Source organism: Anopheles stephensi, unplaced genomic scaffold, assembly GCF_013141755.1.
Source record: "Anopheles stephensi strain Indian unplaced genomic scaffold, UCI_ANSTEP_V1.0 ucontig57, whole genome shotgun sequence".
Classification (NCBI taxonomy): domain Eukaryota; kingdom Metazoa; phylum Arthropoda; class Insecta; order Diptera; family Culicidae; genus Anopheles; species Anopheles stephensi.
In genome coordinates this window covers 1-69,623 of record NW_023405424.1, presented here as the reverse complement: position 1 = coordinate 69,623, position 69,623 = coordinate 1, and the positions used below count along the sequence as shown (strand labels likewise).

The 69,623-nt window shown below is 42.4% G+C and overlaps 7 protein-coding genes across 23 annotated transcripts in view; 5 read left to right on the top strand and 2 right to left on the bottom strand.

The window, feature by feature from the left end:
- LOC118517157 (homeobox protein extradenticle) overlaps nt 1–23,088 on the top strand; it is a 23,279-nt gene extending 191 nt beyond the window's left edge. For 3 of the 13 annotated variants that reach the window (XM_036063037.1, XM_036063034.1, XM_036063038.1), the window contains exons 2-8: nt 1,697–1,949; nt 11,622–11,921; nt 17,133–17,246; nt 17,404–17,584; nt 17,651–17,761; nt 18,326–18,473; nt 18,581–22,183. In XM_036063037.1, the coding sequence (XP_035918930.1) occupies nt 11,669–11,921; nt 17,133–17,246; nt 17,404–17,584; nt 17,651–17,761; nt 18,326–18,473; nt 18,581–18,862 (1,089 nt within the window). In that variant the 5' untranslated portion in view covers nt 1,697–1,949; nt 11,622–11,668 and the 3' untranslated portion in view covers nt 18,863–22,183. Of the gene's footprint in view, nt 1–132; nt 367–490; nt 657–1,676; nt 1,950–11,621; nt 11,922–17,132; nt 17,286–17,403; nt 17,585–17,650; nt 17,762–18,325; nt 18,474–18,580 lie in introns of those variants that run through there. The other 10 variants (XM_036063026.1, XM_036063027.1, XM_036063025.1 and 7 more) reach the window with 10 other exon arrangements.
- A 4,493-nt stretch (nt 23,089–27,581) lies between these two features.
- LOC118517156 lies at nt 27,582–34,090 on the bottom strand. Of its 3 annotated transcripts, XM_036063022.1 has the most exons (6): nt 33,888–34,090; nt 32,398–33,829; nt 31,790–32,323; nt 31,173–31,697; nt 30,565–31,098; nt 27,582–30,472 (listed from the first exon to the last, which is right to left on the bottom strand). In XM_036063022.1, the coding sequence occupies exons 1-6, from the start codon at nt 33,945–33,947 to the stop codon at nt 27,744–27,746; spliced, it is 5,814 nt and encodes a 1,937-aa protein (XP_035918915.1). In that variant the 5' UTR covers nt 33,948–34,090; the 3' UTR covers nt 27,582–27,743. The 3 variants fall into 3 exon arrangements, with proteins under 3 accessions (XP_035918915.1, XP_035918917.1, XP_035918916.1); XM_036063024.1 differs by lacking the exons at nt 30,565–31,098; nt 31,173–31,697; XM_036063023.1 differs by lacking the exons at nt 31,173–31,697; nt 31,790–32,323.
- A 288-nt stretch (nt 34,091–34,378) lies between these two features.
- Nucleotides 34,379–36,923, top strand: LOC118517154 (multivesicular body subunit 12B-like). Of its 3 annotated transcripts, XM_036063019.1 has the most exons (6): nt 34,382–34,547; nt 34,689–34,846; nt 35,170–35,726; nt 35,843–35,981; nt 36,050–36,220; nt 36,290–36,923. In XM_036063019.1, the coding sequence occupies exons 3-6, from the start codon at nt 35,266–35,268 to the stop codon at nt 36,407–36,409; spliced, it is 891 nt and encodes a 296-aa protein (XP_035918912.1). In that variant the 5' UTR covers nt 34,382–34,547; nt 34,689–34,846; nt 35,170–35,265; the 3' UTR covers nt 36,410–36,923. The 3 variants fall into 3 exon arrangements, with proteins under 3 accessions (XP_035918913.1, XP_035918912.1, XP_035918911.1); XM_036063020.1 differs by lacking the exon at nt 34,689–34,846 and having other exon boundaries at nt 34,379–34,547; nt 35,843–35,972; XM_036063018.1 differs by lacking the exon at nt 34,689–34,846 and having other exon boundaries at nt 34,383–34,547.
- A 7,246-nt stretch (nt 36,924–44,169) lies between these two features.
- On the bottom strand, nt 44,170–50,093 carry LOC118517160 (regulator of hypoxia-inducible factor 1-like). Its single transcript, XM_036063040.1, has 11 exons — nt 49,815–50,093; nt 49,623–49,743; nt 49,387–49,532; nt 46,994–47,207; nt 46,659–46,933; nt 46,485–46,567; nt 45,635–45,791; nt 45,365–45,558; nt 44,799–45,282; nt 44,578–44,716; nt 44,170–44,489 (listed from the first exon to the last, which is right to left on the bottom strand). The coding sequence occupies exons 1-11, from the start codon at nt 49,842–49,844 to the stop codon at nt 44,455–44,457; spliced, it is 1,878 nt and encodes a 625-aa protein (XP_035918933.1). The 5' UTR covers nt 49,845–50,093; the 3' UTR covers nt 44,170–44,454.
- Nucleotides 50,094–50,838: 745 nt separating this feature from the next.
- Nucleotides 50,839–54,918, top strand: LOC118517159. Its single transcript, XM_036063039.1, has 6 exons — nt 50,839–51,186; nt 51,320–51,462; nt 53,368–53,593; nt 53,684–53,786; nt 53,870–54,235; nt 54,840–54,918. The coding sequence occupies exons 1-6, from the start codon at nt 51,087–51,089 to the stop codon at nt 54,916–54,918; spliced, it is 1,017 nt and encodes a 338-aa protein (XP_035918932.1). The 5' UTR covers nt 50,839–51,086.
- A 38-nt stretch (nt 54,919–54,956) lies between these two features.
- On the top strand, nt 54,957–55,789 carry LOC118517153. Its single transcript, XM_036063017.1, has 5 exons — nt 54,957–54,998; nt 55,075–55,151; nt 55,217–55,330; nt 55,544–55,628; nt 55,769–55,789. Exons 1-5 carry the CDS (start codon nt 54,957–54,959, stop codon nt 55,787–55,789), a joined length of 339 nt encoding a protein of 112 aa, XP_035918910.1.
- Nucleotides 55,757–56,435, top strand: LOC118517152. Its single transcript, XM_036063016.1, has 2 exons — nt 55,757–56,097; nt 56,175–56,435. Exons 1-2 carry the CDS (start codon nt 55,810–55,812, stop codon nt 56,307–56,309), a joined length of 423 nt encoding a protein of 140 aa, XP_035918909.1. The 5' UTR covers nt 55,757–55,809; the 3' UTR covers nt 56,310–56,435.
- The last annotated feature ends 13,188 nt before the right edge of the window (nt 56,436–69,623 follow it).

Here is a 69,623-nt window from a genome sequence, read left to right as displayed (position 1 = left end):
GTGTGTGCGTGTGTAAACTCGCACCAACCGTGACACAACGCGCCGTTCTGGAAACGCGCATACACGCGCTCACACGCACACTATGGCAAGGATGACAACTACGAACGCCGTACGCATTCGTTGAAGCATTTTTTGGCAGAGTAGTAGTTGTGTCGGGTATTTCGTTGGAAAGCTTCGGTGTGTTCAGTCATGTTGTTCGATAGCTGAAATGATATCGGTGTCTATTTGCGTGTGAAATTCAGTTTAAGCAATGCTGTGTAGTGAATCCCGTGAACGTAGTATGTTTTCATCCTATAAAACAGAAGACAGTACGATCGGAGTGACCCAACAGACGCGTTTGCAATAGGCGCTGGTTGGGCAGAGAGGGTAAAGCAAAAGAAAAACGACGCCATCTTTAACAGGTTCAACACAAAAGCAAGAGCAACAAAAAAAAAAGGAATGCTGCCAGTAAGAGTATGCGTTAAATTATGAACGGAAAGAGCAAACGACTGGGCACTGTGACACGTCTTGCGAGCGGATGAACGAGAAGGCACGAGAAGCACAAGAAAAAATGATGTTCTGAAGGCTTTCGCAGATCTGTGACGATATTAGTAAATACGGGCTGAAGATTACGGTGCTTTGTGAAAAAGGCCCGTGTGGACCGGGCCTCTGAGCTGGTAACATGATTTTTTGAAATACCCTTATAAAAATGTGCGAAAAATGTGTAGAACCATTGAAACGGTGAATCATACGGCTCGAAGCCGATTCGAAGAACGATAGCAGAAAATTCATTCTGTCTAATGCTAGTGAAATTGGTTGGTTTCCAGCAGACAAGCGAGAACAACGCAAGTTGAAAGGAAGGCAAGTGCGAGTGTGCGCGCGTGTAAAAACCGATACCGTGTTACGCCGAGAGTTTGCTTGCTGCTGCTGCTGTCGCTCGCTTCTTTTACATGATGTTGTTTTTTTTTTTTGCTGGATGTTGGCTTTACTTACTACAGTAACTTTCATTAATTAAAGAGGAAGAAAAGTGTACAACGTTTTCCAGTCATGGTGCAAAGAGCGTGGTGGAGATGAGATGAAGTAAAAGCATGAGAAATCTGCTAGTGCAAGTTGCCAGATTTGGTTCAGTGCTGTGTTCGATTCGGCACGTTGGGTTGGATCATGCTTGTAGTCGGACGTGAAGATTCTGTAGAACATACCGAGTATAGCAAATTTTGAAAAAATGGAATTTTGTTGCGTTCATAACAGCTAATCGATATTGTTTTGTTCCTGTTTTGGTTTGGTTGGCCGGTGCCATTTCAATAACCGGTACTATAAAACTACTTTACGACATGTAACAAATGGTTGAATGAACAGCAATCGTTCAGAGAGACTGTCGGCTGTTTTTTTTCGGCTAAAGTCCGAATAGATCGTTGCTATGGAAACATTCGGTTGCTACTGGAACCGTTTCTGTTTTTATGTTCATTTGTGTGGTTTCACCATTGTTTTATCTAGAAACATAAGTTAACAGTTCAACAAAAATATTTTTGCCATCTTTTCCGATTCTTGTACAAAGTCAACTACCGTTGCTAGGTGCTCACTGGTCATGTGAGATCGGCGTTCGGATCGAATGCCAACCGTTGCCGACGGTGTTTGCTGCTTGTAATTGACTGCGAACAGTGTGGTTTGTGATTTGATGCCGGTAATCAACGAAGAAGCTGTTTTTGTGTAATTCCAGCTCGGTGGTGAAAAATCAGTGCAATAAGAATTGATCTTAAAGAATCCCTTTTCAATCTTGAGTGTGTGTGTGTGTGTGTGGTGGATGTGATTTAAGGTGCTAATAATCTGTCTTGTACTTGTGCAAAACTGTGCTTTTGCTGGAGTTTTTTGTGAATGCTGTGAAACGTAGCGGATAAAACCATAATCTTGCCGAGTATAAAGGGTGGACAACTTCTAGGCTGCTGTAGAGTTGTCATAAAATTGTTCAAGTGGTAAGTATTCTGAAGAAAAACAAAAAAAAAACAATAATACCGGTATCATAATTAAATAAAAGAACTGGAAACAAAATTTTCATGCTGCTTTCCTGTCTACTGGCAGTCCCATTGTTCCAAAACACAGTCAATGGCCGTCCGTCCGTGCGTGTGGAGTATTCACGGTTCCGTCCACATTATATAGCCCCCGCGCGAGATGCGTTTACGCCTGTCGGTCGTACCAGTTTATGATACGGTTGGATGGTTGAATATGTAGAATAGAGTCGGTTTGGGAAGGATGACGGCGCATGAAAATAGGAGAAGAAGAGGTTTATAAATATTTTCCATTTTGGTTCGTTTCCTCGTTGTCATTACCGAGCACCGCACACAAAAGCCAGAGGGGAGATGATGAAGAGCGCGCCCGCGCACTAACAACCATCGACGAGGAGATTCACTTTCTTCGAGTTGGTTCCTTGCTGGGCGACATTAAATCTTCCCGACCATGGGGAGAGAACGAGAATGACTTTCGTGGGTGGTAGTGGTGGTGGTGATGGTGTCTCTTATGAAACCCAGAAACACTGTGGTTTGTTCAACGATAAACCCTCAACAACATATTCAAGAGCCGGGCCGATGTTGTTGAACCAGTTTTTGGAGCGAAGCCGAACATACAAACATATACTGTTCAAAGGCAATCTAGAACGAAACAGTTGAAGGAGATGCGTGAATACAACAAGTAAAGGAAATATGTAGAAAAAAGGCGTCTCAGCAGTTGGTCCGATGAAAGGAATACCGCTCGGTTGGGTTCAACACGATTTCCCAACCCGGAATATATCGTCGGAAACATTTTTCTCCGTGTGATTTGGAATTGGCTGCATTTCACGAATGTTTAGACACGCATACATACTTCAATGTAGAGATTTGACTTTGTAGGAATATTTCCAACAATTGGCCCGACGGTGCAGGTTATAGTGTAACTCGATGCTGAGTGGAGTAGCCTCACATTTGGTCCTCACATGTATCTAAAATCCTGGCTTCATGCTGCTGGACCGGTCATCAATAAGTTTAGGAAGGCATTATATGACCGGCGGGACCTGGCAAGTCGTCATTAAGCCAAAAAGAAGAAAAACACAAACAATCTGGTTGTGTATTAGAATATTTCGATTGTGGTTGTATCATATTGATTGCATTGATACGCCTATAATATAATAAGCTCTCCAACATTTTAGATTCTTCAAAGAGACCCCTCATATCACGATAGTGGTGCATGTTTTGCGTAATGGTATTAATTTCTCCAATTAAGTAATTTATGTGTCGTTTAATGGTGTCTCCGAGCAACTCGATTCTACTACGTGAAAGTCCGCTTTTCTTCACCGTCTGCAATTCAAGTATGTAAATCATTTTTAGAACTCCAGACATTCTTCAAAGGCAGACGCTTGAAGCAAAACTTCGTTGATTTGCGCATTAATATCTGGAGTAGATGCAAAAGAAACTATTGCCTGTGTTTCTTGTTGAAAATAGTAAAAGGAATGAAGCGAACCATATTTCCAATGAAGAAATGTGTAACCATTAAGCTATGCCGTCATATCGCATCTCGACCGCTTATAGCGATAGGTGGTGGCATTATTACAAGCCGAGCGCACCGGATGAAATCGGTTTTGTTCGAACCTGATCTCTGAACCCGCTGGGAGGATGGATGCTGCTGCCAAACGACGATGGCGAAGAAGGCAACCGCGTGAAGATCGCAACATCCATGCAAGTTAGAAGGCACTCGATAGCCAAAGCTCGCTTCGTGATGGTTGGAATGGTGGGAATGGTTGGTTGGTTGGTTGAGGATAGTGATCTCTATTCTCTCTTTGTCGGTTTGACAGCCAGCTTATGCTGCAGCAAACGCTGGAATATGTTCAAAATGAAAAAAGCAGCTCGAAAGTCGTGCTTAGCTTGGCTGCGGAACGAGAAGCGCAGGAGAGCATGGCTTGAGCGAGCAGGCAGAAATTTTACGTTTCGTAGGAATGATCACATTGTGTTTAACGCGCGCGCGTGTGTGTGTATGTGTGTGTGTAAGTGTCCACAGAATACAGCATCTCTCTTCCAGTGGAGGAAGCCAAGACTGACAGCAAAATTGTCTTGCGCCCTTTTCATGCCGAAGCACAGCGGCTTTGGGTTGGGTACGTGTGTTTAAATGGAATTACGATTTTGGAATGAAAAGACAAAACGGGGAAAAAAGTCCCAGCTGTCGTCGTCGTTTCCACACTGCCACAAGTACGAGTTTTTGGTTTTGTGTTGTATTACCATCCAGACTCCTCGACACATAGCAAATAGTAGTATAGCAGAAGAACAAAACCTGCTTAAAGCACAGGCAAGCAGCAAGTAATGCGGTGCAGGCCATGGCGGCGGATAAGCATATTCGAAGACGAAGATAATCCCCTGACTCTTCCGACTAAGAGTCCTTTTTAAAAAAAAATTCAACGTGAAAGGACGGTTGCTAATGTGTAAAATTTACCTTTGAATAGAAATTAATGTTGAAGCGAACATTTTTTGTAATACTATGTTAAACCGCGGACTGGTTCCAGAAGTACGGCTGCCCGCCTTGAGTTCGAATCCAATAGGATAGACCTATTTCATAGCCAGTATGGAGCATCAGAATATATATTGTTGGGAGTATTTTAAAAAAGCACAGAAGAGTCTTTAATGCCTAATTAGAATCCATTCTATTCCTTCGGATACCCCTTTTCGGGTTTATTTATTAGTCCAACTTGTTACAAGATCACGATCTACCATTCCTTCTTGCACCCTTGGATTGGGTTTTGGATGTATGTAGTGCGAATGTAATATTCTGTTATTTGTAAACTTTTCCCGCTCCTTTCTCTTTCGCTTTTGCCGTCCCGGGCTAGGGCCAAATATGAAAATTCAAATATGGCAGTACGCAGCAGCAGCAGCAGCACCCTGACACACACACACTTGCTGGTCACATATTTTCACTAAGCATCTTGCCTTCCTGTGGCGGCAGAAGATGCGTACCAATGGTATGTCCTCCCACCGTTTGTCCCATGGTGGTGCTACGGGTTGAGCCCGAAGAGAGGTGGTGTACGTATGTATGTAGGTATCGCATTCTGCCTCCATGCCACAACGAATACCCAGAGCAGCTAGCAGCAGGGTCAGGAGTCATCGGTAGCTAGTGTGGCGTTGGCAAGAAATCGCAAGGTACTCATAAAATGCTCAATTTTATCGACAATAGCGGTACGATGTCATAAAGTAGCATATTTTATTTGTTTATGTTATTCCGGTCGCCACTTTGCTCATTTCCAGCAAGTGGTAGGAAGAAAGGACGCGTTGGCGAAAGTATGGAAATATTCCGGCCAGAAAAAAGCAGCGAGAGGCAATGCCGAAAGGATCGTTTCCCTTTTTATACCGGCAGGGTGAAAGAGAAGAAGAGGCTTTTCTTACTGTGCGTTAGTTAGTTGGCACTAGGTTTCTTGTTGTCGCCCGTGGAAAACCTGCTGCTGTGCGTGTGCGTGTGCGTGTGTGGAGTAAGCAGTTAGGCAAATGAGTTTGAGAATACATCTAAACCCGTAGACGAAAAATGCTTTAATAACGGTTGTGTTGTAGCAACTGTTAGGAAAGTTCATTCAATATCAATTTCTTTGTATCGTGTGACTGAAGTGTTGGCATTTGCTTTTCTTAAATTTTGAATGTGTTTTGAGAGTTGACGCTAGCCGCCATACAATGGAAAAATCGATTATATGGCTTGAAATCGGAAACAATTCTTAATGGTATCTATGAAACAAAGCCAAACCTAAATTAAAGATGAGACGAGTTAATAGAAAGTTATTTTGCCGGGAAATTACACTGATCGTCCGACCGGCCGACCGACTTTACCCATCCCCGATATCGGCAACATCTCAGGCCGGGTGAAGTCAGATAATAGCAAAGGTGGAAACATGGGACAAGCACACATACACACACTTAGGGAGGAGATTCTTTTGGAAAAGTCTATCGATAAGTTGATATGGATGTACAGTGGAACGAATAGAGAAGCGAAGGTGTATTTTTGTTCCCTGCACTGTTTTCACCCCCGAAAGGCTCACAACGACACCGCGCACAGGACGGGGTGGGGTCCAGGTAGAGGGGTCAGGGTAATCCAATTTGTTCTGCAAACACAACCATGTTTCAATGCTCGGTGCATGATATGGTGCCGTGTAGCAGAAGCTCTCGAAACCATGTACCTGCTGTCGCCTGCCCGTTTCGTACCGTTAGGGTTTGTTTGTATGTTTTGCCAGGGTACGTAGTTTGATAACGTTAGCAAATTGTTCTCTCGGTGTTGCAATACGTTGCTGGTTTCGTTGGTTCACGCGACGGTTGGCGAAACACTCCATCATACGCACAACTGGAAAGAGGCATAAGAGTATAACCTACGGATTCCTTACGGGCAGGAGGACAGGAACAGTTCGCTTGCCAGCAACATACCGAAGGTCATCAATGCCATGTATCGCCACCTACTACAACCTTCGCTGTATCCTGTGGTATTGAGTCCCTGATGTCGTCACTAATCAGGAAGCAGGTCAGAAAATGGTAATGCAAGATCTTCGGCCATGCGGCGGTACGAGTTATCCTGGATGACCGGTTAAAGGATTTTGATTTAAATGTCAAAAGTCGTTGCGCTGTTTTACTGCTTACCAGGTTTTGTTTTGCTTCTCCTTGTCACCTGCCGCTTGGTAGGATTAGCAACACCCCGTGTACCTGAGGGGCCGCAGCAGCAGGGGTCTATGATCGGTTTATAGGCAAAGGAAAAGATTAATAACCTTTCTTAGGAAAACATAATGAATCGCACATAAGTCTTTTGGTTCGTACTATACGATTTGTTTTAAAATGTTTTGCCGTTGATGAAGTCTCCTAAAATTACTATTCGTTTTTGATAGTTCTTCGTTTATTTGCTTATTCTGAATGCAGTGGGCACAATTTAGGAAAAGAAAAAAAAACACTTCAATTTTGATCAAAAAAATTTATGAGCGTTTTTCGATCACTAGCTCATTATCGGCAATTTTTAAATTTTGTAAGCATTTTACTAACATAAGGGACCTATCACTTAAAGTAGCATAAAATCATCCTTCACAATTATCCTTCATTACTATATTTATTCACATTACAATTGGGACTTGAGACTTGTGGTTCATTTCTGAGCACAAAATGAGCATCATAATATGTTTTATTTTATTTTAATACTGTAAATGTATTGGTTGGACTCCAATCGTTTCTTTTGATTGCAAATTTGAAAGTGTAATGACGATAAATCATATAGAGGTAGTTTTTTTTTTTTATAAATTCTTTCTCTCCCATTGCCGTTCGAACATTGTAAAGGCACCAATCATGTTCCCCATTCTTAAAATAATTCAAAATTTTGCAATAGACATACATGTAAATGTTCCTTTTTAAATTACATTCAGCATTGCTTTGTTTGTTTATTTTTTACAAAGCCAAATGAATGCAAAATGGCTGCAAAATGCAAGCCTTCATATACATATTTGCATATGATGGACCTCTCGCGGTGGTGTCTGTGCAAGTCGATGTCGATTATTTTAGTTATCTCTGAAATTAATAAATAGAACTGGGTTGTGGCACCCACACGATAATTAGAGCCGGTACTCGTCGTAAAAACAATGTTAGAGGCGCTATTAGTTGGGGTAGAACCGTTTTAATTCGGCTGTGTCCGGGTGGGTGCTTAACATTTCTCCCAACTTTTATAGTTCCTTCCGACACACAGCATAGATTTGGAAACATAGCGGGAAAAGCAGCACGCGTGCGATTGCGCCTTTTTTGATATATGGTCCAGACCATCAATTACGTGTGCATGGGGGCGCAACAATCCCCGGGACGGGGGGAGGGGTGCTGGCTGGCTGGGTGGTGGAATCATTCCATAAGTGAGGAGAAGGCTCTGCAGCGCGCATTACCGAGCGCGCGTGCCGTCGCAAATGATTCGGAATGTGAGAAAATTTCTCAAATTTTTGGCATTTTTGCCATTTTCTAATGCGCGTGTAATTATGTGATATTATCGGACGAATCGGCCGGCCGGTCGATACAACAACAACGTTGAGGCTCTCGCGCTACAACGTGCCTACGGCGGACAGGAAGAGACTGAAAGTGTTAAGCGGTCAATGGGAAAGATACAGTGGGAATGAAATGATTCTGGTGGTAGCTGCCTTTAACATTGGCCGTGTTTAAAAAAAAATAATTTTGACGGCTTGAAGCCGTATTGTCAGCACTGCACGAGATACAAATGTAAAAAAAAACAACAAAAAATTCCCGAAAAAATTACCAAGGCATTTCCTCCCTGATACTTCGCCTTATCCCGGGCGTGCTCGGTGGTGGATGGTGGAGATTGCGGTGTGGTTGTCCAATCCTATTGTTGGTCCGTTGGCCGTGTTAATGTTAGCATTTTTGTTGATAAAAGAACCCAGAATATTTGTGTTCTTACAATGAATAAGATGATCATTAGAAGAAAGATGTATAATTTTTAAGTTTTGGTTGAAAAGTGATACAATTTCAAAAAACTGTTTTGAAAACCAAATTTTGATGAAACATTGCAGGCTAAGGTAGCTTAAAAGTCCCGCTAATTGCATGGCCGTGCATTTGTCTTAAAGTTCTTAAAAAGATTGTTCTTTAAAAAAGAACTGTGTTTATGGTGCTTTATGAAGTGTGAGATATAAAGTAAACGAAGAATAGTCCCACACCGACGTTCCAACAGATTGTGCTGTTTCTGTTGTTTGATCTGCGTTCTGGCGTTTGTTGTGTCACTGGTATTCGATGTCATTTTATGGATGGAGAAACGTGTGAAGAGATGGTTAATATGTGTGCTAGTTGTGCATGTTTTTTTTGCACCCTTGTCGCCCGGTATCCAATTGCTATGTGTTAGTTTAGAAACGTAATGCCGCTGGCATAAAGGTGGTAATTGTTATGTTTAGAATAAAAAGTACAGTACGTTGTTGTATTTCTTCTAGATGAAAGGGAAAATGTGAAGTGAAAGGCAGTACGGCGTGTAGAGCGTAAGGTGTCGTTGAAGTTCAAAATAAAGAGAGAGAGAGAGAGAGAGAGAGAGAGAGAGAGTAAAAATATTTTACACAAATATTTTTATTGCGATTTGCGTCTAGTCTATCCAATTATTCATTTTTCTTCCAATTTCAGCTACGTCGACTTTCCATGTACTTTGAATATTTCTTTCCAACGTCGTTGTTTCTTCATTCAGTTTTGTTGTGCTGTTTGTTGACAGATGATTATTTAAATACTTTTTTTATTGTTATTCTCATGTTTCTCTTTACCTGCACTATTGCTTTGTTTTTGGAGTAGCACTAATTTTAAATTAATCACACACAGTCCGTTGGAATGAAACGTAATAGGCATGAATTTTAAAATTTACATTACAAACAATTAACTAAGCCGTATTTCGACTTTTTCTACACACCACAGTTTTAGTTGCTTAGTTGATACTTGTCATAAAAAAGTACCTCTTTCGACTAAAATACTGTTTAGTCTACTTTACATGTACGTAACGGCATTTAGCAATTCGGCCAGGTCGTCCTTACTGATTTTAAAAAAGACCATGACATTTCTCTATAACGAAGATGTACAATCATATTGAAATAATTGTATTGCTATCGTGCGTCGATCAATCAAATTGCATGCGATCATTCACCAATTTGTAGGCCATTATTACCGATATAAAGTGGTGGCTGTAAGACACGTATCTGTGCACACTAGTGCTTAGTGAAGACTGACGAAAGCAGTATAATAAATAAAGTGACAAAATTTCAACTTGATAAGAAGATTGATAACCAGTGCTCCAGTTGTGACGACGGACTGTGCATGTACACATTCTCACAGTGCTGCTCCGGCTACTACTTACTTACGCAGCGATCCTTTGCTATTTCCACTGATTACATTACTGTGATTGACAGCACGTGAGAAAACATGTGCGTGTTTGCACGTCATAAATTAACGACTACCGTTGACAAAATACCCCGGCATCATTATTGAATCGCTGCGGGGGCAAATAGAGTTGCTTGGGATTAATTACTTTTTTTTGGGAGGTTCTCTATGACACACATTTAGGATGTTTTGATGATGGTGCCAAGCTTGCGCATACTTTTTAATCGAACTGCCCAGCACACTTTTACGGTCCCCTTTCCCTTTGGTTGTGTTGTTAAATAAGAGGTCGTTATGCAATTAAGAGAGAGAGAGGGAGCCAGATAGAGTGTGATGTGGAATTTAACAATTTTCAATTTTAATTTCACTCATCAAAATAAAAAAAAATAGTAGTGGAGACAATGATTTTATACGATTAACTAAAGTAAATGTCCCAAGGTAAAGTGAGATTGAAGTGGAAGAGCAGCACACTCCTTCATTGAAATTTGATTAAAAAGGTGAAAAGCATCGTTGATTGATAGTGCAATTGCAATTTAGCGTTGATAATGGAATGCAGTCGTAATTCCTGCGCTCTTATCTGATTGTTGTAATCTGCAGTGCAAAGAACGATGTTCAGAACCGTTTGCAGTCGCTTCTGTACGCGCTTTAAGTTGCTGCATACTGCAGGTTTGCACTGTTCCCGTTCGTCTTCCACCGGTCGCTTTCAGACATGAATATGAAAATGAACGACACGACACAGGCCTTGAAGATCTGTGGAACTCTTGCAACATACAAAGCAGAAGCTGAGAAGGACGGCAAAGGATTGGATAAAGTATGTGTACGATGATTGTAATGATATACGGCACATTGAGCAACGATGACTATTCTCGAGGATTAGCGAGGATCATACATAAAAAGAGAACGATCGAGATATATTTACAAAGGTTCAAAACTTTGGTGTCGGTGTATAAATAGTAATCTACTATCTGCTTCGTTTCACTCCCAATGCTGTGGCGATAATTTGTTTTAAAGTGTTTGAATATTTTTAATGTTCATTGAAAAGCGATTATTTTATAAGTTTGTCGAGCATCTTAAAGAGAAAAATTGTCGGCTCTTTCGACACAAAAAAAGAAAGCCAAGGTTTCTAGTTTTAATTTTGCCGTTTGAGTGGAGAGTTAAACAAAATCGAATGCGCGAAAAAACAAGATGGTTGATCGAAGTGATCAAAGAATTCAATTAATGAAGAGCTGAAGATCGATAGCTTCTCTTTCTTCTTCTTCCTTCGCACTATAACCTCGAAAGGTCTCGGCCTACCATTTCTGGCTTTCTGTGACTTGATTTTACCAGTAGCAAAGAAGTCAGCCCCCCTGCGCATCCAACAGGAGGGGGGTTTGGGGGGTAGGGGACACCCAACAGATGTACAATTTCATCATAATATCAAAAAACCTTAAAGTATCTATGATTGTTGTTCTTTAGTTTATTATAATTTTCCCATATTAATTCTCGAGGCGATGGGCATTACTAGCATACCAAATAGTATTGTCCGTTTTCGTTCACCTACCACGGTTCTATGGTAGAAATAGTGAAGATCACTAGTAACGTACGCGCCCCTGCATAAGGTAAAGGTATTCCACATTGTACGTCGCACAGTTTTGAGGTTTGGATACTGATATGTCTCATTGTACCGAAATAATTTCCTTAAACTGAATTACCTTTACACAGCAAACTTTAATGCGAACTAGATACATACAGGCTACTAAATAATATTAACGCTTGCTTTCTTCCTGTTTTAATTTTCAGATACGGAGATACGGTTGAGCTAAGATTCTGTCACGATTATCATCCCAATGGAAGATCCAAACCGAATGATGGGAGGTCACGGTGGCTTAATGCCACCGAATTATGGTATGCCGACGAACGACGGCCAAACGGGAGTGGACAATGATCCTCGCAAGCAAGATATCGGCGAAATATTACAGCAAATTATGAACATCACCGACCAATCGCTGGACGAAGCACAGGCCCGCAAACACACACTGAACTGCCACAGGATGAAACCGGTTTTGTTTGCTGTGTTATGTGAAATCAAAGAAAAAACAGGTTGGTGGTTTTAAAATGTACAACCCTAGTAGCTTCGGTATGACCGAGCATTAAAAGCTTAGAAGCAAGCAAAGGTTGGGAAGCTGAACTTCAATACCGGCAGATTTTACAGCAAGTGTGATGCATATTCACACTGATTCCTCTAATTAGCATTCCACGTTGAGCAAGAAGAAGAAGCATTGTGCAATTCTGCAAGCCTCTGTCTCTAGCCATTTGTCATTGCATATATCAATTCTTGGAGCCGTAGCCATAATTTATTTCATTATATTAGACATTTTGTAACAGAGAGTAGAGAGTCTGTTTGTGTAAATTTGCGCATACCTCTAAAATATTGATACGAGAGCAACACATGCATTTATTTGGAATCTATTTTAAAATTTTGCAATTGCTCATTGCGCTTGTACTGGTCGAAGAAGAACTGTTGAATTTATTCCCATTTACATCAATGATTCGCGCATATGAATTGCTTATCTGATGCACATACGTACTATTTTTGTTTTGCAGCTTTACTGAGTGTTAAAAACATAGAAATGTTTAATTAACAGACTTGGTTGTTTGTTTGTTTGTATTTTTTTCACACCTACAAAAATTGCAGGTCAGCGTTACTACGAACGGACGCCCTGAAAATATCATTTAAACTTGTACATGTTTATCTTCACACGTGTGGCATGCATTTTAGATCAATAACTAAAATAGTATCCTCTCCTGCTCTTGCTCCTGCTAGCACCATTCTATTTACGGATGCAGTTTGTTGATTAAATGCATGAAAGTTGTGTGCACCAGGAAGGTTGGTGGTTGCGTTGTTTGATATTTGTTTTATTTACACTTGCGCGCCTCTTTCGGACGCATATGATGAGGTGTTGGCAGATGGGAAATACATGTCGAACGTGGTCGATTGGGGTTTGGTTTCCGCTGTTCGTACGATCAATGTACAGCGACAAGCTCATTGCAATCTCTTTCTTCGACCCAGTCAAATTATGGTGGCGGTGGTGCAATCTGAGTTTATGCATTTTGTAAACCTTATTAGTCTGGGAGCTGTTGTGATCGACGCAAAGTGCAATGAATGCTAGAATATGCTAAATTGAAGATAAAAAAAAATTAGAAAAATCTTAAAAAATATGACTCTTTACTATGAATGAACATTGTTTGGCTAATGTTTGGCTTGTGCATTATGTGCTTGCTCTCGACATGCGAGCATGCGAATGCGAATGAAGCGCTTTTGTGAGTTGATAAATATTATGATTATTCATCTTCATCATTTAACCTTAAATGTAGTTTTCTAAGGTTCACGGTACTGCCAGATATACGCATACACCACAATAATTCCTTGTTTTTTTGTTTTTCCATCAGAGTACGGCGTGGACGTACTGTTAGCAATTAAATGTTGCAACAAATATTTAATATGTAATAATTTGTTTTAATTTGTTTGCTAATGTAATATGTTACAAGGTTTCGATTTGTATAAAGAAACTTTTGAATCGCTCATAGAAATGTGGAATATAGTATAGTAATTCCATCGTGGAAGTTTGCTATCAAAAATAATGTAATTGTATTTAGGAGGAACTTACTATTCCTATAGTTTAACTAACTTACTAACTTACTACTACTATAGTTTAAGTATTATTGCTTGACGTCGCCGTATTGTCAAAACTTTGCAGTTAGCTGTGGAAGTGTTTGTTCCTTGTACAGTTAACGCATTAAATATCAAAATTGATTGAAAGGTATTGAATTGAATCCTACGAAATTTGCTACGAGCTATCGTACAAGCATGAATCGGAGCTTTGATTTGCGTTGATAATGGGGAAATTACGAATAAAACAGCAATCGTAAAAGCAAAACTGCAAATATCAGCTAACATAAGCTAAGAATATAAGCAGCATGAATAATCGTTGCATCGAGAGTGTAGAAAGCAAAATAAGTAAACTGGTTGATTTCATTTTCAACTTTATTCGTTCTTATCTCTCTTGCTATTCCGCACTACAAAAACACTACTGAATAAAATAAAGACTTAATTTTCTTTCTGCATGAATGTTTTTTGTCCCGTTTATCAGACGCTTCATAGTCGTCGTGCCTATGAATGCTACAGCTTTCGGGCTGGAAGCGCGTGGTGGTTGCGGCAGTATTAAAAGAAGAACGAACAGTGGGGATGAAAATTGTATAAAAGTTTTCTCATGTTGTATGCCGTTGAATTATTCCCGGTCGCCCCAGCTATCCTCACCAGTAGTCACCCACAACCGACGCAACCAACCACCCGCAAGTGTATCGTTCTCCATTTAGTCAGTTTTGTTTATACCGCCACACCGTACCATTCCCGCAGTTGCGTTTCGGTCGCCCGCTAGAGCAAGCAGCTAGCTAGAACAATGCAATGTGGTGAACGAATGAAAGGGATAAACGTTTCGGCGAGGGGTTTGTAACGAGATCAACGGTGGGAAAGAAGGAAATCAGGAAGGAAAAATGCTAAGAGCGCTTTTCTTAAGCTGCAGGATAGGATGTTCGTTCGTTTCCGTCTATCCTGAGGGACTTTCGTTATCGATTTTCGTTCCTCACTTGTGCCACAGTGTCGCGTTGTTAATGTGAGTATTTTATGTGCCACGTACTTTTCGGTCGACGTCGAAAGGTGATAGTTTCGGGTTGAAGGAAGTTGATTAATGGAAATCGTGAGCTATGATGATACGAAGGCTCTCTCATCTTCTCGTTTAATGTCATTTTTCTACATTAAACACACTGTTATAAAACTTTGTTTAACGCGCTCCTATAGAGTTTCCTATATGAGAAAGATTATGTTATCATGAAAAACAATAAAAGTCGCCAAAGCAAACTAATTAGCGCATTAGTTTTATGAATGAAACGCAATGCCTTCCGGAACATGCGCGGCGACTGATGATGAGTCGTTTTTGTTATTGTTCTGCGCGCATCAATGTTTCAATGTTGTTGCATGAATTTGTGTTTTATTTCTCTGCTGACTAAGTTTAGACAGTGCAGATTACGAATCGTTGGAGTGTTGGAATACGACAGCGGTTAATTGAAAAATTAAACAGATATTCAGAGATTGTCTTATTAAAAATAGGGCTCATGCAATTACCGTTATTTGTTGTCGTTTTTGTAAATTCGTATAGAATTAGGTTTCTAACGATATAAAAATTTTGTTCATGAAAAATGGATAAGATTTTCATTGGATTTTCTATAAAAAAATTTTTTTTAGTTGAACTTTCTTTTTATATTAAATAGAAGGACGAATATCTTAAACATCGCATAAGCTCACACATGTAACCTGCTTTACACACCCTGTCTTATACTTCTCACCATGTATACAAGTCCTTTTTTACGAATCTCGAATTCTGGGACTCGATAAAAAAAGAGAAAGGGATTAAAATAATAGAAAAGAGCTTAAATAAAAGCAAGAAGTAAATGCAAAACGCCTCGTCGTTCAAACGCTCTATGATGATGGTTCATTTGCAGAGCCGCCGTTTATTCATTAGCATTCATTTGAATACTTCTGTCTGTTCGCGTAACGCAATGTTTCGAACATTTCCTCGAATTCCCCTTTCTTACGCTACGCAGTTCAGTATTATCGTGGTTTCTGCATCGCACCATTTCTGCTATTATTTGTGCGCGTTCTTCATTTCTATGCTTGGTTGAATTTTCAAGCGTCTTATGCTTCGTTCTAATCCAGGTTTGTGATGTTTTGGCTTTTGTTTTGGGATTTTCAGCCACAGGCAGAAACAAATGGTACTTTTGCTACAATTTTACTATTTTCGTGTAACTTAAGAACAAAAACCATAGAATAATAATTAAGTAGCGTTTCTCTCTAAGAAAACCATAGAATAATTAAATAGCGTTTCTCGCTAAGAAAATCATAGAATAATTAAATAGAGCCGGTCTACACATGGCAGGACCAGGGTTCAAATCCCATCAGACCGCCTCCCCGTACGAAAGGCTGGCTACTTTGCTACGGGTAAAATTAAATCACACCCAGAAATGGCAGGCCGAGATCTCTCGAGGTTGTAGTGCCAAGGAAGAAGAAGAAGAAGAAGAAGCAGCAGCGTTTTTCGCTTTTTATTGTGGGAATCGTAGCTAGAATACTGTTTGAACATTTTACATAAAATGTTTTGCAGTGTTTTTGCATATTAATTATTATTGGCAACTCCGACTTATTATTGGACAGCGTACAACTCCGACAAAATGCAGTGCGCGCTCTGTGGCACATCTCAGTAAGATTGATCCGCCGGCAGTCACAATACCTGCCAAGCCTAAGGACGATCGAAACGATGATCTATCTAGACTATCCAGCTACAAATATCCCTAGATAATATTTACTATGTGAGGAAATGGTTTGATTTTTCCTGTCTTCCAATCCGGCCGACCTTCCCACGCGTTTGTTTACCAAATGCTATTATTCGAGGGATCAGACGCTTGGACGTTACACATCGGAGTACGTCTTCGACAGTAGTTTGGAAATGTCTGTGCAAGCGATCATCTGTTCTGGATCGTAAACGTAAGATCTAGAATCTGAAAAGTTGCCGCCTCTTTCTTCTCTTTCTCTTTGCTTATCGTCCATTTTGTGCGGTGGGCGTGGTTTAAGAAGGTTCATGAAATATTTGATCTTTTAAAAATGTTTGTTTTGATAATAAGTTTCTTAACCAATTTTGAATTGTTTTTTGTTTGTTCATTATATTAGCAATATAGTACATGCAAGCTATTTGTTTGCAATACAAATATCTGCCTATCATATTGATGATCAGATTTATCATACCGTATTGATCATCGCCGTTCCGATCGATCAACTCTTTTGATGACTAAGTTCAATATTCACAAGAAGTTTTGTTTAAAAGAAAGAATGTTCTAGGGCTTTTACCCTTATGCCTTTCAAGGGCAGTTTTATTATGAGAAACAAATATGAACTTTGCCATTTTAAATGATCTTTTTCTTCCTTGGCACTACAACCTCGAGAGGTCTCGATCTACCATTTCTGTCTTTCTGTGACTTGATTGTACCCGTAATAAAGTAGTCAGCCTTACGTACGAGGAGGCGGTTTGATGGGATTTGAACCCCGGTTCTGCCGTTTGGATTGTTTGAAATTAAATTAAATTGCTTAAATTGCTTAAATTTAAATTTAAATTTAAATTTAAACTTAAATTGCTAATATTGTGAAAGCCCATAACATCCTATTCATGGTAGTTATCGTAATTTCCTCTAATTCGTTTGTTTCAGTTCTGTCGCTGCGAAACACTCAGGAAGAAGAGCCTCCAGATCCGCAGTTGATGCGTTTGGACAACATGCTGATCGCTGAAGGTGTTGCTGGTCCGGAAAAGGGCGGTGGTGCAGGTGCGGATAGTGCCGCGGCAGCAATGGCCGCTGCCAACGGTAAGCCAAAGATGCACAACAAGCGGTTGTTATTAATTGATGTTTTTTTTTCTTCTTTCCTGTTTCTTCTCGTTTCCGCTTCCGTCTGTGGTGCGGTGTCTATCGTGACATCGTGCAGATTTTCTGTCGCAATCCGATCTAACCGGTGGGCAAGATAATGCGATCGAGCACTCCGACTATCGGGCAAAGCTGGCACAAATTCGTCAGATTTATCACCAGGAGCTCGAAAAGTACGAACAAGCCTGCAGCGAATTTACCACGCACGTCATGAACTTACTAAGGGAGCAAAGTCGTACAAGGTACAGTAGGGGTGTTTTGCAAACCCGTAGTGCGTTCCTCACAATCGTGTTTCATTTACATTGCAGGCCTATTACGCCGAAAGAGATCGAACGAATGGTGCAAATCATCCATCGCAAGTTCAGCTCCATCCAGATGCAGCTCAAGCAATCAACCTGCGAAGCCGTTATGATCCTGCGGTAAGCTTTGCTCATTAATCTGTGAATGTTTTTATGTTGCTGCGTTTTGTTGATAGCTTTGATGATGCACGATTGAATGAATCGAGAAATTGATATTGCGTTGACAAATGCATACACAAATGACTATATTCATCGCATATTTTATGACTGCAGTGTGCTCAATAAATCAGTCGTGCAGTTTGTTATCAAATCAGTCAACCGAAAGCAAACAATCGATGGATCTTCCCCGTCGAGACTCCGTTTGGAGATACAGCGCACATTCGTGGTTGAATGGAAGAAAAAAATCTACATAACCCGCAGATAACAGCGGGTCATTCTGATGCCAATCAACAAACCAACCTAGTTTAGTTCGTTACCTTATCTGGCATGAAAATGGCTAATGATTGATTCGATTCGACATCCGCCCGTACTACTAACCATTTGTATGTTGAATATATTACTGTTCTTTAGAAATATTTGTAACATTATTGTTGTGCCACTCATTAGCGTATTTTGAGTTAGTGAAATCGAAAAACAGAAACAGTTTTTAATCCTTGGATCTCTTTAAATTCATATTGGGTTTAGCTCCCGATTCCTGGATGCCCGAAGAAAGAGACGTAATTTCAGCAAGCAGGCTTCTGAAATTCTCAACGAGTACTTCTACAGCCACCTCAGTAATCCTTATCCGTCAGAAGAAGCCAAGGAAGAGCTAGCGAGAAAATGTGGTATCACGGTATGTGTAGACACATGCTGCCAAGCGAGCGCGATAAGTGCGCTTCAGGTGGCAGACAGAGCTTGCTGTTCGATGTGCTAATAATGAATTCAATCCATGTTTTAAAGGTTTCCCAAGTGTCTAACTGGTTCGGAAACAAGCGTATTCGCTACAAGAAAAACATCGGCAAAGCGCAGGAGGAAGCTAATCTTTACGCTGCTAAGAAGGCGGCTGGTGCATCGCCGTACTCAATGGGCGGGCCACCGAGTGGTGCCGCCACACCAATGATGTCCCCTGCCCCGGCGCAAGACTCGATGGGATATTCGCTCGGATCCGGTGGTTACGATCAGCAGCAACCCTACGATGGCAGTATGGGCTACGATCAATTGCATCAGGATCTCAGTCCATGAATTGCAGTTAGTGAACGCTAAAGGAAAGAAAAGGTTCAACAATTCCGTACGCTAACGCCCGTTAGTGGCACTACTAATACCGACAGTAGTAATTTCTGTTCCCAAATTTCATACACATGTTGTTTTGCAACATTTGTCACTATAAATATTATGCAAACTACCACATTCACACAACCACACACACACACACAGCCACCGAGTCACAACACGAAATGATGTACACCTGGGACAGCTCCGCCAAACGTGCAAATAATGTTAGTGTGGGCTAATTAGGGAAAATTGAACTCTAATTTTACTTCCAACAATCAAATAGCATCACAACTTCAAACTAGGAAGAAGTATACGGATAGATTGCATTCAATAGACTAAAGTATAATAAAGTAAAATAAAGTGAGTTAGTCGGTGGGGCAGAATATTTTGGATTCTGCCAAGCTATAACTATTCACCACAACTCGTTAGGTCGTGCGTATGCACGCGGATGGGAGAGACGACACATTCTTGCAAATCTCCTTTCAATAGTGTTAGATAATATGAACTAGGTAAAAGCATCGCGAGAGAAAAAGCTGCATTCGGTAAAAAACAATCGTTGGATTTTTATTGTATGTAACAATGATCATACGTAAAACCGAAGAGCAGTGGATGCATTACGAATGGTGGATTGTGATGTTCTGTTACTAGAAAGCCGCTCTTTTTGTCTGCTTTTAGCACAACAGTGTTGATTGGGACCTAAACCATCGATACTATTGTAATTTCTACTGTTTTGGGGTTATTCTTTCTTTTTTCATTCGTTCGGTATGTTACCTGCCATTGAATACGCCGTTTCATGTAAGCAGAATCTCATAAATTAAGTAAGCTTTTTCCGCTTATGCTTTTCATGGTATCACGTTTAATGCAAGAAAACGGTTATTCTTGTTTGGTTCTTTGGTCAGCTAATGCTGCACCTTCAGCATTGCGCGATAGATTTTGGTTTAATCGAGCATTTGTGCTGCCCAAAGGTGGAAGAAGAAGAACACAAACGAAAAAAGGAACATTGAAAATGAGCGAATGAGTGAGTTAACGAACAAAAACAAAAACAAAAAGGCGCTATATTTTTCAGATATTATTTGAGGACATTGAATACAAACAAAAATGAACCCGAAGAGTGGTGTAATCGTAGGTAAAGCATGGAAAACAAAACTACTGTGTATACCATTAGTTCATAGGATTGCATAAGGCCGATAATAGCAGCAACAGCAATACACCGATGGATGGATGCAAGAGCAAAGCAAATACAAAAAGAACGAGGTAAAAACAGAACAGAATGCTTGCAAAACGCAGTACACGCGAGAGATGAACATCTTATGAACCTGACACTAAAATACATCCACACAAGAATTGTAACCACATCGAAGTTGGAATTGAAAAGGTGAGAAACATTGTCTCATGTAATAAACAAAAGGAACCCCCCGTACATCCATAAACATGCATGCAAAGGTGTAGCACGGAATTCAGCCAAACTGTGGAAAAGTTATACATTTAAAAGTATATATATTTCGTATAAAAAGTTCAAACCATGAACAGCAGCAGCGGGAGGTGGGTTCGGCAATCAGAAACATGAAAGGAAAAGGAATGAGCGACAAAGGAAGGCCGACATGGATCGTGAAGTAGAGGATGCGTGCAGTTTTTGGCAGAAATACCAAGCGACTACCATTGCATACTGCTACCACACTACACTACCACCACTACTGGGTACAGTACATCGGGCAAATAATACGCAAACTCTCTAGCGCGGGTAGTCAAGGGCACCGGTTGCAATGTTTGCGGTGCAAAAACATTCAAATTATATACGTAATTAAATCATAATGTTTGATAGTAAGAGACTCTCCACCAAGCCTAGAGAGAGGAGGGGGGTCATTAGGTACTAATGCGTGGGAAGAAATCGATGAAGAGGATTTATACTAGCAGAGACGACGTATTCGACTGGAGAAGCCTCAACTTTTAATAAGGTATCATTTAATTTTCGTTTCTTTATTTTTCGTTCGTTCATTTCTTGTTTGATTTTCTGATTTGTGAGACGTATACTTTTACTTCCACAACCAACTGTGGGTGTGCGTGTGTGCCTTTTGTTCGCTTTCTTATGCGTTGTCCCTTTTTCAAATTATGTTGTCTCTGTTCTTTTCTACCAAGCACAGTGAAGATGGTAGGAATGTTCAACAAATATTGTGTATGAAATTTATAACAACATTCGTTTGTTTAGAAGAGTTTTTGTTGTTGTTGTTCTCCTTTTATCAGTGGGTAGTTCGAGCAAAGAGAGCTTCCAAATGTCCAACACTGGATATTATCGGTAGCTTGATTACGATGCCTCTAGCGAAAAAACACGCACACGCACTCATTCAATATAAACAAACAAACAAAAAAGAAAAACAAGAAAACGTCTAAAACGTCAACGACAATATACGTACGGAATGTATCTAAATGCAAAACCTTCTAGAAATATTCAGTGAACATGTGGCTGAAATGTGGCCGTATGGTTAAAACTGACACACATACACAAACACATACACACACACACACACACACACACACACACACACAAACACAAACACTCACGATACTTAAAACTAGCAAAAAGTGTTGTTGGGTCGCTTATGCAGCGATGCAAACAAAGAGAAGCAAACAAATCATTTGTATACGAATTATTAAGGAAGCAATTTAAAAGAAGAACTATTCATTACACACCACAAAACGATACCGATACACGTTTGTGAATAGTGAAAGTGTATGTGTGTGTGTGTTGTGTGGTAAAAAAGGAGTAAATTAAAACAGCGAGAATAGTAGGCGGCGGCATACAAAGGTGTGTGTAGTAGTAGCTTACGGAACAAAATGCACACACGCACACACACACAGTATAGAACATATTGAAATTTATTTTCTATGACGACGATGTTGGTGGTCAGTCGTTTGGAAGCAAGTACGTACACGAAGAAAGCTGTACATGTCCTCTGCCATAGGGGACATGCTGTCGAATAATGGTAATGTTTGTTGATACTTCTCAACACCACATAGCAAATTACTTAAACATGTACAAACGAACAAAGGCACAAGGGCAAGTCGTATGTTTAGCGGAGTTTTATTTGCAAGTGTGTGTCATTTTTTTCTTAAACCAAGCGGATGCTCCGCAACCAGCCTGCTGCACCTACAACCATTTGTTTCAACGAAATCCGTTTACCTTTCGTTGCCCCTGAAATGTGTTGGAATATTTTGCAATGCTGCAACTCGGTAATTTAATCCTGTCTGTCTCACAACAGTGCTTAGAAGAAAACGAACAAACAAACAAACAAAAACATCAACATTAGATACAAGACAGAAAGTGAAACAAACCTATTAAGCGTGGAAGAAAATGGATTTATCTATGGAAAACTAAGACTCCCTCAGGTATACGAAAAAAGCCCGCCACGCGTTCTCGGACGATGGCGGCAGAAGGATGTGAAACATGTAAATTCACGTTGTGTGTGTGTGTGTCAGCTTTAAATGCATCTTGCAATTGATTATTAGATTCGCATTCGTGGTAGCAGCACGGCAACGTGTTCTGTTGCAATACAGTTTGCTCTTCATCATTTCCTTTCTCTCAAGTTTACTGTCAACACCTTTTACAAATCGGTGTTGCTATCTAAACCATCTGATTTGTTCTTTTCATTCTAGCTTGAGGCTAGAATTCTCTATGCCTCAATTCGAATTGGTGACAAACCTAATGCAAAATCACTCAATACCGCGCGAGAGAGATCATGCAAACAAGGCGTTTAGTGTCTTCTGTTTGTTTGTTTTGTTTTTTTTTAACATCTAAACAATGTATTTACATCACACCACAAACCATTAATTGCAATTATTGTAGTGCGCTCATATGAACGAATGTCTTCAAGCATGTATATGATGTCTGCTGCTGCGCACATGTCTGTCTGTCACTGGAGGATGATGCAAGTGCGCTGGCCAGTACACGCTGCGTGCGTGAACTTGAGAACACTGGATTCTCGCCCGTAGAAACTAAGCAAAAAAAGCATCAAGCAAAACAAACAAAACCTACGAACAAAGCACGTAAGAAACAGAGCACACAACTAAAAAACGGAAGGAACGGCGGAAGTAAGAAACGAAAGCATGTATACGAAAACGATTTAAAAATCTATCTATTAAATTAAAAATTTTATGTGTACTTAATTATAATGCTACAGAATAATAAAAAAAGAAAGATATACTGGCAATAAAATTAATATGAGAAACGATTGACAACAGTAACACGGCACGACACGGGAGTTATGGGCGCAGTCCTCTTGATTCTAAGGACTCGAAACTAAACGATTCGAATCACATCACTTCTCACAAAATGCTTAAGATTCGTTAAGCTAAACAGTGATAATGAGCTTGTTGTGAAATGTTTACCCAGGACCCTGCCTGCCGGCTGTCATAATTTATTCAAATTATTGTACTCAAGCTCCATAAAAACTTAGCAGCAGCAGGCCAGGCCGTTCCTCGTAAATAACAAAATCTCGATCTATTCAACTTTTACGGTTATGTAGACAAAATAATGATATGGTCAATCCAAGTTGTTTTCTTTTAGAATAAACATGGTTATGCTCCAACAATCCCTCGATATCGCCCACTATAGTTAAATTTGAACCTACCATACCTCCTCTGTCCATGTGCACGGCCTTAAAGGACTATACGAGCAAGGTCGTCCGGCGTCATTCTCGTGGGCATGATTCCATCATGGTAACGGCTTGCGATTCGACCATAGTGCCGCACATTCGATGGTAATGGCACGTGTGAATCGCAGCGGGCAGCTCGTGAGTCGAAGCAAACGGAGAGCGATTCGACTGAAACTGTAAACAAGTTGCAATTTATTACATGCCTGGAGTAAAAGAAACAATTCGCCGATGATCTAAAAATCTATTTAGATATCCATTGTAGGAACGACTGCCCAAGTCTCCAGAATATCGTGACTAATTCCAATGTTGATGCGATACCAACTGTATGAGTGTGAACGTTTAATTTGTCTAGGGGAGTATGTTGTTGACAGAGGAGGCCGTCCTAACTTCAAAATAATTCAGATGAGATCTTCCGATTGAGTTTTGTCCCATAAATTCTATAGCTCCCAGTTGAAGGTAGTTGGGAGTCCCTTTCTATAGAGAAAGGGAGAAAACACAGGGATTCTACTCACCGATAGCAAATTACCTGTTACCGAAAGGACGTACTTAGATGAAAGAAACCACAAGGCTTCCAGCTTTGCCCGGCCGAGAGCTGGCTACAATTTTCATGGTGTCGCTCTAAAGCCTTCCGAAAGTTTCTAGCAGCGTATTCGAAAGTCTACACAGTCCTGTACGTCTGTTTGTGCTCCGTCCATGGCACCAGACGTTAAACCGAACTGCTACGAGGCCCTCCAGAGGTACCTGGGGGCTTGAGCGCAGGGCCAGTCACCCTGCCTCAAGTAACTTATCGACTACAGAAAGCAGATACAATTATGAGATACCCGGATTTCACGATAAAAGACCCCCGCACCCTCCAAAAAATAATTTTCTCATGGGCTCATGGAACGTACGCACTCTCTAGAGAGCCGGAGTCTTGAAGCAACTTGATGACGCCCTAGCCATACTGAACAGGCGTGGTAGTAACCGCTACGACATTTACTTCAGCTGACACGACCGCCACCATATGCTCGAAACGGGTTTCGCCGTCGGTCCACAGCTTAAAATCCGAAATCATCGGCTTCCAGGCTATCAATGATAGGCTATGCACCCTGCGCATGCGAGGCAGATTCTTCAACATCAGTCTCATCAACGTTCACGCCCCTACCGAAGACAAGGATGAAGAGCAGAAGGACCTGTTCTACGGCCACCTCACAAAAATCATTGACCAGTGTCCCAGGCACGATGTTAAAATCATCCTGGGGGACTTCAATGCAAAAGTCGGTAGGGAGCCAATGTCCCGCCAATACATTGGAAGTCACAGTCTACATGAGCACAGTAACGACAATGGTAGTAGATTGGTCCAGTTTGCAGCTGCAAACAATCTGGTTGTGGGACATTCACAAAGCTACGTGGGTGCCACTTCCAATCAGATAGACCACGTGTTGATTACCCGCCGAAGACAGTCGAGCTTGTTGAACGTCAGAACGTATCCTGGGGCCAACATCGAATCTGATCACTATTTGGTTGGCTTAGTGATTCGTTGCAGAATCGCCCGTCCCCGCACCAATAGGGGCGGAGTTAACACGCAGGCTCGGCTCAACACGGACTCCCTAAGGAACAGTCAGGTCCAACAGGCATTCAAATCCGCTTTAGAAGAGGCTCTACTACCAGAAAACGAATATGAAACTACGAGCGAACGGTGGAACGCTCTAAAAACAAAAATAATAAACTGTGCCAATTCCACACACCAGCTCTGGCTGGTTCGACGAAGAATGTAGACAAGTGACCGAACGTAAAAACTGCGCATACCGAGTAATGCAGCAGCGGCATAGAACGCGGGCATGCGCAGAGGAATACTCACGGCTCAGGAGAGAAGAGAAAAGAGTTCACCGCCCCAAACAACAGCTTTGGGAAGAGCAGCGGGTGCGGGAACTTCAGGAAATCAGAGTGCGTTACGGACCGGGAAGAAATTTTTACCAAGAGATAGCAGGTCGCCGAAATAACTTTAGATCAAAGGTGACCTGCTGTCGGAATAAGGATGGGGATCTGGTCAGTTACCAGCCAGAGGTCCTCTCGCGATGGGCTCAGTACTTTGATGAATTGCTAAATGATCAGTTCAACGAACAGCTAGAGGCTCCGCTAGCAGCAGATGATATCATGCTACTGCCACCTAGCATTGAAGAAACACGAATGGCCATCTGTCGGCTCAAGAACAACAAGGCACCAGGCACCGACGGAATAGTAGCCGAACTGATCAAAAACGGTGGTGCAGCGTTCGAACAGGAAATTCATCAAATTATTACTGAGGTATGGGATAGCGAATCGATCCCTTGTGATTGGAATCTTGAAATCATCTAACAGGGGTATTACGGTGTTGAATACCACCTACAAGATCTTCTCCCTAATCTTACAAGATCGACTTGACCCATTCGTCGAAGAGATAGTCGGAAACTATCAGAGAGGATTCCGAAACGGAAAATCAACCACTGACCAGATCTTCACGATGCGGCAAATCTTGGAGAAGATGGCGGAGCAGCAGCATCCACTCCTACCATCTCTTCATTGATTTTAAAGCCGCCTATGACAGCATAGCCAGGGTAAAACTGTACGACGCAATGAGCTCTTTTGGAATCCCGGCCAAGCTTACCAGGCTTGTACGAATGACAATGGCCAACATCACATTCCAGGTGAGGGTGGATGGAAAACTCTCAGGGCCCTTTGCTACCACCAAGGGCCTGCGCCAGGGAGATGGGCTTGCCTGTCTCCTCTTCAATCTAGCGCTAGAGAGAGCCATCCGCGACTCGGAGGTGGAAACTTCCGATTCTATAAGTCAATCCAGATCCTGGCATTCGCTGATGACATAGACATCATTGGTTTGAGGCCCTCCTGTGTAGCAGAAGCTCGCCAAAGGATCGAGCGAACGGCACTAAAGCTCGGGATGGAGATCAACGAGGCGAAAAGCAAAATGATGGTAGCACCACCAGCGGCCCTGCTAACAAACACTGATTTACGCAGATAGGTGATGTACAGATAGGTGACCGCACCTTCAAAGTCGTCCAAAACTTCACTTATCTGAGGTCGAAAGTCAGCCCACCGACAACAACATGGGTTACGCGCAAGGGTGCTGGCTGCCAACCGGTCATACTACAGTCTGAGGAAACTTCTCCACTCTAAATACCTATCGCGACGGACGAAGCTGGGATTGTACAGAACATTTATAGAAGCCCTCTTCGCCGCGTTGGAGAGCAAGATCCTCAGAAGGATTTTTGGCCCCGTATGTGTGAAAGGCCAATGGAGGAGCCGCAATAATGACGAGCTCTACGATCTGTACGATGGTCACACCATCGTGCAGCGAATTAGACTCGCCAGACTCCGGTGGGCTGGTCACGTCATGAGAATGACACCGGACGACCCAGCCCGTAAAGTCCTTTTAGGCCGTCCGCACGGACAGAGGAGGCGTGGTAGGCCCAAATTGAGTTGGACTGATGTATCGATGATTGTTGTAGCAGTAGAAAATTGTTTACAATATTTTTCTTTAACTAATTACACCTTTTCGAGTGTTTTAAATCGTGTATTTGCGGTGCCGAAATTAGGAACACAGCCAGCCTGCCCAAAATTAAGAGCATTCTGCCGAAAATAGGAGCAAAACCAATGTGGTTCCATTTTTGATAATTTTTCTACAAATCTAATTTCAATCGATAAATCATGTATGCTGAAACAATCTTTGATAGTTTTACAACCAAAATAATACCACCTTCAATCAAAATTATGAAGTTTAATAATTGTATTTGCATTTTTTTTCTGATCAGCTTCAGATTAGTGCGTGCCGAACACTGGTACAGTTACCCTACTTCCATAGATACCAACCGACATCAGAGAATCAACGCTTGCTTCAATTGGTTTTCTCCTGGCTGCCTACTAGACCCAGTTTTAGCATGTTAGTTAGACAGTCTCAACAAAAGATCCATCATGAAGCATAATAAGCCCGTCGCATGATTGGACCAAATGTCGAATATTCGTTGTACTATTGTTGTCATCGATTTGAATCACACCTCCGTTCGTTTGTTATTTTGAAACACAAATTAACGTGGTATATGTTTTATTTTTGCCGCACTTTTAACGAGTATGTAACCAAAACAAAACAAAACTCCGAAAAAACGTAAAGTTTGCATTTGGTCGCCTATTTTGCGGCGGTTAAATTCCATTCGTAATATAAACAAATGTTATTTGCGCACTATAAAAATTCGCATCAACGATGGGCTTTCCTTCACTATTCGCATTTCTCGTAAATGTTGCACCGGAGGAGCTACACTTTTCCGAACGTTGCTGTGAATGTTTGACGTGTTATCGGCCAGGGACAGGTTAAGGGTAACATTGCTTACTACGCATGTCGAAGTTACTTCACCTTTGCCCCGAACTTGAGCATCCGCTGCAGAGGCGGTATTCGCTGTCGCTGGTAACTGTTCCGCATTAGTTTGCGGACTAAGCCTTTCCATATTATTTTCTCTATTGCACGGTACTACGATCGACGTGTCTACCATACGATGGAGGTCAGCTTTTGGCGGTTCTTCGATGCTTCTCGAGGAACACGGTACGGACTCTGCACAGTTGCGCTCCACTGGTTGGGCCGATAAGGGTTGCGGATTTAGCCTCTCCACAGTATGTTCGTCAATGACCAGTGCTAACTTCGATGTTGGTGCCAAACGCGGTGGATCAGTTTTTTGCGGTATCGGTTCTACACAATTGCGTATTGCCACCGGTTGCGTATTTTCATTATCACACAATGCTTTTTTACCAACTTTCATTTGTTTCGAGTATGATTCAACCGATTGTTTTTTAGTTGAACCATGCCGTTTCTCATCATCCGCGTTCATCTGCTTTCGAGACCGTTTGCGTGTGGTGGCTGGGTTTTGCGTAGGCCTGATTTCGTCTGAAGTTTTGCTAGGAATAACCGTGGTGGAATTGCTTGCTGATGGCGCGGAAACGCTCGGCAGCTCTTCCGTTAAGCATTTGCTAGAACTTGGGGCATTTCTCCACCTGTTCGATTTTTCAACTGGCTCAACATTTGTCACCGACTTCTGACGCTGCTGGGTACTTGATTGTTTGAACGGTTTTACCTTTTCGTTGGCCTGATGATGATCATACACTAACGCAGAGTTAACGACTTCGGTCGCTGCCAACATTTTTGAAATGCTTGCGGAGCTAGAAGCATCGTTTGGCTGCTGCTGTACGGGAACGGTATCATTTGCAGATTTTTTATCACAAACACTATTTGGTACAACGTTCGGCGTCTTATCCGTTCGCATAACGGATGATTGGTGGTAGTTGTTATTCTCATTACGCTGGCTTCTAGCACATCGGTTTCTCGGTGAAGTATGTAGCCTTTTCCCTAGACTTTGCAACGGTTTCTTCAGATCTGAATGACTTGCGGCTTTGACCCTGTGCTCTGAATGTTTGTCTGACCTTAATTGTGCATGCTTGGAGGATTTCTGAAGCGCCGGTTTTCGTGTCCCAGCTGATCTCGGTACGTTCCCTCGTGGTCCAGCGCTTGCTGGATCACTGGACCCTTTCCCTTCTAATCTTGCTATCGTGCTGTTCGTTTCGTCTGCTTGCCTTGCAGTTACCTTGTGCAAAACACGATAAGTGGTATGATCATCATCGGGACAAAAACGTGCCAATGGTTTACTGCTTAGCGGAGTTGAGCTTATTTCACCCAGTCCGTAATTTGTTGCTGTTAAGCTTTGTGGGGGGTTCCCATCATCGCTGTTCCGCACAGCCGCCATGCTCGGGGGTGATACGCTGTCCGGCGCTTCATTCTTAATGGGCGTTAGAAACAGTGATTCCATAATAGTTTGTATCGATGAGTCCGAAGGACCGGAGGAGTAATAATTCGGCACATGTTGGCTGCCTGTGTCCTGCGATGGCTTGGCCGGCGAGTGTACTACTACCATCGGTGTCATGAGCGTACTATCCCAAACACTGTGTTTAACGTCCGGGGACTTTAACTTACTCGGAATACTGTCAAGGGCAGAAGTTATCGACAAAGTAATTGGTGAAAAGTACGTTGATGAAAGTTTAGGAGATGTCTCGCAGGATGGCTTAGTCTCATGCGCCGGTGCTGCAGTTTCTAACTTTTGCCTCTTGTCCGCTACGCTTGCCACGCTATCGATTGACAATTTTCTCTTGGGATAAATGCTAACCATCGGTAATACGCTGGGCAGTGCTGCTTTTTGTACATTGGTACAGATCCTCTTCCTTTCCAATCTTTCACGGACGGCCTCTGCAGTGGATACTTTAGGTTTCTTGCTCGCCTCGCCCGTACTCTCTTTCGGTTTACTGGTTTCAATTTCAACCTCGGCAGCTACGCTCAATTCTATCGATTCGTTCAATGCCGCACAGGAGCTCGTTTCATCCATGTCGACCCGCTCATTAAAACTCATAAAGTAGGTTTGAATTGACATTTTCAAAGATTTCGGTGATTGTTTCCCGCTGCTCGCCCGTACGGCAGAATAGCTGTTAGAACGTTTATCGCACAAGTTCAGGCAATGCGAATTGCTTTCACTTAACAAAGTTGCTTCAGAAATTGATGATGGCTGCTGCAGCTTGGTGCCTGTAGCCGCAGCACCATCATTATCTTTTATCATTGACGTACCGTTCGCACGGGATGTTTCATTAGAAACTGATGGTGACACACCGTCCGTCTGTAGATTATCCTTACGGCGTATTTCATTACGAACGATTGCTTCATGTGCCGGATCTCCTTTTTTGGTTGCTACCGAAAATGCCGGTTTTGGTGCATTATTTGCGGCAAGAAAGCTGCTTGCATTGCCAGTACTACCAACCCCTGCACCAGGACTAATACGGCTTGCATCGAAGCTCATAGATTTTAGAACATGGTCGTCACTCTCCTTACCTGAACTACGCCGATCAGTTTTGCTTCCAGCTAATGCATCTGTAAATGAAATCGTGAATATCGAGGAATTAACATCTGTATAATTCAATTGACTATTTGCAACCTTCTACGAACAATTCATTATTACTTACTAAGGGTTGTTGGGTCTGCTTGCTTGATTACTGTCGAGAATGGTGATGTTTGTGGTTGATTCAGGTGGATTCCATGTGCCTCATTCGTAGCTTTTTTTGGAATCGTGGCATGCTGTGAAGTTTCTGAACTGTGCACCTTTGTTGGATTTTGCTCGTTTGTTGTTGGTTTAAGTTGGCAAAGCTCATTTCGTTGCTCTTCCTTACCAGCACCGCACTGCACATCGTCGGCAGGTTCAAATTTTGATTTTCTTTTCGATGATTTGTTGTGCTTGGCTTTCTTGTCATCCAACGCGTTGATATTGTCATCTTGACCGTGATTGGTTGCAGCATTTAAATGAATATCCTTGTTACTCCTCGCTTCACCTTTGTCGCGTTTCAGATCGACTAGCGTTCCACATGCATCTTCAGCACTAGCCTCTGCACTGGAGCTACAAGCTTTATCCAAGCTCGTAGATTTTAGAACAAGGTCGTCACTCTCCTTTGCTGAACTTCGCCGATCAGTTTTGCTTCCAACTAATGTATCTGTAGCTGAAACTGTAGATTTCGATACGTTATTGTGTGTATTGTTTAATGTGCAACACCTTCTGCGAGCGAATAATTACACTTACTAAGAGCGGTTGGCTCTGCGTGTTTGTTTGCTGTCGAAGATGTCGATTCTTGTGGTTGATGACCCTTATCCATACAGTGTTTTGGAATTGTGTCATCCTGGGAAGATTTCGACTTATCCACATTCCGTTCACAGGTTAGTGTTGTTGTATTTTGCTCGTTTGTTGTTGGTTTCAGTTGGCAAAGCTCATTTCGTTGCTCTTCCTTACCAGCACCGCACTGCACATCGTCGGCAGGTTCAAATTTTGATTTTCTTTTCGATGATTTGATGTGCTTGGCTTTCTTGTCATCCAACGCGTTGATATTGTTATCTTGACCGTGATTGGTTGCAGCATTTAAATGAATATCCTTGCTACTCCTCGCTTCACCTTTGTCGCGTTTCAGATCGACTAGCGTGCTACATGCATCTTCAGCACTAGCCTCTGCACTGGAGCTACAAGCTTTATCCAAGCTCGTAGATTTTAGAACAAGGTCGTCACTCTCCTTTGCTGAACTTCGCCGATCAGTTTTGCTTCCAGCTAATGCATCTGTAAATGAAATCGTGAATATCGAGGGATTAACAACTGTATAATTCAATTGACTATTTGCAACCTTCTACGAACAATTCATTATTACTTACTAAGGGTTGTTGGGTCTGCTTGCTTGATTACTGTTGCGAATGGTGATGTTTGTGGTTGATTCAGGTGGATTCCATGTGCCTCATTCGTAGCTTTTTTTAGAATCATGGCATGCTGTGAAGTTTCTGAACTGTGCACCTTTGTTGGATTTTGCTCGTTTGTTGTTGGTTTAAGTTGGCAAAGCTCATTTCGTTGCTCTTCCTTACCAGCACCGCACTGCACATCGTCGGCAGGTTCAAATTTTGATTTTCTTTTCGATGATTTGTTGTGCTTGGCTTTCTTGTCATCCAACGCGTTGATATTGTCATCTTGACCGTGATTGGTTGCAGCATTTAAATGAATATCCTTGTTACTCCTCGCTTCACCTTTGTCGCGTTTCAGATCGACTAGCGTTCCACATGCATCTTCAGCACTAGCCTCTGCACTGGAGCTACAAGCTTTATCCAAGCTCGTAGATTTTAGAACAAGGTCGTCACTCTCCTTTGCTGAACTACGCTGATCAGTTTTGCTTCCAACTAATGCATCTGTAGCTGAAACTGTAGATTTCGATATGTTATTGTGTGTATTGTTTAATGTGCAACACCTTCTGCGAGCGAATAATTACACTTACTAAGAGCGGTTGGCTCTGCGTGTTTGTTTGCTGTCGAAGATGTCGATTCTTGTGGTTGATGACCCTTATCCATACAGTGCTTTGGAATTGTGTCATCCTGGGAAGATTTCGACCTATCCACTTTCCGTTCACAGGTTAGTGTTGTTGGATTTTGCTCGTTTGTTGTTGGTTTCAGCTGGCAAAGCTCATTTCGTCGCTCTTCCTTACCAGCACCGCTCTGCACATCGTCGGCAGGCTCAAATTTTGATTTTTTTCTCGATGATTTGATGTGCTTATCTTTCTTTTTATCCAGCTTATTGGTATTAGCGGTTGAATTAGCGCCTTCACTAGTTTGCTTCCTACTATCATCCGATACTTGAATGCCACTTGCCTTACTGTTAGTATCCACTGTTAACGTTGATTTGTTCTGATCTCTAGAGATCCGACGAAATAGTCCTTTTGATGTGCTCGGTTGCTCCACTTCGTTCGAAGCAATCCCTTGCAATTTGATATCTGTGCTTTTTCCTTGCATCTGTTCAGCTGCATGATTTAAACCTGCATTTGTCAGCTTGTCATGCTTTATACCATCATGAAATTCTGGTGTTCGGCGGTCAATATCCAGACAACCTTGTTTAACATCAGAAAGTCTAGGATTGCTCCTATAGCGATCGTCATCTTCAATTCGTCCATGACGGTAAGGCGCGGGCTTCTCACAAGATCTTCGTTCCTTATCCCGCGTACGAGCTTCGTGGGGATTTGGCTCTTTAGTCTCACGACTTCGCTCGCTATGCGTTTCTTTAAAACGACTTCGCTCGCTGCTACGCCGTTCCTTGGGACTGTGGTGACGGTCATAGAGGCTTTTGCGATGCCGCTCACGGTACCTTTCGCGATCACGCTCTCTGTCACCATCGTGGCATCGGTCACGATCACGATGACGATTTCTTTCCTGATCACGGTCGCGATATCGATCCAGCTCGCGGTCGCAATTCCAGCCCTGGTCCCGGTGTCGCTCTTTGTCTCTATCGCTCGTTCTATCTCGACCGTGGCTTCGATCCCGTTCGGGAACAACTTTGCTTGTGCGCACCCGATCATGCTCACGATCCCGGTTGCGGCTCGAGTCTCTACCGTCATCAATAATACATTTGCTTTGCAAACGCTCGCAGCATTCAACGGAGAGTGTTGGCGGTGTTTGAGTGAACCTCGTTTCACAGCTAGCACTTTTGGCAGTATGAAATTTTCGCCGAAACACGGCATCATCGCACTGTTTTCTTAACTCACTAATCGTTGCATCCTTCCGTTGGATCTCAGCTTTGGCAGTCAGAAGCAGCGATGACACATTTTCAAGCAATATTTTATTCTTCCTAACGATGTCTGTTTTCTCTTGTTCTGCCGCTTGCACTCTTTCTTCGAGTTCTTTTATATGTTGTCGTAGAGTCAGAAGCTCATGACTCTCCTAGAAAATAAAGGTAGTTTTAATAGCGAGGACGTAGGGATAAGGTTAGCAAACGCACCTGTCGAGCCTCCTTCTCGATGTGGTCGAGGTCCGCATATATATCAAAGTCTTCCGACATTATGACCGTCGGAAGTTGCACCAAACCAACACCTCACAATATTAAGTCTTCTTAATTTGTAGCCGCTTTTCTGGATTGCAATGTTATTTACTTGAGCCTCGTCGAACGAAGCTGTCACAGTGTTGCTGCGTTTGTTTGGCGCTCTTTCGACAAAATGTCAAACAAGATTACAACGCGATTACACGTGCGTATCGGAATGGATGCCATCAACAGACGCATAAAACCGCAAATTCGTAGAAATATTGAAATTTATGTTGAAATTGATTTCTTTATTCTATTCGGTATTGATAGCAGTTTAAAGTATTGCACATTAATTGAAAAAAATCAAGAAGTAGAAAACGGACACATCCGTGCGTGCTTGAATGTGTGCACCCCACTTGTCAACTGAGCTGCATGATACAACCTCTCGGTCCATTTAGTTCAATATTTCATTCTTGTTGTCTCGTGTTTTTTTCTTTTGTGACGCGCTCAGTCAAGCCTCTACTGTGATTTATTTATGTTTACGGAACACAGTATTTTGGAAGTTCCAATGACTCAGACTGAAAAGTTTAAGCAAAAATACGTCAATAACCTAGTTTAACTACTGAACTCGCACGCACGGTAGGTGTTTGTTAGTTATCAATCGGCAATTAAGAAAAACAAACTATCACATGAAAGTGTTAATTGTTGTTCTGAAAGCTAGCACGCTGACCTGAATCATCACCGGATCTATGAAATTTGTCTATTCTTTCGCTAATCTAGGCATTGTGTGTGAAATTGGAACAAAGAATTGCGTTGGAAGAGCTTCTGGCGTTTAAAATTGCAACATTCGTCTGGCAACCAAACCAAAACTAGTGCCAGACATCGCGTACACAAGGAATGTTCGAACAAAAATGGATGTATTGTCATGTTCTATATGAGTATGTGTTTGTGTGCCGAAATCATAAGCATACATGTGTATGTCTATGGTGAGATGGTGTAGGGTTTGTTCTTCAGGGAAAGATTAATTTGTTTTGGCTATCTGATATTATTAATATAAATGTGGCAACGCAACATAAATAAAAGAATCTCCAGAAGCTCAACCACTGCTCATTCCAAATCAACGAAATCGGTTCAATGTAAATGGTTCTACATTGACTCGTGGAAAAGACTAGGTCATTTTTAGCGATAGAAATTATTTATCACAAAATAGGCATCATTTTGCGAACAACTTTATCCCAAAATCTGTTTTCTTTCATTTCAGACATTTTTTTTTTATATGGTGATATACATGGTATTATAATACAACACATACCCACACACACACCCTCCGCATCAGCCGAGCGTACCCGAGCCGACGATGTTAAAATCCAGCACGCAACAGCAAAAAAACATCCTGAGCACCGTTATCGGCGCATTGCCTGACAATCGACCGATAACATCGTTACAGCTGGTTGAAGAGTTTGAAAAATGCCCCAAACACTTTCTGCCCATCAACAAGACTTACGATCAGGATCAAGATGCAGACTTGTGGCGCGAGAAAATGTTGATCGGCAAACGGACGACCAGGTATCTGTGTCTATCCAAGTCGGAAGGACTGCCGGGCTACATAGTGGAGACGTTGAAGATAATAAACGAGAAGGAAATTACTCCCGAAGGGTTCTCGCAGTTGATGAGAACGGCGGACACTGAGCAAAAGGCATGGCGCAAAAAGCAACTGGTCTATCGGTTGGCTAAAAAGGGGTCCGCCAAACAAGCCGTTACGGATATCATTCTGTGCTCCAGGCTTCGTCAGGCCCCGGAGGGTTTTACATTGGCCGGGTATGTAGAAATTGGGAGGCTTCGTTTTCTAGTCATCTTTATTTACAGCGTCATTTAAACCATGCTTTTCTTGTGTGTGTGTGTGTGTGTGTGTGTGTGTGTTTTTTTTTTTGTAGAGATATAAATGGCATTCTAGTGTGCTTCAAACTATCACCTGTGCCCCATCGTCCATCGCCAAGTGTGCCGACGCGGCAGAGCATAACTGACCTTGAGAAAACTATCGAAAATTTGAAGATACAGTCGAGCGTGAGTAATGTACGTAATTTTTATTTCCATTCCTGGTGCATTGTGTTTCATTGTGTTTGATCGTTTGCACACTGCAGCCACAACCGCAGGACCACGAGTACGAACAACTGCTGTCGTCATATCAGCTTTCACCAAAGCCTGTAGCCCCTAAGTCTCCCATGTATTCGACTGGTACACTGAACATTCACACCGACGTGGAAGGTGTTCCGTTTATGCTCAATCCCGCTTTAAAACATTACGCCACCGAAGTAAGCTAGTCCCCACCAGGGTAGGCTAATCGCCGATCAATTTCTAATAATGCTTGGATATCGTTTCAGATCCCACCCGTTTACAAGCTGACAGACACACAGCTAGAATATGATTTTCACTTAGAGAGACAAGTACTGTGCACAACCAAATCCCAAAACGTTCAATTGACAAATCCGTTCTTCCAATAAGACGATGAATCGCATTGCTACGTTTGTAAGCTCATATTCGCAACGTTCAACCTGAGCGCGAGCGAGCTTTCTAAGCTACGCGATGATTTACTACTGTTTCGAAATGCTAAAGAAATAGTGAATGCTCGAATATACTCCAGCATACATAATGGACGAATCTGTAGAGACAATATCAACTTCCTTGCCCAAATGCATACGTTTGATAACAATTAATTTTAAATGTGTATATTATACTATTTTCCGATAAGCTTCCGTTAGAGCAGGCATGTCGAACTTGCCACTCGTGGTCCACACGTAACCCGCCAAGAAATAGCGAAAGCTTTGTCTCTTTTAAATCAGACAAATGAATCATGAATTTAAAATTTTATTCACATCAGTGTAGGACATATAGGAAAAAAATCCGATACAATGTTTTCCACGCCATCCGCGAACCAAACCGAGTTTGACATCACTGCGTTAGTGTTTTACAATGACGATGAAAATAAAACTGTATGGCTAAAAGATTGAGAAGAAATATTGTTGTTTCATAATCTGATCACTAAGATTGGGTCTGACAAATAATTTTATCAATGATACATCGGGCTCTATATTATACTAGATCTGGGTTCAAAGCCGCAACAATGCCTCCCATCCTGTTGTTGCTACGGGAACAACAGTGGACGCAAAACGTCCCCGTTGGTGAACCGGCCACACGAAGGTATGGCCGATTCGGAAAAGAAGTCGCGCACCTTCCTTCGGGCGTTGAATCAACGGATGCAACGTACCTCGCGCAGGTCAGACAAGTGGCTTCATTCCCGGATTACCGGGCGATCTTCCAAAAGTGGACCTGATGGGAGGGGCGGTCGCGATTCTTCCAATTCCTCCGACGGTGCAGTTGGTACTACTAGAGCACCGGCCTGAATTCCGTAGGGAGGACGAGGTCGAATCTTCCGCTGACCAACGCCTGGACACTGGCTTCTCTCCTAGCTTCCGACGAAGTGGTAGACACCGTCGAATCCGTTCTCCGGAGGGAAGGATTATTTCGGATCTCGTGCCTGAAAAGAACCCTGAAACTCTTACGAAGTGTTCGTTTCGCCGGTTACGAATTGTGTCCAGTTTTTCAGCCAATTCAATATGGCTCGCTCGGGTTGTCATGCACGTGAAAATGACGCCCCATCGTTTTTCGACTGAGCGTTTTACAGTTACCACGAAAGGCCCGAAATAATCGACTCCTGTGTGCGTGAAGGGGAAAACGTATGCGTCTGTTCGGCAGGCAGGTAAGGGAGCCATTATAGGTGGTACTGGTTTCGCCCGGGCGTTCTTGCAATACTGGCATCTTGCCTTTACGTATCTAAATGCCACATTAAGTCCTGGAATGAAATACCTTTGTTGCAAGGCTGCCGGAACTATCTTATCCGATTGATGGTTGTACATTTCATGGTACCATTGGATAATCAAATGTGCTATGTGGTGGTGCTTCGGTAGTATTACCGGCACTCTAGCTGCCCTTGGGAGGTTTTGTGTATATTCCAACCTACTCCTGAAACGCATTCCGCCATTTTCGTCTAACATGGGCGTTAGTTTTGATAACGGTTCTATAGTTGTCAATTCTTTGTTTTCGGCCAGATCTTTCATCTCATCAGGATACGTTGCATCCGTTGATTCAACGCCCGAAGGAAGGTGCGCGACTTCTTTCCGAATCGGCCATACCTTCGCGTGGCCGGTTCACCAACGGGGACGTTTTGCGTCCATTGTTGTTCCCGTAGCAACAACACATCCTGAACGACTGACCGGTTGAATTCACGTAAAACGTTTTTATACTCAAATTAATACCATTAATTTGTTTGTATTCTTCCTTGATGGATTATTGGAAATTATTATTTAAGTTATTATTACTTTAAAGCTTTCAATACTTAATCCATCTGTTTATGAACGCGAATGTTACAGCATGTCCATTGTCCATCCGAACTTTGGCAATGGTAAAACGTCTGGTTCGTCGGTTATCTAGTAAATAAAATAACAAAAACAACAGAATATACTCAGTGACATCGTCACATTATTGTTTTATCTCAAACCCACATAAGGACACAATCGGGCAAAATATCTTGGTTTCGTACGAAATTTGCATGCTCTTTCACGACCGTTTAAGTATTTACTAGAACTTGGGGCATTTCTCCACCTGTTCGATTTTTCAACCGGCTCAACATTTGTCACCGACTTCTGACGCTGCTGGGTGCTTGATTGTTTGAACGGTTTTACACTAACGTAGAGCAAACGACTTCGGTCGCTGCCAAAATTTTGCCAAGACTGAAATTGGCACAACACATTCAAATAAACATCAATCGAACGTAAATGAAGGTTTGTGTTCGATTTGATCGTTACTTTTGGGCTGAGTATGTTTGGTACAGATAATAAGCGCTAAGCGTCAGTGATCGGCGATTCCTTTAAGTTCCCGATTGGTTCAGCGAGTTCGGTTGGTAGGTAGAAGAAGAGCGTACAACTTCCGTCTATATCCGTATAGAGTGTCGCTAGGCGTCGGCCCACTAAGCATATGGCCACCACCGCCAATATATTAAGTAAAAATAAAGAACTCTACAACTCCGAGGGCGTTCTCCGAGTTGTCAGACCGTTAAAAGGTTTTTTCAGGTGTCTTTTGTTGTAGCAGTTCCCTTCAAAGGAAACAACAGTTATTCTACGTATTTAACATGAAAAACAAATGTTGGATATTGTATTTTATGGGCTGAAAAGTCTGTCTATATGCTATGCGGACGAAACTGAATGATGGTCTTGAAACCACGTGCTCCCGTTGCAATATTAATACAAATGGAACAAGCGCACATTAAGTTCTTGCAATTTTCCTAGACTTTCCATTCACGTCACGACCGTCCTAACTTCAACTCCTATCACTTGAGCCAGTCGAACAGAATACGTATAGAAAACATCATAACCAATGGGTGGTTAGTATTTTGTTTCCAGTGTCAAATAGTAATAAGGTTAATTTATCTAATCTATTCATCGACGAATCTATCCACTGACACCGGTGATTGGCATGGCGGTTAACGTGTTTGGTCTTGTTAAAATTTTAAATACCAATGTGACTATTTCGTAGTTATATATTTTTATTTTAGTTCATCGATCCGCGAGTGGTGGCCCCCGTGAAGCAAACTTTCAAATTACAAATAACAGAAACTTAAGCTCGGATTTCATAAATTCACATGTAACAGGGCGCACAGAACGCACGATGAAATTTTGGAACGTGTCAGGTTTGAAACGATCACACACGGTATTAAAATAAGCGGCTTAGAAGAGCCAAAGTCGGCGGGAGATATATACAAAGCCGAGAAAGGAGCACCGGTGATTCGATCCGATTGCCAGGTAGTCCTGCGACAAACAGTCTGCGTGTATGTGTCAACACCAAGCGGTGCGCAGCGTCCGGCGTAATCAAGGATCACAGTGCAAAGCGGAACAATTTCCGCGCGACGGACTCAAGGCGTGCCAAGGAGCGAGCAACTGATGGCCATCATACCACAGCAGCATATGCCATTACGGAACGCACCAGCGAACGAGCAGTACAGCATTTTAATGCAGACCATCCAAGTTGGATCAGGCCAATATGTTGATTCCCCTTAGTGACAATATGCTCCAGCTTGTGTCGTGGAAGCTCAACTTATAATCAAGGAGCACTCCAAGGACTCCCACTCGCTAGTATGTGCTCCTTTGAAAAATGTTCCAGTCCTTTGTTCATTCCTCTGTCTTGTCTCGGGTATTGAATGTAATCCAATCCATACATCAACATGGATTTATGCCAAATCGATCCACGTGCACTAGTCTTTTGTCTCTTATCTCTACTGTATATACTCTCTACTTCTACTAAATTCTCTACTTCTCTACTGCAATATGGCTTCCGGGCATTACGTCAGGGCAGCCTTCGTCGACAGTATCTTTATACTGTATTGTTGACCATGATGTTATCTAAACTTGGCATTGCAGATCCACTACTTTCTTGGCTGAAATCGTATCTTTACGGTAGAAATTATAGAACAAGAGTGGAGTACTCTCTGCCCTTTAAAGCTACGTCTGGCGTACCTCAAGGGAGTGTTCTACCTCCAGACGGCTGTCTCCTCCATGCCGATGGTTTGAACTTTTATATGCCTGTGCCCTAGTGCGTCGATTGTTTGAATCTTCAATACTTCCTTATTTCCTTCTATTCCTGGTGTTGTTCCAACGGGCTTGCCCTTTGCCCCGATAAGTGTTATGTTATGTCGTTTGGTCGTTGGACTTCCAAAATACTGTGGGACTATTCCTTTTGCGGAACCAAATTGTTGTAGAGTTACTACCACTAAGGATCTCTGGTTTGACGATAAACTGTCTTTAACGAATCACGACCACGCTCAATAAAGCTAATAAAACGCTTGGATTTATTATGCGTCTGTCCTCTGAAATGTCTCAAATGGGTTGAGAGGGTGGTTTGTTCTATGTGGTCGACTGCTTGGTCTTGAATCGATTAGAATGCGATACTCCCATATTCGTTCCTATTTTATCCCCTGTCTCATCTCGAATGAACTTGATGCTTCTGCGCTTTTATCCTTGATATTTCCTGTCCTGTATATTCCCTCCAGACCTCCGCTGTCCGGCCATAGTCAGAATGACCCTTTCCTATGAGCGCTCGCGACCTTTAACGGTTCTTATCACCTATTTGATTTTGGTATCTCTGAATCCCGTTTCCGCTCTCGTCTTCTTGATTCCTCTTCCCTCTCCGTTGTTTGGGCTAAGAATATATTTTTTGATAAACACAAGTGCCATGCAAAAAAATAAAAATAAAATAGAAATTAAACTATTTTATTTCTATTTTTTTAACTTTACTTTATAATGATTTTTATTATTATTTTTTTTATTTCAGGCAAGATTTTACTCACGGCATGCAAAAACGGACGGCATTGGACGGCACTCTGTAGCAACCGGTTGTGATTGACATTTTGTATTGGTTTTTTTTTTTAACATTTCAGCTAACGTGTCGTTAATTAAACTGTCAAAATCACAAAACCACAAAAGCTCTGGTTTGGTTCACTTCCACTTCCCCCTGGTCAGATTATGTGCAGTATTAGATTTGCCCACATTTATGTGCAGTACCAGGCTGCTGAGGAACAATACTCAGCAGTCCATCCATCCAATGTACTCAGTCTTCTGACTAGTTATCTTATGATCTATCAATGACATCAGTTGGCAGTTTAGCTTATGAAAATAATCAGAGAAAACAAACATATATTCCGCAAACCAGAGAAGGTGTTGAATATGTGCGTTAAGCCCAGCTGAGCGTGAACTATCCTGGTAGCGTTAGCGCTACTTTACATGTGCATATCAAGCTTCCTTCAATCTGATCAATAAATTAAGTGAGGTAGAGGCTTGATCAAGACTAAATTACTGCTCCTGAAGTCCAGAAGCTTTCTGAACTGCTCACGGTCAAGCACCGTCGCCAGCGGATGCATCAACACCTTCGCCACAACCCTTAAGGCTAACCGTCGCCCGGCGATTCCAAATCATCCTGCTCTTAGGTTCACTATTTTTATTACTTTGACACCTTCTACATCTATTAGAACCCCCCCTTTTATTATTAAAAGTGGGGGGGGGGTATTATTACCCCCCCCCCCCCCTTTTAGCCGAAATCTTTTTGGCATCTCGCATCATGTAGCCTAGGCTTTAAAAGGACGAATTTGTTGACGTATTGGCACCACGGCCACGATATTATTTTTGGGTAAAAGACTCGAGAAGGCCCCCCCTAGAATCTTTTGTGTGCGGCACTGTGGTCTGTCATTTTTATTGCACAATGGGATTTTTGTATGGTCATAACTCGTTTGATATAAACAATGTGCACTGTTCCTCAATACTGTTACTGGACAGCGAGCAGATCATGAAAATATACATTGTAAGAAGTAATTTGAAATATTATTATTCCTATTTTACCTCCTTTCCTGAATATCTATGCCCGTTAACAAGTATCCATCGATCCAATGTTCCGTGACAGTCCGGGAACACCGTGTATGTTGTAAGCCTGATTGGTCACTCCTAGCGTGACCAAAAATTATTAAATGGCTTCTGTAAGCCAATATAAATGGCCAGGATAGAGGGAGGGGAGTTTAATCGAATAATAAGTAATATTTCATTCGACTTTATGCAACCATTTTTGACCACACTGAAAACACACTGTGAAGCTTTCGCAACGTGTACAGCGGATTGCATACATTTAGGCGTAAATCCTACAGTGCCTAACAAATTTTGTCAGGGGGGGAGGGGGGCAACTACTTCTGGCTGACCACTTGTATCAAAGAACTTCCTTTCGAACTGTTCTTGAGCTGACGAGGCTTTAAGCCCCCGCTAAAGCCTATATGATCGGATAGAACATTGAAAGTTTTGAAGCGGGATAAATGTCACTCTTTACGCAATTTACACAGGCATCCTTCCGCATACCATCAGCGTGTTTTTAAGCTTGCTGCTTATGCTTACCGTATTTACAACAGAGCCAGATATCATCACTATCTTGCGCGGCTTCAGCTTCGTTTCCACTCCAATCCCCGTTCCTTCCCCGGTCCTCTGCTAAAATCACCACTTGGTTTACCTCGTATCTTTCTAGACGCACGAGTTGTGTAAAAGTTAACTCCGAGATGTCTTGTTGTTCCGAGATGTTCTAGTTTTCATTGTTCATCTGGGGTTCCCCAGGGCAGCGTCCTAAGTCTTCTTCTCTTCCTCCTATTTGTTAATGATGTCTCCTCTATCCCTCCCGATAACGGTCATTTGCTCTTTGCAGATGACCTAAAAATCTTCCTTCCTATTCGTAACGCTACTGACAGTTCCTCTCTTCAAGAGTTTGTTAATGCCTTCTCTACTTGGTGTGCCTCTAATTCCCTTTGTCTTTGTATAGTAGTCAAATGTAGTGTTATGTCCTTCTCGCGTTCCTGCCCTGCCCCGGCGGTTCAACTACTCCATCAATGGTTGTTTGCTTGGTTGTGTCTCTCAAGTTCGAGACCTGGGACGTGGAGTGTCACGACTTGACGCTAAACTTTTCTTTGACGATCACATCTCGAATTTGGTAAATTCGGCTTATCGGATCCTTGATTTTATAAGAAGATTATCTACGGAGTTCTCTGCCACAAGATATTTTAGAACACTTTATTGTGGACTATTTCGTATGATACTTAAGTATGCTAGTGCTAGGAGTCCCTCTGGCACTATTTTTATTGCCCAAGTTGAGAAGGTGCCTTTACTCGCATGGCGTTTAGGTGCCATCCTGGTCGCTACTATGCTGAACTACCATCCTACTCAACTAGGTGCCAAATTTTGGAGATTCCCTCAATGGAATTGAGACGATCCAAGGATCAAGCTATGTTTATCACAGGTCCGTCCTTTCTATCTGTTATTCCCCTTTATGTTCCCACACGTTCCCTTCGTCCCCGTCCTCCCTTAACGATTCCTGCGCGCCGCACAACTTTTAGCTCTAATGCCCCGCTACTGGCTTGTTTCCGACACTTCAATGCTCTTTCTGACCATTTCGACTTTGGTATTTCCCTGTCTACGTCCCGTTCGAGTTTATCTTCCTCTATTATTGATCCTTAACTGTTTTTTCCCCTTTAACTCTGTGCTCTTTTCTGTTCTGTCTCTTTCTACTGTTTCTGTTTCCTGTAAGATCAACAGGATTTCCCTCGCCTATGAGGCTCCCTAACCGAAAAACTTTTTCCGAAGATGCCTTATCTTGGATGGTAATGCTGGTATTTTAAGGTGACGATGAGTGAGTTATATCGATCAGTGACTTTATTTTGATCATTAAGTTTTTTTTACATGAGTACATAAGTCATCGTTCTTTTCGATTCCGTATTTAAAAACTCTCCAAGCCTTACAGCTGTACAATTTAGCAATCGTTTCCTTCCGGTCAATAATTAGGTTGTTTTGTGGGTTTTGTTGTTGCTTACATGGCTAGGATTATGGAATATTATGCTGAATACTTGTTTTGTACATAGGATATCTGTGGAAACTAGTTCCGCCAGTCAACAGTCAAGCGTCGTCCTATCACACATTTACAGAAGCTTGCGAGCTTGTTTAGCCTCGATTGCTGTAGAGAACGCATTGCATTAATTCGATGCATACGGTATAGTGATGGAATTGGCTATCAAAACTATCATTCGTTAGCCTTATCTTACCTTCCGAGGCAGTGCTGTAGTCTTTCAATAACGTTGTCACGTACGCGTTACCGATTAGGACAACAGGAGCTTCCACGGCCAGATAAAGTAGCAGCGCACTGGTCACTGTTAGCAGCAAAGATGCCGACGTCAGCAGTAGCTACAAAAGGGGAAAAGGTAAGACATACGATGAAATTCGCACATAAAACAGACAGATAAATGCTTGCACACTCTGATCGTACCAGATTGAAGCCTCCGTAAACCATAGGGATCGGAAAGTTGGTATACAATCCATAAATGACTGAATATTGCACTATGTACATACAGTAGCTTATCTTGGCGAAGAACTGCAACCCACTGTGCGATAGCATGTCCAGCAAGCGTGATTTGCCTTTCAGGGCAAAAACTAAAAATACGAGACTATAGCTGCAGCCCCATGAAGCCTTCAGCAGACTGCCGTAGATCGCAAGGAAGAGGGAATGTTGTTGATCTTCGCTCACGAATGGAAGCAGAGTGGTGAAAGCATTCAACCCCACCAGTGCCACCAACGATACTTTTAACCACTTCTGTACTATCGGCAGGGACTGATCTGGCGAGCCCTTAGCTAGCGCACTCCTGTAGACCATAGCCGCAATTATACCAAAGAAATAACCGCTTATGTTTGTGTGCGATGGTAGGTAGTACTTCAAGAAATGATCGTAGGTGCGTAGTTCCGCCAAAGCATGCCTAGTGTTGAACGAAAGATAACAGGAATGAAAGAGTTGTGCAAACTTTGGGGGAAAAAAGATGGTTGTCTCCACAGGATTACCTCATATCGAACGTCATCGTAGCGGTGGTTAATGTGGTGTAGATGATGTATCCCGGCAGGACCAATGCAACCGCAACCATCACACGCACCAGCCATCCTTTGGTCGATGGAAACTTCCAAACCAGCAAAAGCAATGCCGAGCCAATCAGGAATAGTTGAAAATCTGCTCCCAAATACCAACTGAACTGAAGGCACTGTTGAGGAGCGGTTGGGAGGTTGGTGTGAGTGCAGCTAATGTGCTGAAGGTTGTATTGAAACGTATTTACTTACAGGTTTAGTGGTATGAATATAATTGTTCACAAACAGTATGTTAGACCACCAGTTGTTCAAGCAGAAATCGTTAAACTTGTACTCTAGCGGGCCTCGTCTGATGCGTCTGTACCATGTCGCTTGGTAGATGATGATGAATCCGTATGCTGGCAGCAATCTGTTGAAAAGTTGTTCAGGCATGGGGAACATTATTGCCACCAGATCCTAACCTACATCTTCGATGGCTACTACAGGATTTCGAACCACATAAAGGGTTGGTCCTGTGGGGGATGCGACAGTGGCGCCAGTCTTCACACAACAGTACCGGGGTTCAAATCCCATCTGGGCCGCGTTCACCCATAGTGAGAACTGACCATCCAACTATGCGGCATCGTATCATTGAGTCTAGTAACCCAGAAATGGCAGACATATGACCTTAAGAGGCCGTTAGACCAAGAACAACAACATTAGAAGTGCAAAGTTCCAATATCCAGTTGAACCATTCCGTCGAGTGAATCAAAAGTTTCATTATATCATTCAAAATCCCATGTATGGTCCGGAAGGCGTTCGAAGGTCCCGAACAACACTACTGAACACGCAAGGATTTTTCTGGTTTTCAACCCGCACAGAACTGAAAAAGGATATATTTCTTGCTGGTTTTTATACAGCTTTCAGTAACCTGGAGCTCAACTTGCAGCCTGTTCCTACATCCGGACATTGGGAACGTCAAAAGTGCAAGATGTGTACAGCTAAAGATGCCCTTAAAAAGATAGCAATTACCTGACTAAACGGCGCAATAGTTTGTCAATAAAGTACATGAAGCGGAACGATGGCGACCGGTCAAAGTGTCTCAGGCAGCTTATTCCAAAACACCATTCCACCGAGCGTGAAGAAAAACTGTATCATATGAGTGTTGCCGGAATTGACCAGCGGGAAAATAAAATGATTGGCTTGCTGTGAAGAAAATAGAAAAAAACAAAAACACACTATTAAACCTGCCATTCGATCGTTTCACACGATGGATCACACGCGCGACATCGCTTACCGCTTCCAAGGCTTCGGTGTTCCACACAGGCATCCGAATCAAGGGCAGCTGCGAGTGCACTATCAGTATGGTAAGCATCCCAAGTGCACGAAATCCGTCCAGAAAGGGCAGTGCATTCGGTTTGGGTGCTGCCCACAGCCGCTGCACATTTCTTCGTATGGAAAACGCGTCCACGAATAAATCATTCGGACGCGCGTTGAAATCGATCCAGGTAGCGCCAAGTGTGGCGAGCAGTAGGATGATCGTGAGGCAACCGAACATGTATTCGCCAAATGCTAAAGAATAAACGTTAAGATGTGCGTACAAACTAGCCGAGTCATTTGTTAAAATCTTACTTGTTCTCGGTTCGAAATCCGTTCTCGTCCAACATGACTCCGTAGTTGTGTGGCTGTTGAGCCCGTACTGATCGTAGATGCGATGATGGAGATACGCATCAATCAGCTTTGCCGTGCGGTGGTCGTGTGTGGTAACACCGGCGTAGAGATCATTCAAGCACAATCCTCGTTCAAGCTGATCGTGTGGAAAATTTCTACGATTGGATCGTAACCGCTGGAATAATTAATAAAAACAACGAATGTATAATAAAACGCTTACCACCAAACGTTATTACATTACATGCTGATGAGATGTTGTTAGCATCTTTTCGCTCATGTTAAAAATAAAATTTTACACAATAAACCAAAATAAAAGATGGGTGGGATGGTGTTACGTGTTACGCAATCTTAAAAGTATATATTTATGCATCCACGATAATCTAATCAATCAGTTCAGCAATGCTTAATATTAACCACCGTCTGCGTGACAACACTTGAGCACCACCAACTCGGCTAAAGCGTTTCGGTAATGATCACTCATTATTTTGGCCATATTTTTCGACCTGCCAGCCATACATCATTCCAACCCGTGACAACACGTACACATCTCCGCACGGAGAAGATCGCAGGTGTCGCAAGCGAGCAGATATCCCTAAAATGAAAATGAATAGATTCCTTTCCATTCGTCAAAAGCCGCTTCGCATGACTCGGATAAAGCGGGGCTGAGCGTTCCATTGCGACATTCATCATTGCGAGTGGCATTCAAAACACTTCATGGGTTGCCCATGGGTTTACCACTACTGGATCACTAGCCGGTGATTGAATACACTTTTACGCTATTATTTGTCTGCTGCCTGCCTTTGCAGCAACCATGGCAATGGCCAAACCCATCAGCAGCCCATATTAGGCCGGCGATCGTATGTATGAAAATCTGTCTTCGAGGATCGCAAACAACCGATCGTACCTAGCGTGCCGCGATGGGGATGCCGGCATGGGGAAATGTTTACTAAATTCCATTGCCAAGCGGCCCGGCAAGTGCCCGCCAGTGTTAGCAAGAGCGTGTGGTTCAATGCCCAAACAGTCTGGGTCAAGAAGGGCACCTTGCAAAATAAGGCTCTCCAGAAGTGAAATAAAGTGTTGCGACACACTAACAAAAAACATGTGATGGAAATCATCATCTGCCCACAATTTGAATATCACAGCTTAAAATTTTCTTCTCGGTGATCGAAGACGTATGCAGAACCTGAATTTTTAATCGTTACGGTTTGCATCACAGTTCGTCCCAGCAGTCTGCAACTGCAGTCAGCGAAGCGAAAGGGCAACCGAGAAGGTTGGTGTTCGTACTAAGCATATAATCTAGTCACATTTAATGATAGTCACAGTTTTAAGCTTCATTCATTGTAACGCTTTATTGCCCATCCTCAAAAATCAAATTTGCCACCTAGCTATACTTCACGCCCTCGATCTGTGTAGCGAAGCAATAATGTTAAATGAAAATTGATTGATTGATTGATTGTAAATGCTAAATATGTCTTCTTCTTCCATTGTTTGAAAGGGGTTTTGGCCTGCCATTTCTGCTTTTCTGTGACTTGATTTTACCCGTAGCAAAGTAGTTAGCCCTGTGTACGGTGAGGCGGTTTTGGGTCCTGCCCGGTCCTGCCGTGCGAGTGAATAAATATTTCTACCCACATTAATTAAGTAAGTGAGCAATACAGCCAGGCCGTTCTTTATGAATAAAAAAAAAAAAATTAAGTAAGTGAGTTTTGTTAACAGAAAGGAGCCTTAGTTTAACAGTGCAGGTGTAGAACCCACTATTAATTGAATCGTACTTAAAATTGCAAGCCATTGAATGGCGTATCGAGCTAAGTTATATCCACTTTATTGCTCTAAATATTGCAGGATAAATCCAACAAACCGTTAGGGGAAACAGGTTAACAAAATCACATAAGAAAGGATAAATAAAAATGTTAATAAGAAGCAGATGTGAAACATTCACCTTACACGGACTCAAATGTGGATTGATCCCTGGGCCAACCGAGAGGGTTGCCGTTCACGGCGTTTTACATTAGTAGCGCCAGCCCGGTCAAAAGTAGATGATATCGCGACAGAGAAACCGACCCGATCAAACGAAATTTAAAAACCTCAAATCAGCGACCTCAAAGGCGTTAAGCGAGCGGGGTGATGTTGACTGACAATATTTTAATTGCTGTGATCAGGCCCGGTTGGTATGAAACGGAACACACGAATGGTATGAATCGAACACACGTGCTGCATGCACTGAAAGCCGGAGCACACACAACATTGGAGCCCAGCATGAATGGGGAGGTAATGAATGGTAGCGGATGGAGAAGAAATTTGTTGTTAAAGCATGTTAAAGCAGCGAAAACCTCAGTTTCTTAACGGACGGTAATTACAGATATGTTTTGCCACAGCACGTTCGACGGATCTGCCTGCAGCGTGCTGACGCTGACACAGAACACGAAATCGGTATGTCTTTGGCGACACGTGTGGAAATCATCGTACTCGTATATTCGCGGCAGCTTGGCATAGCTCTCAAACGCTAGAGAACAAAACAAGCAAAATAATCCGAATCAGAATAATAAACAGACGGCATGGCACAACCAACAATCAACAACGGTACGATACGCACGGTCCTGCCGATCACCTAAGGCACCACACAAGGCCACAGTAAGCACTAGCAACCCACTTTGCACAACCAGATTCATCATCTGCACCGGATCGATCGTACCCGCACCATCGCACGCTAACGACTGAAAAGAAAATAGTGTTTGCACCGCATCGATAGGTTACGCACGCGTGCCCGCCGATAGGGCTTGGCCACCTTACTGCTTACCGACCCTCGCACCCCCATTATCCCCTCCCTAGCTAGTTGGGGTGCCTATTGAAGACCTTCAGCAGATGCAAAGGGGAAGCGCATCGTCGGTGGCTGCTGCACTCCTTTGGCGATGGAAATCGTATCTCCGCTGCGGCCAGCGGATGATGCCGCTGCTGCTGCTGCAGCAAGGTCCAAGACGCGCTGGAGCTTGACACGCTATTGATTAAGTTGAGGGCCCACGTGTTGAATGGCTAAGCGTGCTCGAAAGCACAAACGGTACTGACAATCTTTTTGAGGACGCACGTGGATCACTTTTCAATGTTTAAATTCTGCGTGCAGGCAGCAGCATGTTGGGTTGGCTTTTTTTTTGTTATTCTGTTTGAGCCTTTCCCAATGCTTGCAAAACTGCAATTTTACCGCATTCAACCATCCTAATCCTCTTTAATCCTACAATAAAAAAAATCCTCTTTAATCCTAAAATAAATTCATTCAAAATTTTGCTTCAAAGAGTATTCCGTCATCGTGTAAAACGCTCGGATTGCAGCTTGTTAACCTAACGAAAAACCCAAAATCGTCACACACGTGTGAAAATTCACACCAGCTTGCTTATAGAAAAGCAAACAGTCCGCTGGCAAATCTGACGAATGCGCTGGTCGGCAAATCGCGATCGCCCACGGCACCAGGGCCAGTGGATCACATACCCCAAAGTAAATCAGTTACAGATTGCAGTGGGTTACAACATTCACACTACGTTATGCTGCAAACGCACTGTTGCGCGTCATTATTGACGCTGCTCGGATGTAAGATTTCGTTTCAGAACTATCTACCACTATTCATGGTATGCTTCGGATATCCACCGCTGTGAAAACCCTTTTTACAACCGCTTTTCCTGTCCTCTCCAAAATCACACCTTCAAATTCGTAATGCTTTGCGCTGGTCGTTCAACTGTGGGTAATATTTGGCCGAGGAAAACCCGAGAGAGCAAAACGAAAACAAAAAAAAAATCTAACGCACCGCCTAACGAGCCCACGAGTCAGCTCTTTTAAATGGCCAAGTGGATGGACACGTGTGGCCAATGGTTGAATAAGGCCAACGAAAGCAATGGCATCGGCGGCGCACGAGCATGGCGCGCATGTTTTGAGCACACTTTGCTCAATGTCACATGCGCCCGGCCGAGGCCTCTGATTCGGTTGTGCTTGGCCCACTGTCTTCAGTATAATCGCGACTATACTAATAACCGCACGCGAGACACACTGGTGCTCGCTGGCCGTTGCTGACATGGGCCCGCTCAGATGTGACATCGTCGAACGGCTGCGCAAGGCGCCGATGTTCATCTCATTCGTACTGATCGCGAACATCGCCCGCAGTGGTGCAACGTGTGAGTGATAAGAGCAGAACTCTGTGCTGTGTTTAAAGATCTTAAGAACGAGAACGAAGATTAATGACTGGTGTTGTGTTTTGTTTTTTGTTTTTATTCTTTATTCTCAATCTGTTTTACATCGCAACCATAGCCGAAACCCGTATCGAGCAGATGCAAATTTATCAGTACGACAATTACGAGGAATGCCGTCACACGTACAGCGATTTTGTGTACTGTAGTACAAAGGCGCACCTGACACCAAGCTTGGATTCAGCGCTTTGGGACGAGATAATGGTAATTATGTTTCGGAACCTATCATAGTGTTTGCAAGTGTTGACAAAGTGTGTAAACATTGGCAAAATTTTGCAATATAATATTCATCTCCAACATTAACTCGATTTCGTGTTCTAAAGCGCGTGCCGTAAAAGTGAAGCTCTCGGTTTCCCATCAGTGCAACCTGATTTATATGTTTAAAGTTTAGTTTTATCAAGAAAATAATCGACGATCGACTAACTTCTTCACATTATACTCTTTCAAGCCAATAGTGTGTACCGTACGATCCGTCAATCATCAGCATCTTCATTCTCAGCATAGTTCAGTCGCAATTGTGCAGAAGTGATACAGTCCATAACACAACTAGACGCATCCCTACTTTTAAGCGAATAAAAGAAGAACTAAAAGAGTTAGCGAAACATGATGCACTAGTAAGTTTCCAGAGATTTTTTTTTAATCATAAAGAACGCCCTGGCCGTATTGCTTACTTCAAAAATATATTAACGTTTAAAAAAGGTGCAAACGTTAAGTGTGTGCAAAATTATACTTTGCGTCTTCAAAATGTGTCGAATTGATGATTCTCTACAACTTACCAGAACATCATGTTTCGCTAACCCTTTGTGTTCTTCTTTCATGCTTTAACAACACGTGTGCGTCTAGTTGTGTTGTATTGGATTGTATTGGAAATTTCAACATTGGAACGACATGGCGCGTGCATGGCCATTTTTCAAGCCATTTTCTCTCGCTTTATTAATCAACACATGTACTGCTTCTTACTATCTGCTTTAAGATACAATTTACTTACGTACTATCTTAATACACATAAGAATGCTTTTTTTGCCTCTACAGACTGTGCATTAACTTTATGAGGCACTTTAGTATCTTCCAGACCCGGCCTCAGTGCTTGAATGTTCAAATTCCATTCACGTGAAACGTCGCAACTATTAAGACAACTTGTAAACATTTAAAAAAAAATTATTTCATTCGAATGGCCGCAAAGGTCTGCAATAGTAAAGCAATACAACAACTAGTCCTTGAACTAGTAATTGAACAAAAACAGAAGTCTTTTTTTGTATTCGTAAAGGACGGCCTGGTCGAATTGCTTAAAACTAGATTACAAAACAGAATACAGCTCACATCGGTTTGGAGACATTTCCTTCTCCAAACCGTGACAGGGCACCATATCCCGGGTGAGTTCGGCCGATCCGTTAATAGTGATTCCGTCATCCAAATTCGTGGTAGTGTTGTTTGCGAGGGACGGTGTGATCGTGTATGATCATCTCATCCCATCAGTGTTTGGGACATGTCTTCCATCACTCTGCCTTGTCTGCAATCGTTGACCATTGCACCACGGCATTGCAACTATGTTGTTTGTGGTCCTGAATAATCCAGGAGCCGTATCAAACCGCTCTATCGCCATACTCATTAATTAATTAATTCATTCATCCATTCCCTCATGAACATGCATACAAGCATGGAAAAAGGAAGGAAAGGTACTTAACTAATACCAATCGCTCGGCAGTCGTGCTATCCGAGAACTCAGTCATCGTGGACATGCTTTGGAGCACCACCATGGTTTTGGCAAACATTTTAACAGTTATCTGCCGATACTTCTATGTGCAGTTCAGAATGTTAAAACGGCCTATTTTAAACCTTTACTGGAAAGGTAACAGCTTATGGCTACGTTTGTAATAGATCGCCACCACACTTCATCTTCTTCTTCCGCCCTGGCTTAACGTCCCCTTAAGGTCATGTCTGCCATTTCTGGCTTACTAGACTTGTTGATACCGCATAGGTGGAGAGTCAGTTCTCACTCTGGGGGGAACGGCCCATCGCCACCACACACACACATTGCACATATTGCTAGACAAATTGCTTACATTGTACAGACTTGTGTAACTATTTTCACCTCTTTCAACCAACTAGAACTATTCAACACATCCACGTCATTTCGATCGACGAACGATCGAAGTTGGAGCGTGTGTTCAAAGGTGCAGACCTTCCTTTGACAGTGCAATACATAATGTATCAGCAGAGCTGCAGCGATGCATTGAACGGAAAATGTGGTCACAATATGAGCTGAATTCAACCATTGAAATCATGCGCTGTATTTACGCGGACGAAACATTGACAGAAACCAGTACCGGAATAGGTAAAAACATTCCCCCCCCCCTCCCCCCCGTAATGTAGTGGGTAGTGACTCCCCCAAGACTTACCACTGTTTGCATCACACGTTTTCAAGGTGTGGCTGAGATTGGGTTCCTGTGCTTCGCGTTAGGGGCGATAGTGCTGGCAATTTTTGCCTCCTGGTCGGACAATCCGCAGCAAGGATGTACAGCAGATAAGTACGCGTGTTGTTTCTGCATATGTGCATTGTCCATGTCTGTGTGTGCATAACTTAACCGTGTTCCTTTTCATTCTCCTACAGGAAGATTGCAAACACCGGCAACCTGCTGCAATGCTTTTCCCTGGCTCGCAACTTACCGAAGCTGATTGAGCGGGAGACTAATCTACGCCATCTTGACGGCATCCGTGCACTGACGATGTTAATTATTCTGCTGACCCATTCCACCATTCCCTTGATAAGGATGCCGCTGAAAAATGCTAACGATCTGGAAGCCCAATTCAGCCAACCATGGTTCCCGGTTGCGATGGCCGGCAATACGTACACGGTGCAGATATTCTTCGTCATCGGAGGCTTGCTGTTGGCCGTCAACACACTGGAGCAATTTAAGCACCGTGACAATGTTGGTCTGGCCTATTTTTTGGATCGAGTAAAAATTCGCCTAATCAGGTAATTTATTCATGCTCAACTAGGCAAAAAACGGCAACGGCATTTCATACGTCACCCTGGTTCGTTTGTATGATTTTAACATATTATTCCTCCCAATTCCGAATTCCTGTGCGTCGAGCAGTCGCAGTGCGTAGGGAACGTCTGTTTGTTTCCAATGTTTATTTTCCCCCATTAACGTGACGTAAGTCGTGTAAACTTTGGATGCAAATGCTCCCTCCTCGGATATGCCACATGAAAAACGACAACAGAAAAGGGCTGTTTGTTCAAGCAGTTACAGCACAGAAATCAACAAGATTCAACGATCCACAGGGCGTACAAAGATACAGATCATGATCGGGGACGATTAAGGGCTAAAATTCTTCTTTCTTTTTCAAATTATGAAGAAACTATAATGAGTTCCATGATACTTAACGTCTGAAATTATGCTAAAGATGCCTAACAGTTAGAATCATAATAGGGTTGTTTTGACGAGTTACGCTGCATTAGGTTAAGCTACCACAGCAGCGTTACTGACATTGGTAACTCTTTTATGTCTTAAGTGTCACCTAAGTGTACACTTAGATCAGCAATAAACCTTAAACCATGAACCTTCCTATAATTTCAGAATACTTCCGCTGTATCTGTTTGTGATCCTTTTCCACGCGTCATGGTACCCTCGGCTTGTACGAAGGACCGATTGGTGATCGTTTCAAGGATCATTGCACAACAAACTGGTGGACCAATGTTCGTGTTTTTGAACAACTACATCAATGCAAGCGAACCGGTAAATATTATTAATATATTTCCTCTAGATTACCTTCCATCTTCCTTGTCCACGTTTTCGTTTTCGGCATTTTCAGTGCATACAGTTTGCCTGGTATCTAGGGGCAGACTTTCAACTTTATCTGCTCGGTACAGCGTTAATGATCGTAATGCGGTAAGAATTACATTTTCCGTAAAGCAATGGAATGCAATATAGATTCGGTATTTGCTTCCAACCAGGATTCCGAAGCTGTTTAAACCTACCTTAGTGTGTATGTTGCTTGGCGCCTTTCTGGGACCGATGATCGTCATTTATCGATATCACCTGGATGCTACAGTGATGATGATACTACGGTACAGTACAACGTTTGTTAACATTTTAGTATAGGAAAAGGAACAATAGGTGTTGAATTAAACCATCAGACGTCTGGTTAGCAAAAAGCTAACAGTTTGAGGGGTGATGTGGATTACTACAAGCACAACATTGTTTAAAAATAGCAATTTAACAACATTTTCATCTGACTCTAAAGTTACATCATCAACCATAATAATGCCATCTTTTCACAGATACGTTCTTCAAGAAATTCGCACATTACCATACTACTTGCGCGTGTATATTCCATTCGAGACAAATGCAGGCAACTATTTTTCGGTATGCTTGCTGGCATTGCTTATTCCCGCCTAAAGGATAACCCCTCGGCCACCAGTATACTAAAGGTAGCGTATCGATTTCGATATCCCAGTGTCCCATGTTTTGTTGTAATGTGTTTTCTCCATTTTTCGTTTTTTCAGCTAACTATCTGCTGCCTATAAGCGCTGCGTTTTTCCTAGCAATGAACGGCCTCACTATGCTGCTACCCTCCGATCACTTGAGCCAACCGTCGATCGGTCTCGCACTGTTCGGAACAATGCTGAAAAGCGGCTGGGGAATATTTCCCTCCGTATTATTGCTTTACATAGCATTTGAGAAAAGACCGGCCTGGTTAGTTGCAGCCCTACAACATCCGATATTGCTGGTTGCGTCCAAATTAAGCTACAGCATATACCTGATACAGTATGCAATAGTTTACACGGTGTACAAGCACATCACCTATCCGCTAGTGTATAACAGTTTTACCATTGTAAGTATTTTCTGCGCTTGGATGAGTTTACACTGTGCTTATTTAAACTTCTGTTTGTTTGATTGTTTCAATTTCAGCTTCTCTTTACAGCAGCGATCGTCAACATCACGTTCTGTGTAGCATTTTGTTACACATTTTTATTGAGCTTCCATTTAATTTATTCCTCAAACAAATCATGGGCAAACCTAAAGCGAAAGTCTAATTGTTTTTAACTTACTCAGCAAAAATAGAAATAAGGACGAATTTATACTTGGCCTGCCATTTCTGGCTTTCTGTGACCTAATTTTACCCGTAGTAAAGTAGTCAGCCCTACGCACGGGGAGGCGGTCAGGATGGGATTTCAGCCCTGGTTCTGTCGTGTGAAGACCGGCGCCCGTTTTTCGCCTCGACCACCGCTCCGCCCCAAAACCTATATTTATACACCTATCGCTTTTCTTTTTTGTACAAAATAAGTTTGATCATCCGAATTTTAATGTTTTTTGTAAATGTGGTTTTGAACGTAAACTAATGTCACGTCGCGTTCAAACATTTATCAATTAACTTAGTCCTTGTTAAGAAAACTCTAAACTGTTCCAGTTAAAACATTTGTTTCATGAAAAGTCTAACTACTGGAAAATTGCACTAGCACAATTTTGCCAGCACAAAGCATCTGGATCTGCCATTACTCGGTTTCATCGCAGATCGCTTCAACACAGTGGACGAAAACTTAACCCATAGTTATAATTAATTAATATTTATTGTAAGTGAAAACGATGAGGCCGTATTATTTGTTTTTAATAGATTTAAGTACTTTCAAGATAAGCATTTTTTTTTAGTTGGCTTCTATTTACTTCTCGGTTAAGGTAGAGCTTGGTTCCTTCAAACCTACTTGCATCCGATTTTCGACAGGTTAGTCCGTACCTTTCAGACGGACCAAGAGTCTGGCATCCTCATCACGTGCCACATCCATCTGCTCCTCCTGCCAGTAGAATCAATCAACGGCGGGAATGGCGGATGGCGGAATTGATTGGATTAGCGGTTGATTTAAATGTTGACGAAGCGAGGCATTTTTGACGATGAATGAGTCAGTAGCTTTGAAATGCTTGGGACAAGAACCTTGGAGCCCTTTTCAAAAAGAAAGAAGTAAAAAGTATTTTTTTTTTTAAAGAAAGAAGTAAAAAACAAAAGCTTATCTGTCTAACCTGCAACTACTGGACGTCAGCGTTAAAACAACAATTAAAGGGTTTATTACAAGTTAATACAACACGCTATGAAATATTAAACTAGTTTTAAACTTCATGGCACTGAGGCCGATGCAATTTATGATGATAGTGATGACGAGGATGAGGACATTGACCATAGCAGCATTGAGCATGCGTTTGGAAACACATTAGTACGAATGAAATAAAATATTTTTATGAATTGTAAAATATTACGAAATGTTACTTATAAATCCACTTATCCCAGTTAAATTGTTCAAATTAGGTCAAGCTTGCAAAAAAGGTTTTTTTTTACATTCATAGTGTATCTTTACACGCGTAGTACATCTGTTAGTAGTTTAAAACGCATAAATACGGTATTTTATTTGCGCAGTACCGGAAGTGCTTAAACTATTTCTTTTGGATCAATTTATTACGTTTTTTATGTAATTACGTTTAGTATTCCTGGCAAATAAACACGTTAAGAGCTTTCAACATTAATATTTAATTTTTTGTTTATGTTGTTTTTAAATTGTGTTCATCAAAAATTATGTTTCAAAACTTCATAATTTTTTATGCTTTGTACATTACATAACCTCATATCTTGCATGTCGGAGAATATTACTATCTCAATAAATTAATTTAACCCAGCATTGTACAGAAAACGTTTCTGATGAATGTGTCGTAATTAATAAAGTACAATAATGATAGACTTCAGTGATTACAGTAAAACAATATTAAAAGTAATACAGATTAACTATAATAAACATAACTGGACATTACACTGTTCAGACTTTTGTCAATTCGACTCATTTACTTTTTGCACATGCAATTGACAAAAAAAGTAACAGGATGTAGGTGATCCAACTATTTCCAATTTATTACGGGAAATAAGGCCACAATTTAAATACAACATGTTGCGATAAATAAAACTTCATACCTACCAACCATTGTGCACAACAGAAACCTTATGTTCCATTATCCGGGTCGCTCGTCGCACCCTTCGCTTCATCCGTGCCACTCAACAGAGCAGGCACTCACTTGCGCAGGGATTTGTGGAAACTTTACCAACCCCACCATACGCGTGTGTGTGTGAGTGCTATTTTTTTGTTCACATGATGTTTGAAAACACGCGCTCTTTCGGTCATTCACCCCGAGCGGGGAAAAAAAACATAAAAACGTCATAACAGTTTCTGCTCTGTTTTTCCCTCTTTCGCTCGCTCTCTCTCTCTCGCTCCGTTTCGCTCTTTTACCGACGAGATTCACTCTCACTCGGTGTAATCGTTGCGCTAAATGGAAGCCTACCAACAGTTGGATTAAACGTTGGTGAATCGCGGTTTGAGAAAAAGAGACTTCGACATTAGAATATCGGCAAAAGTGCGTAACATTTGAAAATTGGTGCCCTTCGTTCTGAGCTGGATTGGCTATCGAAATTGTTTGCGCGACACGTGGGATGAAAGGACTGATAGATGCCGTTCTTCCGTTGCTGCAGAATCCTGCTCATTGTTGTAAGCGTTTCTCTTTTGTTCTCTTGTTTGAACCCCGTACGTGCCCCGTGCGGCCGTGTGCGTGTGAGCAAACCGACCGCGTAGCGGAGAGAGCCGTGCCGTTTCGTTCGCACCAACAAGCGTTAGCCCTCAGAACAAGTAGCAGCACCTTCGTCGCCGATCTCATCTGTCCTGCTCGCGTTCCCGTTTCGTTGTATCGTTCCATTCATCGTTCCATTTCAAGTTCCTCAGTTGAAGCGGTACAGTTTGGTCGATTGGATCGGTCGATTACGCGGCTTTCCATTTCGCGCCGGGCTTTATTTTGAATTGAAACGGTTGCTGCCGAGTAGCAGCAGGCCTGGCCTCACGTACCAACAGGCAGTGCAAAGTGCAAGCGAAATGATTATAAACGTCGTTGCCGCTGCGTGGCAAGAAGGCCGCGTCGTGTTGCCGCTACATCCTTCGCAATGTTCATAGTGAAAATCGTAATTGTGTCCACACAGGTCTTCGCTGATCAATCACACCCACTCGAGTGGATCGACACTGCTGGTCGGTTGATGTTTGTAGCGCAAAGCGAAGAGTTTCTCGAGTACGCTGGGCCAGACCCGGTATGTATGTGAAGTGACGGTTGTGAAACCCGGAAGTTGTTCAGTTATTTCGGCTCACCGGTGTACTATGATACCAGGTATGAGATGTGAATCAGAAGTAGTAGCACAAGCAGCAATCAGCGCAACAGCAATATCAAAATCCAAACGCACTAGCAAGCCATGACGAAGCTCTGAAGAATATGTGCAAAAGAAGAGTGTCGTTTGTCAGAAGCGTGTAGTGTCAAAAAATTCGAAATTTTGGAGCCTGAATCCCTGATAAAAGTTTTGTGTATGGGTGTGTGATGGTGTTGTTTGGTGGGTTTGGGTGTCCCCCCGTGTGTTGTGTTATTCGTAAAGATTTGTTGCGACGAAATCGAAGTACCAGCCGGAAGAGTGAAAAATTCATGAAGAAGCAAGTGTGCTGCTTGTGCGTAGTATCTGTGGCGTTGGCAATGTGCGAGCTGGATTGTATTGTTGTAAATGCATATGAGCAATTGATAAAAACGGGCCAGCGACAGCTTGTTGGTTCAATTTCGTATAAGATAAGTGGGGACACTCGTCGGGATATCGAGCCGTTTGAAATTGGTAATATGCGAGTATGAAAAAATTCTCCCAAAACTGCATACTGGATCAATGGATCCATTAGCTCATCGCCTACGTATGTACTCCCGGATCAGATCCTAGAATGTGCCATCATTGTGGAAAGGCCCAAGCACAAATGTTAGGATGCACGGAATGGATTGAAGCAAGAAATATATGTACATAATGGAATGTGCTGAAAAGGTTAGTGACCAGGCTTCAGCATCACTTCCGGGCAATGCGGTTTAATGTTATTATGGCACTCTCTCTCGTTCGCTTTCTTCCTGCGCTCTCGCTCGCTCCAGCCATCGCGCTCGCTCACTCTCGCTAGTGCCGATTCGATGTTGAATGCGTCCTTTCTCGGTTGCTCTGGTTCACACATACACACACATGCACACACCCTTTTGTGTAACAGTCACCGCCTCCCGTCTCTGGTGTTCAGTCACGGGTTGCTCTGCTCCTAATTGAGGTTCATTCCCTGCGTTGCTGTTAGAAAATGCCTTTTGCTTTCTCTAGCGTTCTTTAGCCCTGCCGTGGTGCAGTGTATTCTTGATGAAGAACGACGAGTTTGGGGAACGGTACCCGCATGTGCATCATATCAGCACGCACATTCTCTTAGAACATTCCCCAGTGTTTCGCAGGCCTTTTTTCTTACCCTTGAACGGCGGGCTACTCATCCTAATCATATTTCAAAATGTTTCGTAAAGGTACAAACGGTCCCGTTAGCAATTGCGTTTTATGCTGCCATCAGAGCTGAACGTAGCAGGATATTTAAAATTTTAAGCTCATAGTGACTTCCACTCCTGAGACCGCTGAGTGCTGCTGTCCATTGATTGGTAAAAAATAGCATATACGCTGCTATTCTGTGGGCAGGCTGATAATACAAAAATGGGCAAGGATGAGGTAGGTAGAACATACCTAACATATTACCTACAGGCCTGAAACCTCCTTATGATCATACGAAAAATATTATAAAACTAGAAACAAAGATTTCTTAAACCCTCCTGTCCCGGGAACGATGGTTTGCCTGCCTGCCTGCCTGCTGCCGTCGAGAATTCACCGGCGTTGGGGCCCGTGCTTCTAGAAACCCAACCGGTTATAACGGCATCACCGCACACAACGACGATGAGCGCGCTGTATAGCGTCCCCGTCTTGCCGCCAGACTCGCGCCTCCATCGGCGCCAGACGTAGTACGCGGCGATAGCTGGATCCATGTTTTATAATTAAATATGTGTCAAAAGAGCAATAGCCTTTTCTCCACGCCGTTTTTAAGGTTGCTCGAGGATGTTGCCCTCGATTCTCGCCGGTCTCTTGTGTAAAGAAGCGGTGAAAGAACAGAGAGCGAGAGAGTGAGCGAGCGGCGCGCGTGTGAACGTTCGACCGCGAGCGCGAATCGCTCCAACGAGCGAAAGAGCGTTGGGGCTTGCTGCACTGCTCGATCTTGCTTGTGGTGTAGCTGATGATACTCACGTGTTTCCACACCGTTCTCGACGTCGATGACACGGCCGCCCAAGCGCGGTCAACCTCCCGATCGGCCCGTTCTGATGGCGTGCGGAGCATTGTATTGGGAGGCCTTTTTTTGTTTATTTCATTTTTTTGCCCTCGTTGTGTTGTGTTGTGAACCCAGCATTCTAAGTGCATGCACCGGTTTTACACCGAGGCATTGCTGCAATTTCTGCTCCGCGGTAACACGGCGGAAGTAGCCAACTGTGTCGGTCGACGATGATGGGGTGCACCAGGTGCATTTATGTACAGGATTTTTGGTTTACTAGTCCTGGCCAAACATCGAGCTGTCACCAGTTTCCAGGCAACAGCTAAGGCACAATGAGAAATATGAAGTTGCTTTATTAAAACTCATTTCTTGCGCCTGGTCCACCTTCACGATATTTAATGGTAAAAATAGTAACGCACGGTTAGAACTGGACCCATGTGTGTGTGTGTGTGTGGTTTGGGGCTCGATTTTCGTCTGAGCCGTCCGAGTTATTTTTGGGCAGAGAAATCGCGAAACGCAGGCGCGCACGCATTTCCGGGATTCGTTCTAAATGCAACAACGTGTTCGTGTTGGCACGCCGTGAATGGATGCACCAAACGGTCGCCGTCAGTGAATTGTTTGGCGTGCAGTGGTTTAAACTTTCCCGAAGAAATTGATGCCTTATTTAACTTAAAGGTTAGCAATGGTAAAGAGTCGATTTTAACCATTTTTTCCACAGTCTTGGTAACTGCAGCAATGGTTCAAATAAACTATGTTTCGTTTTTTGTTCCAAAATAATCAAATACGTCAAGTCAAATACGTACGGGTGGTGTTTTTTTTATTATACAGCTATGCTACCCTTGCAATCAATTCATTGTGTAGTGAGTGTCTTTGTTTGGGTAAGCTATATGAAGTTTTTGTAGTGAGTTGAGTCTTTAAGATCATCTCCAACATGCGGGAACATCTTGAAGAAAATCCACGTGTCGATTTTTGACCCACACCAGCTGGATATTGGGTTCTGTTCAACGTGATACGTTTCAAAGAACAATTATAGACCCAAAATGAAGTGAAAAGTAAATGTGCGGACGTTTCACGTTTCACGTTTGACGATAAAATGACATCTTGTTCTCCTTGCTTAGCTTATCTTGCCTTCCTGTGGCCGAGGTGGTAGAACAGTGCTAGAACAGTGTGTTGCTTGCATGATCGGTGATATTTGTAGTGCATACAGAGGAAAACGTGTATTATGTGATGATGTGGCGTGATGATGTGTGTGAAGTGCGTTAAACAAGATAGTTTCAGTGAAGTATAATACAAGCAGTTGGTTTCGAGAATACGCAAAACGCTCCTTCGGCATTTGCTAAGCTTAACATAAAATGGTACAAGTGAGTGTTGAAACTTGTAATGGGCAGTGTAGAAAGTGTGAAGTGAGAAATTTGATGCCCGATAAGGTTTACAATCTGTGCGAAAACTGAAGTGCTACTACGAATGTGACAGGGAAGACGCATCACCGAAGGAAGCATCAGCATCACTAAGGAAGTTCCGTTTATTTCTCGACAACTCACCACGCCATGGCCGACGATAATGGTTAGCTACAAGAATTTAAGGTGAGATTTTCTTCTTCAATTTATAACAAGTCATGGCTTAGAACGTAATGTCCTTCTTCAATATTTCTCCCAAGGCTACACCATTGCCAAACTTTGGGCGTTTGGCGGGATGAACCCTTGAGGGTGTACTGTCTAAGCAGAACAAAAAATGATTCAATAATTCTCACTCTATACAAAACACCATACTCAATCAAGCTGGCACTGCTTAATAACCATTTACCCATCGCCCATTTGCCACCTTCTTTCGTAAATGATTCGTCAAGCACGACGGTATCGAGTACGGCCAAACGAAAAGGGCACAAAAATTCTTAGCTCTTGTGGGTTAAATGGAAAGATCCTAAAGAAATCATAAATTATATTTTTGGATAATATTGCATTAGTCATATTGATTTCCATTTGAGCTCTAAGAACACCTAATACAACCACAGTTGTGATTTTCGCAATGCGCGTAAATTAGACAAAAACAACAGAAACAAAAGGAAGATTAGTATTTCTACTCTTTTTACTCTACTCTTTTTTATCAAAGATTAGTTTGGTGTTCCAAATCAGTAAGAAATGTATTCCATGAGATCGAATCCGATCCAATCCGACCCAGTGGAATTCTTGAACTTCTTAGAAATATACTTTCAATTGGATAGTGGAGTATTGTATTAGTGGAATCTTTGTATACAGTTTATACAGTTGTTGGGATGAATAATCTTCTTCTTCTTCTTTATTGGCCTAACGACCTCTTAAGGTCATGTCTGCCATTTATGGTTTACTAGACTTATTGATACCGCATAGTTGGAAAGGCAGTCCTCACCAGGGGGGTACGGCCCAGATGAAATTTGAACCCCGGTCCATTGATAATCAAACGGATTTAACAGTTGAAAGGTTGTTATCATTACCACCACAATGAAACACAGCAACTTGCAGAATTCAACCGACGTATTGCAAAATTAACCTACCTGTAACCAAGATTCCATTAAATAATTGCAAAGTTCCCTAACGGACTTGCGTCTCAAATACCTGGAATTTTCTTCCTGGTCATTCCGGCTACTGTCATGCATTTCCTGAATAAAATAAGCGGCTTAGATATGGCACACAAACAGTCTGGGGAAAATCTGCCAAAACAAAAAGGGCAAAAGAATATAGAAATAAACTGCACGCAAATTTGCTGTCGGTAGAATGTCTGGATGGGATAAAAAAGACTGTTCCTGTCGAGGCATTTGTTCCCCTTCTAGGTGCTACAAAAAAATTGCAAATACTCGAATCCGATGGCTGATAGTATTCTCGGCAGGAAGAGGGAAATGGGTACGTACAGCAACTAAATCGGGTTTCGGCACTGTTCCTAATGTGAGGGTGACCTTCGTTTATCAACCTTGATAAGGCTACTCGCCGTCATTGCCTTGCGCATTCGTTGCGATATTTTATTACCAAACTAGCGCATAGTTGAGTCGAGCAAGCGTTACAGGAGAGGGACGACAGAAGCGCGAAGTAATAAGGCAGGCCAGTCAGTGAACCAAAGGTGGTGTAAGGTGGCATGCCGTACGGTATGCCTCTGAGGGGCAGGACAAAATCAACATTCGCCTATCAACACACAAAACCTACATCATCATCATCAACAGCAACATCAACATCAGCAGTGGTAAATTTTGCTTTGACGTACGCCTGCTTGCTCTATCGAACATTATATGGCGTGTTGCTGTCGCGAGTGCCGCTTTCCCAGTTGCCGCAAGAGATATCGGCGGCAAGATAGAGCGAGAGCCGGGCGAACGAGTCAGATAGCGAACCCCGGAGGTCAATGAACTCGTGTTATAGATACGAAGCCGATTCATTCGTTTGTGGGTGCGTACGCGAGCGCGAATATGACAGAATGTATGCTGTCGTGCGTATCGGGTGCGTTTCCTCACGGTTTCGCATGTACGTTGACGGTTTATATTAAGTTTGCATCGTGTTTTTTTTTCGGTCCATTTCGGCCGCTATTTCGTTCTTGGTTTTTGCAGAACCATTACGAACGGGTGTTCAATATCGCCGTTTGTCTGTGTTTGTAACGGTACGATAAAAAGAATGCTGCAAAACACTGTACCGTTGCAGAATTGAACATTGTCAAAAATGTCAGTAACCTTGACATGGCCTTGATAATGGTGAAGAAACCTTTGATCATCACTGTTCTTGTGTGTGCGTGCTGTGGTCTTAGGAACACAGGAGGATAAAACAGGCTATCCTGCTAAAAACTTTGTGTACCAGCATCAGATGAGCGAGAGGAATGTTGCAGTTCAATGATTTTTGTTTGTTTTGTATTTCTTTTATTTCAACCAATTTTTTTTCACTTTTTTTAACAACTCTTCCACTTTCCATTGATAAGCGCCGATGTGTTACAATTACAATGAACGTATGAAGCGCACACCGATGCAAAAATGAAATGGACCACCGCTACCAAATTGAACAAAAGCTTCTTATCTAAAATGTCACATCGAATATAAACCTATCGATGTACGTGTCCCACCTACGATGTGTGTCGTTCGTTCTGCGCACAATTTGCGCCAGTATCTCGGTATGTCTTAGCAACTGATACTTCTTTGTGACGTTCGTTTGTTTACGCCGTGCTATGTCTGAAAGGCTGTGAAAAAGGGGGAAATTTTGGGTTTTTGGAATATAGAAGGAATATACCAGATTGAAGTGACATGTTTTTTGAAGTTACAATGCCAAAATAGCTCGATTGACTAAGTGCTTCTCATTTTCTATTGAGTACTACAGTTTCTGTGATTTACAAAGCTGTAAAGGATCCGGTAGAAATGAAATGCTTACCTTGTTTAATGGCACTCCGTACTTTAGTGGTTGTTCGAATTTTTAGATAAGTTTTGAATTTTTGATACAAGTAACATTTCTATCCTGTATATATTTTACTTGCGTTTTAGATTATAGTATACTAGAATTTAGCAAAATATTAGTTCGGAAAAGAATGTATTCTTCTTCTTCTTCTCGTTTGGCACTACAATCTCGAAGGATGTCGATCTGCCTGCCATTTGTCTTCCATTGACTTGATTTTACGGTAGCTGGTACGGGATTCCTGCGCACGGAAATGTATTTACTGTTTATTATTCGATCTTACTTATTTTCTAAATCAACACTTCAACTTTTGGTGTATGCATGTATGTTAAGGTTCGTTCAACGGAACTATCGCATTATAATACCTATACTTGGTAATTTTGCCCATTGCACACAGGGCTTTTGGCAGAAATAATTAAAAAAATAAAACTAAGCTACGACAAAACCAAACTAAGCTTGCGAAACTAGAGGTTGAATCTAAGAAAAATATAAAATTTTACATTTGTTGCGAAATTGTTGACAGCTTATAACTTCTTCTTCTTCTTCTTCTTCTTTGGCACTACAACCTCGAGACTTCTCGGCTTGCCATTTCTGGCTTTCTGTGACTTAATTTTACCAGTAGTAAAGTAGTCAGCCCTACGTACGGGGAAGCGGTCTGGATGGGATTTGAACCCTGGTCCTGTCGTGTGAAGACCAGCGCCTTTATCGTCTCGGCCACCGGACCACCCCCATCTTATAACTTACAACTAGTTAAAACAATGAATAATTAAGTCCTTTTTTATATGTAATGCGATCTCTTCAGCTTTCAAAGTTTTTTAACGATTTTTATGTAAACGAGCAAAATGGGAATGGATATTTGATGTAGGTTATATAAAAGTGTATGATTGATTGAGAAAACGCCAGTTTCAACAATAAAAATTATAAGAATGTTTGCATGGTTCGAAAACTACTGTAGTTTACCATTTATGCCATACATTTTCCTCAAAACGCTTCAAGGACCTTTGAAACTACGTTCAAGTGTAGTATTGTTTGATTCTTTATGGTTCACAAATTTGTTAAAAAATATATTAGTTGTAGTAAAAGAAAATAGCAATACTTCAGGACTTTATGATGGAATAATAATTGCAACGGAATGGATTGAATTACTTATAAACTGGGAAAAATAGTTGTGTATTATTGTGTTAAGCTTTTTATTGTCCACAAAAGTCATGGGAGTCATATAGGAAACGATAAAATTCATTTACTTGTAGTAAACTTGATCAAGTTGCGTCTTTTCATTAATCTTGAAACCAAAAAAAGGCATTGTTAAGGGTTAAACTCTTTAATTTTTGTGAATGGATTTTATATTTCCTAGCTAACATATGGCTATTATTGTACGGTTCGAAAGATATCTCGGGAATGTAGAAAATTGTGTTTTTCTACTTAATGGGCTTTCAAGCTTTCGGACCAAGGCTATACAGACTTTTCAATTCTTTTTTTTGTTTGTTCTTAAATGTTGTGCAAATTATGTATGGCTGTCATAATCCTATAAATCTGTACTTACCCCAGGTGAAATGTCTCTGTCTCTGACTCTCTCGATCAGGCTCGGTGCCAGTGAGCAGTGAGAAAATGTTGTAAGTTTTTGTTCGGCGGTTAGAATCCGTCGAGCAGCCGCCAGAGCGCGGGCGTTATCGTTTATATGGCGGCGGTCGGTAACGGGGACACGTACGTGGAAGACGTACGCGCAGCATACAGCAGCAATGCATAGGCCATTGACCTTTGGCCGCCGCATCGTGGACCGATGTGGAAGGAAGTGCGACTCGTCGGGACGAGAAAGAGCTTGAGCAAAAATGTATGTGTGTAGATAGTGAAAGAGACGAACTATCACCACTATCGCTTTTTTTTTGCTTTCTTTATATTCATCCACCCTGTGGTGCAGCTGGCTGAGTCCTAGTTTTACATCGCGAACTAAATTGCTTCCTGGTTGGCAGTACGTTGGCACACGTGCTACTTTTGGGCAAAATGCAAACGGTTCAGGAATTTGAAACAACTCGTGAATTTCATTGGAATCTTACTATCGGTGAAGAGTTGAAAATGGACACTTACTAAGGGTATGCTAAATAAGCACGATAAAGAAAACACAAACCAGGATAAATCTTGCGCACACTTTCTGGTTGCTATAATAGTTTGTTGGTGAATGTGCCACGAGTCATCAGCACTACCTAACAACCGCCACTGTGCTACGAGTAGTAATGATTTTAGAACGATAAATACACGTGCAGTTGCGGGGAAAAGACTCGAAACGAGCTAGAACAGTGCTGCTAGTGATTTGCAGGAATAGGACAAGGGGAGGACATTTGTTGACATGCCCCGTGAATGAAGGTCAATGACCGCCCTGCTTGCTGGTGGAGATATTGCTGCGCTGCCCTTCTCGTACTTCCTTTCTGTACCGTCTCCTGCGTACAGCATAAGCGCGCCTGAACTCATCTCTGGCCCGTAGCTTCGAAGAACCCTCGTTCGTCAGTGCCTCTCGCTGAATGTAATGCTTTTATTCGTTCAACTCTTTTGGGCACCATCTGCTCTTGCAGCACGCATTTTCCTTTGGTTTCTCTCGTGCTCTTTCTCTCTATCTTTCCAACCTGTTATCCTGAGGCATGTTTTGCCAGTGTCCTAGCTGCAAAATCCACCAAGGATCGACGAGTTTTTTAGGGCTTCTCGGCCATGGATGACGACAGCAGCAGCAGAGGCACATCGACGAGAGACCCGGCATATTACTTGGCTTGCTGCGTTCTGTTTCTCTCGCTACCATCTTACTACGACAGGCAGAGGTCGTCCTCTCAGTATCGTTTGCTTGCAGATTTTACATTGTTGATTTTGTGGCCATTCTTACGGGAATCACCAATTTTGGCCCATATGTTACTCATGGTCAATGTCATAAACTGTCATGTAGGCTAGTGTTTTTCAGCATTAAAATACATAGTAAACAATTTCTTGATTAATATTAGGTTGTACGATATGAAACGTAATTGTCCGATTTTTGCTTCGACACACATACACGCGCGCAAATACCTTTTAATTAAGTCCGGCTGAGTTAGGATCAGGCTTAGAGCGAGTCGGGTTTTAAAAATAAACGCTACGCTACCTACGATTGGAGCAATGTTCCGCATCTAATATTTACATGAAATATGTGCCATTGACTGCATAAACTAGTTGCGTTGGTCACCATCGGTCACCGGCTTGCTGGTCTCCGTCCAACAGATGCTCGAACGTGTGCGACGTCCGTCCGTTTTTCTTTGCATAATGCATTTTTTCCTGTGTATTTTGGAATTATTCATGTATCGGGTGCGGGTTTTGGGCCGTAAGAACAAGACGCTTGATGTCTGTTCCCTATTGTATTTCGAGCTATTGAACTTGATTCAAGAACAGACTTCCGGCCGCATTGGTGAATTTATTTGAATTACGCTGTAATCTTGGCTCGATTTTAAAATTTGTAGCCAACATTTGAGTGATAATCTGCAGCTTATCGCAGCAAATCAATGATGTAAAAGGAAAACCACTTCTAGCCGAGAAACATGTATATGCGTATGCGATTGTAGGAAATGAAAATGTGGCCGGGTGTGTGTGAGAGAGCATTCGCGAGTGTACGAGAGAAAATACATGGGGGAAGAGAGAGAGCGCGCAACAGACGTTTTGAGAGCCGAACGAGAAAGAAGGAAAGTCAAGATAGACAATTTGATACTAACACACATCTAAGCAAGATACGCAGATAATTTTGGCGCGTATACACACTCCTCGTGCGGCCAAAGCTTTCGTTTTCTCTGGCATCTTTT

Coding starts and splice junctions, on each gene's coding strand:
- LOC118517156 (XM_036063022.1), bottom strand. CDS start 33,947: ATGTCGGAAGACTTTGATATATATGCGGACCTCGACCACATCGAGAAG. Junction 32,324..32,397: donor CGCAGAGCCAACCGCTCTTA/GTAAGTGTAATT, acceptor CGAAATCTACAG/TTTCAGCTACAGATGCATTA. Junction 31,099..31,172: donor CGCAGAGCCAACCGCTCTTA/GTAAGTGTAATT, acceptor CGAAATCTACAG/TTTCAGCTACAGATACATTA.
- LOC118517160 (XM_036063040.1), bottom strand. CDS start 49,844: ATGGGGGTGCGAGGGTCGGTAAGCAGTAAG. Junction 45,792..46,484: donor TTCACGCTCGGTGGAATGGT/GTTTTGGAATAA, acceptor ACTTTTCAACAG/ATTGCTGCCAGCATACGGAT. Junction 44,490..44,577: donor CTACAGCACTGCCTCGGAAG/GTAAGATAAGGC, acceptor CGTTCTCTACAG/CAATCGAGGCTAAACAAGCT.
- LOC118517153 (XM_036063017.1), top strand. CDS start 54,957: ATGTTCGTGTTTTTGAACAACTACATCAATGCAAGCGAACCG. Junction 55,152..55,216: donor GCGTTAATGATCGTAATGCG/GTAAGAATTACA, acceptor GCTTCCAACCAG/GATTCCGAAGCTGTTTAAAC. Junction 55,331..55,543: donor ACAGTGATGATGATACTACG/GTACAGTACAAC, acceptor ATCTTTTCACAG/ATACGTTCTTCAAGAAATTC.
- LOC118517154 (XM_036063019.1), top strand. CDS start 35,266: ATGTTAAAATCCAGCACGCAACAGCAAAAAAACATCCTGAGCACCGTT. Junction 35,727..35,842: donor GAGGGTTTTACATTGGCCGG/GTATGTAGAAAT, acceptor TTTTTTTTGTAG/AGATATAAATGGCATTCTAG. Junction 35,982..36,049: donor TACAGTCGAGCGTGAGTAAT/GTACGTAATTTT, acceptor TGCACACTGCAG/CCACAACCGCAGGACCACGA.
- LOC118517152 (XM_036063016.1), top strand. CDS start 55,810: ATGAACGGCCTCACTATGCTGCTACCCTCCGATCACTTGAGCCAACCG. Junction 56,098..56,174: donor TGTATAACAGTTTTACCATT/GTAAGTATTTTC, acceptor TTTCAATTTCAG/CTTCTCTTTACAGCAGCGAT.
- LOC118517159 (XM_036063039.1), top strand. CDS start 51,087: ATGGGCCCGCTCAGATGTGACATCGTCGAACGGCTGCGCAAGGCGCCG. Junction 51,187..51,319: donor CGCCCGCAGTGGTGCAACGT/GTGAGTGATAAG, acceptor TCGCAACCATAG/CCGAAACCCGTATCGAGCAG. Junction 53,594..53,683: donor AGAAACCAGTACCGGAATAG/GTAAAAACATTC, acceptor CACGTTTTCAAG/GTGTGGCTGAGATTGGGTTC.